The 72,089-nt window shown below is 34.7% G+C and overlaps 1 long non-coding RNA gene across 1 annotated transcript; it reads left to right on the forward strand.

Moving 5' to 3' along the window:
• The first annotated feature begins 34,626 nt into the window (after positions 1 to 34,626).
• Positions 34,627 to 55,682, forward strand: LOC144291825 (uncharacterized). Its single transcript, XR_013359391.1, has 6 exons — positions 34,627 to 34,785; positions 34,993 to 35,069; positions 39,092 to 39,228; positions 51,963 to 52,168; positions 53,385 to 53,470; positions 54,769 to 55,682. It is a non-coding gene; the product is annotated as an uncharacterized LOC144291825 (long non-coding RNA).
• The last annotated feature ends 16,407 nt before the right edge of the window (positions 55,683 to 72,089 follow it).

Below are 72,089 nucleotides of genomic sequence, written 5' to 3' on the forward strand. Positions count from 1 at the left end.
ACATATGTTATATATTTATATAACTAGGAGTTTTATTATTACATAAATTTGGAATTGTTAAATATCTGTGTTTAGTAAATTGATTCAAATCTGCATGGTGTCTGAATCTAATTTTGTATACATAAGATTGACATTGGAATTTTAAGTCCCTTGTTTATAAGTCATAAAAGCTTGGCTGAGTTTTAATCCACCTACACTCCATCTCTTAATTAATATACTCCCATACAAGAGTATTATATAGTACATTAATAGAGAGTTTTTGTGCTTGATGGAAGCTCAATATATAATTGAGACTGCTCTTTCTCTTAACAAGTGCTACCATTCAACTTTGAAAAAAAATATTTCATTGAATTACATAGCAGAATTTTGAGTTATTGTTGAGAGGAATTGTTCACCTTGCCATCTTTGGCATCAAAATGCATAGATCTCAGAATTTCTCCAAGAATTCACACATCTAGGAAGAAAAAAAGCAACTACACAGAACAGTTCTTCCACTGTGAAAAATAGCAAAATTCCACACCTACAACAAATTGCAAATTTTCACATATTTGCTCCAGGCAAACATTTGCAATTTTCACAGCAAATAAGGCTTTTGGCTCCAATACACATTTTTTGTCTCCCCCCCCCCCCCCGGAAAAATCACTCTCCCTATTTTCAGAAAACCAGAAAAACACATGAGGCAAAATTTCTGATAATATCATGCTTATTCTAGGTATTTAATTTTGATATGTTCCCACTTAAATGAAAAATATTAGTTCAACATGACTATACTTGATTCAACAATCATGAGTTTGTGCAGGAACCCTGTAAATGAAACTTAACTATTATTGTGACCTGTTAAAGTTAATGGGATTCCCAATTCAATTCTGATCAGAGAGATTGTTCCTAAAATCTTGTCTAGTGCTTTCAGGAAATAAAATATTTTCCCAGTAATCAAATAAAAACAGAAGTTGGGTTTCCCCTAAAAGGCTTTTTTTAATTTTCCATTTTAGTCCTATAAGGCAATGGTCCTCAGGCAAGGGACAATGGTGTTTTCCAATCAACTATAATGTACTGAGAATATTTCTTTAATAATACTTATATAAACATCTGTTTACATTAAAACAAACAACAAAAACTAGAGACCATGAAAGGTTATCCCTATACTGTTCTCCTCTAATTTACTTGCCTTCTAATATATTTTATGGGATGGAAATGATAGCTGCAGCATTATTACAGTAAGTACACTGAAAACTGTGCATAACCCACTCATGAGAAAATCTTTCTTAGGACATTATTCACAGCCTTTTGTCCTGTGGTTAAAACAAAACAAAACAAAACCTAAAACAAAAAGTTTGAGCATTGCCTTTATGTGATAGAGAGAAAGCAGGTCATTTAACCGATACTGGTTTGTTTTGAAACTTACAAACCCTATTCTATGTTATTCATTCGATTTACTATGAACTCCTTTATTTTATCCACTAATGTAGGAATGTAGGTATGTGTTGTAGGTGTGTGTGTGTGTGTGTGTGTGTGTGTGTGTGTGTGTGTGTATGTTGCATCGTAGAGAACTTTCCACTGTACACCCATCTGATTTAGTCCTGGTTTCTATATGGGATCTTCTGTGGTATCGATACCTGAACATTATGACATGTTTAATCCCACTGGGATGTCTTTGCTCATGCTAGTCTGGCATAGTCTGTCCTCATGCAGTTTCCCTGCTGTATTCCTCATCAGTCAAGGCAGCTAATATGTCATTTTGCTAGTAAAACTTTCACAATTTCCTATTTGGAACCCTTTCCTATCTTTGTACCTCTACCTCAACGATACCACTTTCCCCATTAACTCATAATCATTCGCTTGTCAAACTGTCCTTGAGTTGTTATTGCCAACAATTGATAAATACAAAGGTTATTAGACATAGTTCTTGACTTTTAAGAATTCACCATGAAGAACATTGTCCCAGTCCAGTTACCTAGGCAACTTGAAGGGCTGACTATCTCCTTATTACTTACCAGTGCTTTAAAATGGCAAGTTCTTACAAAGGTTTGTCCCTGAATTACGATGCTCCACTGTAGGAGGAATACGCACTGCCGATTTGTTTCAAATTTGACTTATGGAAAAGCGAGAGCATAAAGAACCCAGAAGACGAGAATTATTCACATCAGTATAGTTTTTTAAAGCACAACTAACTGCTTCACTACTGAAAGTACAGTAAATTTGCAGAGGAAAATGCCCTGAGGGTGTGTTTGGGGAACTTCTCCCTCACATCGTCTATACTTCAGCAATAGTTCTTAGAGAAGCTTCCGATCCAGTTACTTTGTTGGTTAGAGCTAAGATGAAAGGATTCGACCAAATAATTATAAATTCTCTACTCCTATTAATTCACTGCATATCTTAAATGTACTGTATAGTTTAAATATATATATTTTTAATTTTGACTTTATGCACCTCTTAAATCTTAGGCTAATTGCAGTTAATGTAGTTGGGTCAAAGATTTCAGATGCTAATATTCCAGTTAATCCAGTGGAGAAAACAAAACTCTAAGTTGATTTTTTTTTTTTTTTGGTCTAGTTATGGAGCAATTGTGTATCTACTTTTAATGAAAAAAGAAACACTTTAATTATATATTTATAATTATGTTATATGATTAACGGATAACTAATATTATATGTTTTGTTTAATTATTTAACATACATTGAAATCCTACTGTTTGCCTGGCCCCAAATGCCAATTTCTCTCCATCCTTGCTCTAATTTAGGCCTTCAACCCTCATCTGAAACTGTGGGATCATCTCTTTGAACGGTCTCAGCTTAAACACAATATTAATAAAGAAATACAATATTAATGATAATAGCACTTATTACTTAATAAATAAGTATATTAGCTTATTTACTCTACACAGAGGCCCAATCTGGGACAGACAATATTAACCATCAATTGTAGTTTTCAAATAATAAAATTAATGTTCTTAGGAATTAAGTAAATTGCCTATCAAATGTCCTGGCTAGTAAGAGTGGGAGTTAGGATTTGAACCCCGGTGATCAACACAGACACCACACTTATAGTCATGACAGTCTGATGCTTCATTTAAGCTTTAATCATTTTTATGTATTTCTTACCAGCTACCTCTAGGATCTAGGTGCCACTGGCCCCAATAGGTGATAGCTCTTAGTTGCAGAGGACAAAATGTAAGCTCAAAGGACCTCCATGACTTAGTACCCCTCTTCTTTTGCAGACCTATTTTTGGCTACTGTCTATTTCTCATTTGTTTTCACATACTAGAGGAGTGTTTGTGGATTCACTTATACTCCATGCTTAGCCACACCTCTATGTCTGTGTTCTTGTGCACCTGCTCTCTGGAAAACTGTTCTTACTCATTTCCACCAACTATAATATTGGTCAGCAATTCAGTACAGTTATCATTCTTTGGAAACTTCTCTGATCATAAGATAAGTGAAGTGCCATCCTGCCCTGCTCTACAGGTCTAGCACGACGTGCATAAAACTATTGTATCACTTATTTTATTTAGATTAACTGCTCATGTGCCCCTCTTCTACTAGATTTTATACATTAGGAACAAAACACTGCTTATTTTTTGCTCTACCACAATGTCTACCACACTGCTTAGCGTATAAAATGCATTCAACAACTGAATATGTTGAACTGAAATGAACTTTTGGGTGTAGGAGGGGACAGAGATGGACAAGAGGCCCACAACCTCACTCAATTTCACTTGTTTATTTTGTCATAGCAAATATAACACTAGTGATCATTAAAATCTAACAATTCTGAAAGTAACTGGTCAAGAAACACTTTCATCAACACTGGGATAGTTCTTCCTGGTTTGCCTCTTCTATCCATGATTTCATTTGATCCTCACAATGAAAGTGTGAGGTAGACACTACTATTATCCTCAGATTAGAGAAGAGGAAATTCAGAATTAGAGAACTTGGATGACTTCCCTGAGATCACACTGCCAGATGGCAGCCAGAGAATTGAAACCAGGCCATCAAACTCTAAAAACGTTTGTCTGATACTAAGCATTAAGGTTATTAAAAAATAGTAAAAGAAAACAAAAAGATGTGTTCCTTGAGCCCTCCTAACACATCAGTGACACTCCACTGGTGGTAAATGAGGTATTTTGTGGGCGAGGGGACAGTTAACAATACATATTTGTTCCTTGTGTGATAGAAGAAAGCTCTAATTTTGGAATTAATATACAGTAGTTCCCCTTATCCACAGTTTTATTCTCTGTGGTTTTGGTTACCCACAGTCAATGTGGTCCAGAAGCAGATGACCCTCCTTCTAACATATGGTCAGAGGGTCAGTATAGCCTAAGGCTACACCACAGTGTCTACATCATTCAGTCACTTCCTCTCCTCACATAGGCATTTTATCATCTCACATCATCACAAGGAAGAACGGTGAATATAGTACATAAGACATTTTGAGAGAGAGAGAAAGATACCACATTCACATAACTTCTATTTATTATTGTTATCCTTTTCTATTTTATTATTAGTCATTGTTGTTAATCCCTAACTGTACCTGATTTATAAATTAAACTCTATCATAGATATGTATGTATGGGGAAAACATAGTGTATGTTCAGTACTATCTGCCATTTTAAGAATCTAATGGGGCTCTTAGAACATATCACCCAGTTAAGGGTAAGGTACTGTATCTATGAAATGATTTTGTAACATGCAATATATGTTCTATAAAAGGCATTTAGTGATTATTCACTAATTTCACTTCTATCTTTTAATCTATGGAGTATATATTAATATGTAGCATATTGAAAATTTAATGGGCATCTTCTATATAATTATTACCTTGAGTTTTCTATATACTTTCATATGTAAGTTTTTAGTAAACATAAATAATTTAAAGCTCAAAACTATACATTTTCATTTTTATATGTTCTCCTTATCTTTGTATGAAGTAGACTTGCAACTATAATGCCCAGAAACCATAATACGACATTGGTATTAAATTGTTCTCCAAATAAGAGTGTTTCTTATTTTAGACCTAGCATAGGAGAAGAATTGTGTTCTATAATGTGATGATGTAAATAAAGATGAAGGCATCATATTCCTTTATATTTGCATTTTGTTGGTGCTGAAATTGAATAGGGCTGAGGTCATATTTGAAGAAGCTGTGAATTTTGGAAAAGAGGTTCAGAAATAATTTGGTAGACAGAATAAAATAAGAAAAGGAGATTAGTACTTTCATCTTATTAAAATATCTTTGATATTATTATGAACTAGAGAAAGTCTAATAGTATAAAATCCCCAGAAGGTTATTATTAAGTAAATACATGTGTGTGTGTGTGCATGTGTGTGAGTGTATATGCACAAAAAGAAAGTCTTACCAATATCAACAGCAATGGAAATTGAAAAGAAATGACTGATGACAGAGACATGGCCACACTGAGGCTGACACAACTAGGCTCATTGGCTGGATGCAGTGAAGATTAACCAGGAGGCCAAACAAAAATATTTAAAAGTTGTCAACTGGAAATATATTATCTCATCAATACACACACACACACACATCTATGTCCACTCATTTATATGTGCAAAATTTCCTGCCCCTCCCCAAGAGTTTATATGTTCCTATAATGCATACTTCTAATTTCATGAGAAATATTCCACTAAGCTTGTATCAAAAAGCACAGATCTGTGCTCCCTGATAGTGTTTCCTATGTATAGACTGCTGAAAATATGTGACTTCAATGAAATGTGCATGCCTTTGTAGGACGAAGGAGATAGAGACACTTTAAAAAAGTAGTGTTGAGGCTCTCAGGTGGCTCAGTCAGTTAAAAATCCAACTCGATTTCAGCTTAGGTCATGATCTCAGGGTCTTGAGATCAAGCATCGAGTCAGGTTCAGCGCTTAGCAGGGAGTCTGCTTCAGATGCTCTCTCTCTCTCTCTCTCTCTTTTTCTGCCCTTCTTTCCACGTGTGCTCTCTCTCTCTCTCTCAAATAAATAATCTTTAAAACATTGAAATAAAAAGTAAAATGTTGTAATTACAATGTTAAAATTCAAAAAAAAATAAGTGCAGAGTCTAAAATAAGCACCTAAAAATTCACACTCAAGTACCCAAATTTGGATATGTCTATGAATAATAACAATCCATTATACTTGTTTACCATTTTTATTCCCCAAACGCTTTCAAATCTAATTTTTTGAAGGACAGAATTTTAATACATGCAAAAAGAGTGCTTCAGTTTTACTTAAGTAAAAACTCTATGTGTCATGGGGAGTTCAAATGCCAGCATACAATTTTGGTGACATTCTGACTTGCATCTCCCCAGATGGGAACTGAAAAATCAATGCAGCATTCTGCTTTAATTATCTTCCTAGAGACACTGATTATAGTACTGCTTCATCACCTGTTGGGAAAGTATTTACTGAGCATTTCCTATGGGCAAAGTGCTCAGGTAGGTGTTGATGGCCATATTTTGGCTCAAACATCCCAGAATCACTCTTTTCTCAGATAAGCTACTCTATACTTGCCTACTACATTCCATATTAAAGCAATTTCCAGGTTTTTAATATACTTGTGTTGTGTTCCATTTTGCTAAGAATTAATTTTTTAAAAATAATTACAAAAACCTTGATGAAGCCACTGTATGTTAGTGTGCTGAGTAACACTATGATCTGCTGCTTTGTAAATTTTACAATGTTCCAATTCCCCTGAGATGGATTGAGGCCACATTAGTTACATGGTGGTCAATAGGCAAGTGCTCAAAATCCTTTGAAAATGGTATTAGTGTCACCTAATGACAGTTAATCCTATGAAATAATGCTTCATAGCCAAGTTTTTGAAGCCATTGAAATAAAGAGCTAAGAAGCCTTGAGATTTTATATAATCAGTCTTTAAGTTGTATCTCTTAAATATTTTCTCATCAAGGTTTTTGAAAGGACTTGGATATCAAACCATTTGGAGGTCATGCCTTTTAGAATGTCTTGATTTCAAGTTTCCTACATTGTTAAAAAGGGCAGAGATCTATGACATAGAAGTCAGATAAGCTGGTAATTGAGTGGCTATTCTTTTGCACATCTGGGAAAGGTGATTTTTGTGTGTTGGTCCTCTACTTTTACACATCAAAGACATCAATGGGAATGGCTAGCAGAATATAAATAAAATGAGGGGGGGTTTCATTGGTGATGAAATAGAAAGGATGATAGTTTTACACCTTGAACCTCAAAGGATTTTAATTAAATAATAAACAGAGGGAAATTATGAATTGAGTAAAAATACTGGCTCAGTCCAGATCCTTCACTCAATAGCTGCATGGTCTTAGGAGGAAATGCTAAAAATCCCTATCCCTTGCTTTTCTCATATGCAAAATGGGAAGGAGTTATATTTATATCTATCTCATAGAGTTGTGAGATTTAAATGACAGGCAAATGCTCAGCCTGGTGCTTCATCTATGGTAAGCCATCAACAAGTGTTACTTAGCAGGACTCATCAGCCCCATCTTCCTCATCATCATTACACAAGAGGGAATTGGGGTCAGATTCTGCCCCTCTCCCACCAACAGTGTTTTCCCAAAGGAGCAGTGTGGCCAGGATCTGAGTGGAGAAAATGCTGAGAGAACTCGGTTCACAGTCTCTGTGAGGGAAAACGACAGGATGTGGTCTCAATGAACATTTTACAAACCCAATATGGCAGGATTTCTTCCTTCTCTAGCAGCCAGAACAAACAGAAAGTCTCTAACTGAATATCAGAGAAAAAATACTACCAGTTCTATAAAAAGGCGCATTATGTCAAAACAAGAGGACATTCCTGAATACTTAGAGGAATTGATTCAATGAAATAGATATACTGTAAAAACACAATAAAGCAATCTAAAAACCACACAACAGAATTTCTAAAAAAAACACTACATTAGGAGCTTTCTGATTTACGATCTCATTAAGATCTGAGAGAATATTTTATTTATTTGCATGGAGGAGGGAAATGTGAAATAGCAACAATTTAAAATCAGAATATATTGCATGAGAAAGAAAAATATGATAGCTTCAATGAAACTGTAACGGGTTTCAGAAACTACAGATGTGAGAGAAGACTGCTTTATAGAAATCCGATTCACGGAATTTGTCTATGACTCAGATGAAAACTGTAAAAAATAAAAAGAAAACATGAGAAAAAATCAAATATAGATAGAAGGAATAAAATATAGACAAAAGCCCAAACAAGAACAAAAATCAGGAGCAATAACCAAATTATTTTTTAAGGAAAACGTTCTTGAAATGATAAAAAAAGATCCAGAGTTACAGATTGATACATCTCCACAAATATTAAGATCAAGAAAATTGAAGAAACTCTATTTTGAGGAAAATCTTTAACCCTAATGATTAAAAAAAAAAAATGTACTAGCAGCCAGGATAATAAGTAAACCCTGAGGCAATAATTTAGTATAGCAAGTGAAACAAATATTGTGAATTATAATTTAACAATTGTCACCTGGATCAAAACCAGATTTTCCAAGCAAATATTGGCGTTATTTGAGCCAAGAGTGTGCGGGGAGGCAAAATTTATGGGGGATTTCTTTTGTTACGCAGATGATTTCAATATTTTCTCATTCAACAACTAGATATTGAATGTTGGAATTAAATGGCAGGCATTATGTACTGAAATTTATTTATTGATAATTTGTTTCTTACAAAGTTTACAATATTTCCCCAACCTTCAAATTAAAAAAAGTTATAAGAAGAAAATAAAAGTAAAAAGAAAATGCCTAAGAAAGTAAAGGGCAAGAAGGAGAGATAAGACTCTGAGGCAATTTAAGAATGTAACTACTATTCCCATTCCAAAGGATAGACTACTCCTCTTTGCAAGGAGCTAGATCATACTGATTTCCAAAGGCAGGGCTTTCTCATCTTCACCAGCCATCCCTCAAGGGCAGGAAGTCGAGGCCAGGGAAAAAGGGTCACAGCGACGAGGCCAGTCAAAACCTTTGAAACCTCCTCACATGGTGTCCCTCTGCTCTGAGACTTTCTTTCACACCACCACCATTTCAAACAGCACATGGGCACTCCACAGCTCTTGTTTCTTCTCAGAAAAGTCCACCATAGTTGTTGGGCCCTGTAACCTTGGACAAGCCATTTCCTTCCCCTTGGCTTCAATCTTTTCCCCTGAGCAAAAGTTAGAAATGGACAATATTCTTTATATTTCTAATTTGCCAGTGGCTTGTGGATTACGGTCGTGAGCCTCAACCTTGGCTAATCCTGGAACAGTGTGGCCAGTTTTTGTTTTGTTGTGTTTTGTTTTGCTCTATTGTATTTTAACACTGATGCCTGTGTCTTATCCCCAGATTCTAACATCAGTGGTGTTGGAATAAGGCCTGGTCATTGAGATTTTAAAAGCTGATCAGATAGAGAACCATGGAATGAAATCAATTTCTTGGACATCCAGAAAGTATATCCATGGAAAAACTTTGTGTTTTGGTGCAAAGTTGAATTACAGTAACCAAAACTTAAGTTCATTTGCTTTTGGGGTGGGGAGAGGGGTGATACCTGCCAATAAAAAATAAATGTCTGAAACTTCAAGAGCTTTTACAGAATAATCTGGTTCCTTAAAATCGAGATTTTGTGCCAAAGATGGCGGCTGTCTTGAGAGTATTCCTTGTGGACATGCCAGTCACAGGACCAAGCATATTTTCACACACCAGATAAGAAAAGACACTTCATGCGTAGACTGGAGCATTGACTCTGGGAAAAGGGAGCAAGAACAGGGGGGACTCTGAAGCTAGCAAGCATTGGGGAAAACTGAAAAATCCTGCTCAAGCAGGACAAAACTTTTGCCATGAATTCTCTCTCCAGAGACGACCCATATGTCCCTCTCACCGTTTTTGATCTAAAAGGATCTCTCATCAACAAAGCACTCCCTGAGCATTCTATCTATAACCTCACCCCTTCTGTAAACATCTCTGTACTTGGTGTTGTTTTATTTGTCTTCATAGAACCAGTTGGCTTATTCATATAGTTAATTGTTTGAGTGTGTGCACTAGTTCCACTCTAGAACGGTTTTGGGATTATAATATGCAATTAATACGCTGACAATGCTGGATGGCTGGAGTTCTTGTAAAGAATAAATTTTAAATCTGCTCCAAGAGATGATCCACTTTTCTATTGAAAGCTTACTTCTTAGGGTTTATAGAAGATCTTCATAGCACTCAACCTAAATGCTGTTATTTGAGAAGATGTTAATAAGCGATTAGATCATCAATAATATTCTTCAATAACACATCTATTTAATGTTTCAGCAACTTCCCCTAATAGATTTCCATCTGCTGACAGGCTCCCTCCCAAATCTCCAGTCGATTTAACTACATTTATAAGAATCCTCATGGTTACTTTTATAGTAAATATTTGTAAAAATATTTAAAATGAACAAACTGGATGAAATAACTTTGTACCAATCAAATAACTGTTGAAAATTGTCTGTCAGTCATACAAAATATACTTTGAGGGACAAAGGATGTTATTACTGTGGTTTATAATAAGCTCTGCTTCTTTTTATTGGTTACTGGTCATTAGGGCCATTATCTCAAAACTAGTTAAAGTTCTTGATAATCAAATGATATGTTCAGTTATCAGTGCATAGCAAATTATCTCTATTTTCCAAGGTAGGCAGCAAGTGCTCATTCTATGTAAATGTCATAGAATAATATTCAATAGTAAAACCTGAAATTTGCTAGATTCTTCTATAAACTATTGAACCTAGGGACCCAAATCTGCAACTTGTTAAGAATAAATAATGAGTCATTTCATTTTAATCAAAAGACCAAGAAGTGATGGGAAACTTTAAGACAGTAAAGTAAAAACAAAAACAAAAGTGTATAAACTTGGCTTTGAATCTATACAGAGGGAATCATCTCTGAGGAAATAGTTTAAGTTAACTTGGCAAAGAAAGAGGCTCACCTTTAGAAAAAATAAAACTTTAAATAATTTGGTCAGTGTGTCATCTTTAACCATAATTTACATAATATGAATGAAAAAATAGATGATTTTTTAATCAAAAAAATGTTGCCATGAGATTGGAAATATGTGGATTTTCTTTTCTTTTCTTCTTTTCTTTTCTTTTCTTTTCTTTTCTTTTCTTTCTTTTTTCTTTTCTTTTCTTTTCCTTTTTATATGTAGATTTTTAGAATTTAGGAAAAACTTCCTGACTATGGAGCTATTTTCAAAAGATCTATCCTGATCTACTTAGCCCTCTACCACTCACACTCTCCTAAAATTATAGTAGTAGTAATAATAATGATAATAATCCTAAATGTAATATGAGAATAGAATTTGTGTTGTTGTTTTTTTTTAGAGAGAGTGTGGAGGGGATATGGGGAAGGACAGAGGGAGAGGAAGAGAATCTCAGTCAGGCCCCATGCCCATTGCTGAGCCCTACATGGGATTTGATCTCACTACCCTGAGATCACAACCTGGGTTGAAATCAAAAGTCAGATGCTTAACTGACTGAACCACCCAGGTGCCCCAAAATCTGTGGTAGTTTTAAACTATGTCCAGAACTTGTTTGACTGTCCTCTCATTGTGAGGGAAGTTTTATTCCTCCTTCCCTTTCTTAAATCAGGACCCATCTTAGTGACTTCCTTGTGACAAAGCACAACAGAGGAGATCCTATGTGACTCCTTCTTGAGATGTTTGATCTAGGGAAGGCCATATCTATATAAGATACCTAGTCAGGTGCTCTAAGACTGCCATGCTAGAGAGCTCACATATAAGGGCCCCAAATAATAGCTCAGTTGACCTCCGAGCCAGCAACACCAACTGCAAGCCATGTGAGTCTGCCATCTTGATGTTCAACTCAGCCGAGCCTTCAGATGACTGTGTTCCCAGCAATTACACAGATGGCCCAAGCAAGATATGTCCAGTGAGTACCTCAAAAAAGTCTGACCATCATCTACAAAATTATGACTCAAAATCATTGTTTTTAGCAACTAGGACTTGGGATCATTCATTTCGCAAGTATATTAACTAGTACAGATTAGAAAGCTAAACTTCTACAACCTCTCTGGCCGAAAATTATACCCTAGGGATCCCTGGGTGGCTCAGTGGTTGGGTGTCTGCCTTTGGCTCAAGTAGTGATCCTGGAGTCTCAGGATCAAGTCCCACATTGGGCTCCCTGCATGGAGCCTGCTTCTCTCTCTGCCATGTCTCTGCCTCTTTCTCCGTGTGTCTCTCATGAATAAATAAATAAAATCTTTAAAAAATATTATACCATAAACAATAATTTTCTTAAATTGATGTCTATACCTAATAGCAAAGCTTCTCAAATATTTTATACTGACTTTTTTTTTTACTTTTAAGTTGCTTATAAATGCCTTAAAAGTTAAATACATTCTCATTTTTATATAAGTCCTTTGATATTCTATTTTTTGTCTTTTTTTGTTTTATTTACATTCAAGTTAGTTAGCATATAGTGTATTATCAGTTTCAAGAGTAGAACTTAGTGATTCATGAGTTGTATGTAATACCCAGTGCTCATTATATCAAGTGCCCTCCTTAATGTCCATCACCTAAACACCACATCCCCCCTGCCTACCTCTCCTGCAGCAACCCTCTGTTCCCTATAGTCTCTTATGGTTTGCCTCCCTCTCCATTTTAATCTTTTTTTCCACTTTGCTTCCCTTATGCTCATCAGTTTTGTTTCTGCCATAAATGAGAGAAACCATATGGTATTTGTCTTTCTCTGACTGAGGCATTTCACTAAGCATTATACACTCCTCTAGTCCCATCCAGGTCTTTGCAAATGGCAAGATTTCATTCCTTTTTAATGGCTGAGTAATATTCCATTGTATTTATAGACACCCCATATCTTCTTAATCCGTTCATCAGAAGGTGGACAGACATCTGGGCTCTTCCCAAATTTTGGTTATTGTGGACGTTACTGCCATAAACATTGGGGTCCATGTGCTTCTTCAAATCACAATTTTTGTATCCTTAGGATAAATACTTAGTGCAATTGCTAGGTTTTAGGGTAAATTTATTTTTGACTTTTTGAGGGTTCTCCATTCTGTTTTCCAGAGTGGCTGCACCAGTTTGCATTCCCACCAACAGTGTAAGAGGGCTCCTCTTTCTCTCTGCATCCTCACCAACATCTGTTGTTTTCTGAGCTGTTCATTTTAGCCATTCTGACTGGCGTGAGGTGGTATCTCATTGTGGTTTTGATTCTTATTTCCCTGAGGATGAATAATGTTGAGCATTTTTTCATGTGTCTGTTAGTATATTTTACTTTATATATCAAATATCTGTCAGTTTTGCTTTCCCTCTCCCTTTCTGTTTGGTGATAGTTGCCATTTGTGGTATCCCAGGGAAAACTTCCTGCAGATTTTATTTAACTAGTATTGATTAACTCTTATAAACTAACAAAATCTTCCTAAGGATTTGTCCCTTGAACCATCATTTGTGGATGCTAAATAATTTTAATAAATTTGGCTAACTGGTTTTCTCCATAGATTTAGTCAAATATCCTTAGATGACTGGAAAATGCCTTGTCTATACATAATTATCATTACTTGATCAAAAATAGTTATCCAGGGTGCAAGTAAAGTTTTGGCAAAGGTGTAACCAACTCTCTCCATTAGATATTCAGGGCAAATTATGCCAACTACTTGCTGTATAAACATATGAGGAAGAAAAGGTTGTCAAATTAAGTCCAAATACTAACAAAAATCTACTGTATATTTATTTTAGCAGGAAACATATAGCATTAAGACATAATAAATGCATCTAATTAGAATATGAATTAAATATATATGGAACATTCCAGTTAGATAAGATTTAATAGACTCTTAAGAATTGTACTCTGGAGTCGTGATGTCTGGGTTCAAATTCAGCCTCAGCCCCTATTGTAGAAACTGCAAACCACTCACCAAAAACATATATTTTGTTGTTTTTCTGAGCATATTTCTCAGCATGCATTGCTGTTAGGATGACCATGTACCTGAGTTCTCAACAATTTAATGTAAGTGGAAATGATATGCAGCATCTAGGTCTGTCCCATAGAGCCTTATCCTTTCATTGTCTGGTTGTCATCTTTTGAGATCTTCTTGGAAAAAAATGTATTTAAGTTTAGCAGAACTTTGATCAGCTTGGTTTTATGAAGGATTATGTGGAAGAGAGTTTTCCTATCCCCAAAGCACAACTGACTTGGGACTGTGGTGGGATATTTCAAAATTAAAAATATATATCTTCTTTAGAAATCCTTTCAAAATAGTGTGTTTGCATATTACTGTAGCCACTAAACCCTAATATAAGCACTTACTAGCTATTTGGCCTTGAGAAAAATAACTCTCAGTGTCTCAGCATCCTCATGTGTAAAATGGCCATAGTAACACCTCCACATGGAGTTGTTGAAAGGATGAACTAAAGTAATATATTGAGTACTTAGAACAAATTATGATTGACAGTAAACACTATGAGGTCTTCTTAGCCATCACCATCATCATCGTCATCATCATTACAATAATTCAGTACATAGAATATCTAGTTGGTAAGACTAGTTTTACACTACACAAATAAACACTAAGAATTACTTCTTATATTTGAACTACTAAATAAAAGTCCCAATACTTATTTCCTTTATTCATACATTAAAAAATGTAATGCCCACTGTTTACGAAGTGTGAATAAGGGATGCAGATATAACATTGAGTATGGCAGATGCTTTTCCAGTCCTTACAGAGCATATTGTTTAATAAAGAAAACAAATAATCATTCTACAATTGTAACATGTGGGGTAAGTCTCATATTCAAGGTAGAAAAAAATGACATAGAAATAAGTTAGTAGGGCACCCAAGAAAATCTGGAGATATCAGTAAGTCTAAGATAAGACCTTAGTGATAAGTGGGAATTATGTGGGACTTATCTAGTTGAAGGAATGAGTTTGGGGGCGGGACAGGGTGAAAAAATTTCTGCAAAAGGAAAAGTATATGCCAAGACTAAGAGGAGGCATAATAGAATCTTTCTTTTTCTTTTTATTTTTTTTTCTTCTTTTTTCTCCTCCTCCTCTGCTTCTTTCTTTCTTTCTTTCTTTCTTTCTTTCTTTCTTTCTTTCTTTCTTTCTTCTTTTCTTTCTCTCTTTCTTTCTTTCTTCTTTCTCTTTCTTTCTTTCTTTCTTTCTTTCTTTCTTTCTTTCTTTCTTCTTTATTTCTTTCTTTCTTTCTTTCTTTCTTTCTTTCTTTCTTTCTTCTTTCTTTCTTTTTTCTTTCTCTTTCTTTCTTTCTTTCTTTCTTTCTTTCTTTCTTTCTTTCTTCTTTCTTTCTCTTCTTTTTCTTCTTCTTCTTCTTCTTCTTCTTCTTCTTCTTCTTCTTCTTCTTCTTTTCTTGTTCTTCTTCTTCCTCTTCCCCATCTTCTTTTTCATATTGGGTGTGGAGATAGATGAGATGAGAGAAGGGAGCAAGGGTAAAGTCACAAAGGGACTTCAATACTGTGCTAAGATCTTTGGGTTTATCTTAATGATTATGGCTTTAATATAAGAGAGGTGACAAGATTAGAGTCTTAGAAATGTTACTCTGTCTACAAAGGGGAAATGGACCAGCAAAAAGAGATATGTTCACCCTGAGTGTGAGAGAACAATTACAAGGCTTGTAGACTACTGTAGGCGATAGATGATGGTAGCCAGAACTAGGGCAACAATAGAAATGATGGGGAGCAGTGAATGTATGAAAGACATTAGGTGGTAAAGCTACAGGACTGGGAGATTGTCATTTGGGAGGATAAAGGGGAGGAGTCACAAATAATATTCAGGTTTGTAATTAGGCTACTAAGTAGCTGGCAGCATTTGAGTGGACTCCCAAAGACAGTTTTGTTGATTTTGAGTTTGCAGCACATAGTGGATTTCAAAATGTGGGTAAGGAGTAGGCACATGGGTACTAATTTTCAGAAGTCAAGTCTGTATTTGTTATGAATCTGCTTGCCTGAAAGAATGGTATAAAAAGCAAAAGGAGACTGTTCTTGGTCTACTCAATAGTCTTGAATTGACCTGAGGCAAATTTAAAGTCAAGAAATGTGAATAATGTAATGTTTATATGTTTATCTAGCTGATAGAGTGATGTGGAGTAACTGGGATTTGAATGAATATTTACTGTGATGATTTAATAAAGGAGATCCTCCTGCATTCTAAAATGTATGTTAGTGATCTGATCATTCTATATTGGAAAATCTTTCCTTAGTTCTCATTTTTACTGCATAGAAACAGGAAGCTCCAAGAGGACTCCTTAATGAAACCCTGCTTTAAAAGAAAGAAAATCAATGTAACTGATCTGAAGATAGATTGAAAAGAGATTCTAGTTGCCTTGAAATGGCTTTTTATCACTACTTTATTGAATGAACCCATCAATTTTTTTTTTATTTAGAAAATAGGATAAATTAAAATTTTGCTATGTTAATGCAAGTCATTCTTTTGTTAGAATTTGGAAAATAGAGAAAATTTAATGGAAAAAATCTAGAATACTTAAATGGAGGCATTGTTAATATATTTTTATATTTCTATCTCATACTTTTAATATGCATACATATTATTTTTACTACGAAATTTGCAATACGAATTTGTATATTGTTCTTATTTATTTATTTTAAAGTATACTCCTGTCATTAAACATTCTTTGAAAATTTAAGTATTAGAGTTGATAATACCTTTTTTTTTAAAAAAAAATCATTTTTAATTTATTCATGAGAGACGCAGACAGAGAGGGAGAGAGAGATAAAGGCAGAGGGAGAAGCAGGCTCCCCTCAGGGAGCCCTTTGGAGGACTCAATCCCAGATTCCAGGATCAGGTCCTGAACCAAAGTCAGACGCTCAACCACTGAGCCATCCAGACATCCCTAGAGTTGATAATACTTTAGACATCAAAGTATTTAAATGGATATAATATGGGTTCTAATCTTTCTTTATTGCATGTAACTCTGATGGTCTTTATACATGATACAAGAATCATGTGTTGTTCTTAGAAGTGGAATTACTTTTTAAAAAGTATGCTTAAGGGATGCTTACAACCACTTGGTTATTTATTAGGGTACAGTGGGGAAATCACATTCCAGAATGCAAGCTAAATGGAACATTTCTACTACCTCCTTCTCTTGTAGTGTCATTTTCTGTTTATTAAGTGTGCCTTATAACCAATGATTGTTTAGGATAGATATAATGGAAATTTTTATCCTGGTTGAATGGTACATTTTCCCTAAAGTTTACTTGGAGTGCAGATCTAAAGCACATTCGTAATTTTCTAAAATGGCACTATTTATTCCTACCGGATGCTCAATCTACATGGAAACCTTGAAACCATAGCTTTCTCCATAGCTTTAATGTGCTTTATTCTGCATGACATTGAAAGGCAGTGTCAATTATGATGAATTGTGAAGCTCACAACTAATGATACATTTAAGGCCAATTCATTTGTCTCTTTGATCATGTAAATGCATTGGCGTTCACCAAGCTGCCATGATAGGACATTATAGCTACTTTGGAGTCATTTCATTGTACACTTATATATCAATGCAGCTGCCACTAATGTTTACAAGTCCATGTGCTACATATCTTCATGATATTTTTGCAGAGGTTAATGCTCATGCACAATAGATATATTTATTACACAAGCAATAACAGACCCACAGGAGCCATTACAGCTCTTAAGAGATTAGTATCCATGATCATTCCCATTTTATTCTATCTTCTTCGTACTTTATTTAGCTGGTGAGCCTGTTTTGTTTGTTTGTTTTTGTTTTTTAAGTCCTATCCTCATATTGAAACCATTTGGTAGATTGTAATGATGAATTAGTATTATATCTATAGACTTTAGAAAATACCTTATTGGCATACAAATCAAACCTATTTCTAGAACTGCAAGTACTTTCTCTTTGACTTTGAAGTCGTGTCCCTATTCTTGCCAATCTACTCTTGATAATAGTTTAGACAATAATTGGCTATTGCATAGGAAATATTTCACATCTTGCAAAGGTTTTGGTTGTTCTGCAATAGTAAGTGATAGCAAGGCATAAAATGTTATTCCCTAGATCCAACACCCTGCAACATAACTTACAGAAGCTTTCTCTTCAAGAAAAATTCTCACTTTCAATTCATGTTTAGTCTGTTTTTCCTATCTTATCCCTAACAGCTGGGATATATCTGCTTCCAGGGAAATGTGTTATGTATGTTTAATACCAATAGCTAAAAAGAACTTTGAAAACTGAAAATAGCCTTGCATTTAGGTTTAAAGCAATCTGCCAAATAATTTTTAAATTGATCACCAAAGCAGTGATCATGACTTTATTAACAAAGATTATTAATGACTAAGGCCTAGTCTACAGAAATACAGAAAAGATAGCCAAATATAACCATTTTTACTTCAATCATAATCCATAGCATTCGTTTCTTGGTATCAGCAAGCCTCTTGCCCAGGGCCAATTTGCTTTAAGTAGAAACTATACTTACTCCATGGTTTCTGAGGCCAGTATGTGAAGACAGGAGTACCCCTCTTTTTATGGCCCTGTCAGTTTCATTCTGTTGGAAGGGCTTCAACTTTGCCAGATCACATACTCTGAATTCACATGCTTAGTCAGGAAGGCTCTCGTGACATTAAACCAATCTCATTCCCCAGGAGCCATGCCATTTTTGCTCAAATCGGGACTATTGGCCAATAGGGCCATTACTCACAGAATATTTGTCAGGCCAGATGTATTGATGTTCACACTGTACCTATGAGGCAATGTCTCTGGATACTGAGTCACCGGGAGGGGTGAACGACTCAAGGAATTACAACCCTTCAGATGTTCACAGGGAGGTCTCATTCACTCAAAAATCATGCTAGTATTTTGTTATGAGGCTGAATTTCAATAAGAATAAAGGCATAGGTGAGTTCTGACCTGTCTAAGTGTATTGAAAGATGGTGTACATAACCAGTGCCCTACCTAGTGACCTCAAAACTGAGTGAAAGTGTTAATGTGAAAATGGTTTTGTCACCTTGCTTCAGTGTTAACTATGAATGGTGGGTGAACAAGATTTCCTAACACCCCGTATTTAAAGAATAATAAAGGTCCTGACGGATTGTTTGGTTTCCGAGGCCAACAGAGAACATTCAATGATGGCACAGTCTAGCAAAATCCCGGAACTAACTTCATGCTACTTGTTTCCATAAGAGATATTTTAAAAACCATTGTACTAAATGCTCCTTGAGCTCTTTCAGTTGAAGGTACCTAGACTGAGTTCAATCATAAAAAAGCTAATAGATTTTGTAGAGGGGAAAGAATCTGAATACAATCAGTATCACTATTTTTTAAAGAAATTATCCTTATTTATCTCATACTAATTTTGCACTAAAATATGATGGACCTATCCTTGTGATATATTCAAACCCCACTGTTATTTCTAAATCAACTAAAAAAACAAAGATCCTGTAAATTACAGCATGCACAAATAATGCACCCAAAACTATAAGACTATCTTATCCCTAACAAGAATGGTTTTCTTTCCAAAGGCCAGTCCATACTTTCTCTTACTTCAAAGGAATATTATATAGGTAGCAGTGAAAGATAAATGGCCCTTTCACATCCTGAGAATTTGGTGCTATTTGCCTTCTTTTGGTGAGGGCACCTTTTCACAATGCAGCATAGTAATAGAAAGCGCTGCTTTTAGATCGGAGTATAGAGAACCTAGAAGATAATGATAGGACATTTTTAAGTAACAGAGTGATCATAAGCCCCAGTTCATTGAGTGACAAAGGTACTCTTCCCTCTGGAAAAGCAGTGGGAAGGTCCTCTGCTATTACTAATCTAATTCCTGATGAGACAAGTAAATTAGTCAGTCAAAAAATGATGTCATTGCTATTTTTTGAGACATGGTGAAAGGTTGAATTTATGATGCTGGATGCCAGAAATGGTATTTATTGTCATATTGCATCTACCATATAGGTGACTAAGGTATAATAACTACCAAAAGGAATTCCATTTGGTAAACTGCTTTATTTTTTTTTTTTCTTGGGCAATATGAAGAGGATGAGAGGTAAACAAATTATATTTGTAGTATGAAAATGAACTATTTTATCTCATTTTTAAAAATATACAACTTTCAAACAGCTTCCAAATTGGGATCCTGCATCATTAAGCATTTGACATTTGTCCAGTTAAAACTATTGACTCATGCTTTCATTGCTTCCCCCTCAAATTACTACAGTGCCACAGCTGATCTGACTATATTTTCCATTTCTTATAAATAGCCACAAGAAAAGTATTAATTATCCTTGTACGATTTAATGCACCAACTGCCTTAACCTTTCAGGTTTTCTTAAACGCCAGCATAACAAGGCATATCCATGGCAGCAAATGTGATTTATGACAGGAATCTTTAATTTCTGTTTTTAAATATGTTACCCACCGATCTGCATACATTTAAATTCGCCTGCAACACTTTTCTCTGTCTTGAGGCTGTTGTTTAATATTCAAGGATGATTTTTGTCCACATACATTTTGGTCTATGTCACCTCAGATTAAATTATTACTGTTTGCAGCCTTTTCGGAGCAGGCCTCAGGCCCTTATTTACAAGAATCAATGAAACAGTAATGAAAATCCATTTTTCATACTATCAGCTCTGGCCTGCTTTTATTTAGTTAGCTGTGTCTAAGCAAGCAATTCATTTTGTGCAAATGTCATGTAGAGAAAAAAGGATGAGCCGTGAAAGGGTTAATCATGAAATAAGACCTAAGCTTTCCCCCATATAAAAAGCATCCGTAATGTTAAAATAAAAAAAAAAGCCCTTCTTAATGTATGCAAAGTAATGTATATTGACACATAAGCAAGGCTTTTCATGATGAATATTGAAATATATATGCAAAGCACAGGAAATGTGTAACATGTTATAGATCTTTCAGTGTACATTTAGAGGAAATGAACCATTTATATTCTACAATTTAGTGAATACCTACTGTTTATTGGTACAGAGCACATAGGAGTATATTTGTCTTAGTAATTTATTTAGGTAAATATATTTATTCTTCTAGGGGTTCTTGTGCTTTTCTTGGTTCTATAGTACTAGACATAAATATTTAACAATGCATTGTCTCAAATGTTATTCATGTAATTTATCAGAGAAAACAGTGGAGTTGTAATAACTTTTAAGCCTGCACCTTCTTTTAAACCTGAGATTGATTTACAATGCAGGAAACTGAGCTGGATTTTCTTCATACTGCCGAGGAGAATTATTTACCAGTTCTAACGGAGATAAGCTAAACTAGTCCAGCTACCAAAAAGCACGAGGTTCATTTACCCCTTTTTTGAATAAGCTTCCTTAAGCAAATACTTGGGCTGTAGAAGAAAAGAGGTTAGTGAGAGAAGAAAGCATTTAATTATTATGAATATATTTCCCTGTATTTGCTGACCTACCCATTTTCCTTTATACATATATGTATACACAGAAATATACATATATATTACCTCTTGTGAGTATTCCTCTTGGGAATTCCTTCTAAATTTTAATGCACTTGCCTATAAGGATGTCAGTTCAAATTATAGCTAAGGTCTTGTAAAAGTGACTGTCCACTTCTTAATATTACAAAAGAAATGAATAGAGAGTGAGAGCATTTGGAGTCTTCTTTGCTATGGACTTTCTTGGAAATAAATTGTCAAGACTCCAGTCCCAGATTTTTCTATCTGTACATTTTTTTTTCTCTTACATTTGCTTTGAAAAGCTCTGCTTTGTATGTTTGGTGACATAATTTCTAATATGGGTGTAATGTGCAAATCTGAAAGTTAGCTAATTTGATAGTTCTAATTATCTCTTAAAAGCTGAGAGTAATTTTCCATACACCCAAAGCAGAAAATTTTTGCATCATAGTCTGAAGCTGCATCTGAACTGTGGATCCAGTGCTGCCATTGCTCATAGAGATCAAGGCAGTGAACAGATAATTGAACGGGTTACTGTAACCGAGTCAGACATGAAACCAAAGCATTTGGTCAACCTCAGTTACCAAAGTCATACTTAACCTCCTCACGTGTTGCACTTGTTATATGTCCACACAGATGTCCTTGTTTATGTCTTTTTTTCCCGCCAATAATAAAGCCCTATATGTTGAGGTCTTAAAGTATAAAAAGAGCACAACCATTTGAATGATCAGAGTCTGAATCATTCTGGAAAATTGATCATTAACATTTTGTATTGTTCGAATGAATGTTGTTAGCTCAAGTCTGATAAGAAAGAAAATTAACTGGTTAGTGCTAGCAAACAAATTGTTCTTTTCTCATATCTTTTCTTATAGAGTCAGCCCACCGTGAGTTCGCCTTCACACACTGGCATTTATAAAAGGTGCCGAGAACTAAAAAGTTTCCTGCCAGACATATACATTTTAAAAAATAAAGTTACTGTGCTTTCAAAAAAAATGCTTTTAGTTTCTCAAAATGTTTAAGAAAAGAGGGAAAAAACTCACAAAGCTTTACTTCTCCAGTTTGAAAGCCATCCAAGTGAGTTTCATTTATTCCAGCCATTTACACCGCCTGTCCGTAACCCCAGCGAGTTGTGGCCTGTACAACTGAGTAAATTTTGTTTCTCTTGAGACATACACTTTCTCGTTTACACATTTTTTAATATATATCATTGCATTACAAATCCAACCTTTATATGACAAAGAAGTAAAGATCGGTTTGCAAACTCCTGTTTACAAATGACCAGTGTAAGTAGACCTGTGCTCCATGCTTTCCATTCAGAGTATATGATGAGAGATGATTCACTCATTCATTCTACATTTTACATTATAGCAACAACATTTGGTAAAGCCTTTAGAGAATACCAGTGTTATACGTTAAGTTTTAGAAAGAAAGAAATCTTGGGGTGCCTGGGTGGCTCAGTCAGTTAAGCATCTGCCTTTGTCTCAGGTCATGATCCCAGGGTCCTGGGATAGAGCCCCAGGTCAGCCTCCAGAGAGTCCACTTCTCCCTCTCCCACTGTTCCTTCCCTCCACTCATGTTTTCTCTTTCTCTCTCTCTCTCTGCTCTCTCTCATCAATCAATCGTCAATCAATCAATCTTACCCCTCAAAAAGAATCTGTTATTAGTTTCTTGTGTCTGTATTTACGGAGTATAGGAGATCAGTGTTGAAAACAGGTAGACAAAATTTTTAATATTTTATTTCTCTGTTAGATAGGATTGAAGACTTTTTTATAAACCTGTTTTTTTTTTATTTTTTAAATTTTGTAAGATGACTAGATGCTAGATGATATTTTCCATAACAAAAAGGATATTTTTTTAAAAGAAAATGAGGTAAGAGAGGGGGTTTTAGTGAGGAGGAGGGCAGCCAACGGGGGTCAGAGCAAATAGCCCCTCACTCACCCAAAGAGGATGTTATCCTTTCCTTCATTTTTCAATGGAAATTATCCCCATGAGATATTTATCTAAATTCAGAAACAGTATCTTTTTAAATTCCTTTGAGAAGATTTAGAAAAGACCATGGTAATTAAATATAAATACTGCTTCCTTCCTAAGTGCTAGGTCAGTTGTGTGAACAAATGGGTAGTTCACTAGTGAGAGATAACCAGGGAGAGAAGGGGTAAAGCACTATGAAGGGTAGGCCAGATGTGGGGCCACACTGGGTTGGGATTCAGCATGAAATGAATGTGCTTGGGACTGGACACTGTTATTTTCTCATTATGCAAAAAATAGCTGAGTCCCACTCTACTTCCATACTCTCATCTGTAAAATGGTGATAATTGTAGTACCTATACCACAGAGTTGTGGTTGCGATGAAATAATTCAATATCTTAAAGCATCTTTAATTCTTCTTGGCAAATAGTAAGAGCTTTAAAAACCTTAGTTATGGAAAGAATATATAAGTGTTTAGGAATCAGTAGAGAGGATTATTTTAAATCGGAGATAGATGCAGAAAAGGAGGTGTAAAGGTGTAATTTTTAAATTAAATATGACAAAAAATGTATTGAGACAGCTTTGAATCCAAGAAAGAAGGGAGGATAGGAGAGGGATTATCTTCATTATCCCCCTCATTCTCCTCTTCTCTGAAGTAGCAGGGTCCCTGCTGTCAAGAACCAAAGCTGGTATGATTAGCATCGATTAAATAGCATGATTTATATGTGGGCTAGCCTGGGAACCTAACAACTACATGCTATAGAAAAACATATTACTAATGACAACCAGCCGATCTACAAGTGAACCTTTGGAATCTATTTATTAATATGATTGACTTCCATAGTTTATTTATTTTATCTAGCTTATCTTCATATTTTATATATTATTTTATTACATCGTTTTACCATTTAATTAACAAATGCATTTTAAAATAGCATTGATATATCATCATCTGTAGGCTAGAGAACCCGTAAGAAATAAGAAAACAAGAACCACAGAATATACATAAGCAAAATTTCTCAGGTAGATTGATTATTGGTTAATGATTTTCTCAATGAGCAGAGGCCAGAAAATATTTACTTTTTAAATTGTTTTTGGTCATCCCTAGTTTAGAATTTAGAAAATTGGCTTGATTTCTGAACATGTTCTATTGCATTGTCCACATCTCATATAAACTTGAAACCAGGAAGATACAGTAAAATGGAATAACCGATAACTATCTACTAGACCCCTGAAAATAAGTCAGTATTTGACCAATGTAGTTACACAAGAAATTGAACAAAACATTACAGTGGACACATTTAGTGACTAAAAAGAGGATGCAAAATAAAAGAAAAATATTTACATCTTTATCTTTCACGAATACCCTGTCATAGCACAGAATGTTACAAAGATGGACAACAAAAGGAGCTATGCTTCTGAGAGAACCAGAGAAGGAATCAATTTATCTCAAATATATTCAGACTTCATCAAAGAGTTATGACCATTTATGAAGAAAAAGGAAATATCAATTTCTAAATTTATATTTAATATTTACAAATATGTAAATTAGGCTCTCTCAGAAATGTGTAGCAGATGTCCCTATCTTCTTGATTCTGATGGACTGCTTAGGTATTACTTTAAAATGATAGATTGGCAATAAGAATATTATTTTCTATTCTATTTCATCGTATTCATTTGGAAGCATTAATTCTTTTAAAGAAGATTATACATGCAATCCAATCTTGACAGCCTGGCTCTATGTAATGGGATGTTCTATTTAAATGTGAGGACATATTGATCTCACTCTGAAGTATCTATCTAGTATCTATCAAGAGGATAAAGTTTGAACGTTTTCCATGGTGGGTCCTGTTCCAAAATTTTTGAAATTGAATATGCTATAAAGAAAAAAAAAATAGTTATTTTTCCCTTCTTGATTTGGAGACATTTTAAGCAAAGAAAAGAACATTGAAGGAAGTTGTGATATTTCTTTACACAGGATCTTTTAGCAGGAGGATAGAATGCTTACCTCAAGGGAAATTTTGCTCAGGATCTCTGAGCCATAAACTGTCACAATCGCCACAGCATTCCCATTTATGGCAGTGTCCCTTCACATATGCCATTTCTGAGCACTCACAAAAGTGATTTGAACTAAATAAATCAATTTACTTTAAGATCTTGGATTTGTCTTGACTATTTCAAATTTGGTTGGTGGAAGTGTTCTCACTAAGTTATTTTTATTTCTCATATCCATGTGTAAGAAAATGGAAAATGTTTCTTTAACAATATCCATTCAAGGAGGAGTACATCTGAAATGGAAAGAGAGTGGAACATTTTAACAAAATAAAAATTGACCATAACTGATGACTAAAATCAAGAACTATCATTTTGGCATGTGTGTGTATATGTGTGTGTAGTATATTATATATCGCCAATCAAAAACTAAGAAAAATTTAGCATGCTGCATAAAGCATAAATAATATTGAATAACAAATGTTGTTTATTTAAATGTTCTACATTAAAGTGATTTAGTTTAGTATAATTCTCCCAGTAAAGTTCTGATTACATTTTACATATGAATATCCAGTGTAATAGCTGGTAATCAAAAAATATTCTATTTGACTAACTGAAAATATCTTTATTTTAAAACAAAACCAAAAGCTAATATATACACATTTCTCTATGTTTTTAATAGAAATACATTCAAATAAAATTTTGAGCTTTGATGATATATGGTAAACAAATATCAAAAGACTGTTTAAGAGTGTTCATTAGCAAGTTTCGGTTTAGGCTGTACGGATGGCTATATTAAAGAGTAATGTTTATTCTTAGAAGTACAGTAAGCATAGTACAGTTATATTAAGATGTAGATACTGTGCTAGTGAAGATCCCATGAAATCTGAGACAAGATACCATATTTTAGAGGGACTAAAATATGAATCTGGGCTATCTAATTGCCAATACAATGGATTTGAAAGTATAAGTATAGAATGTGTGTGTGTGTGTTTGTATGATATTTTCTTAAAGTTTTCCACTCAAACTGTTAATATAAGCAGTTATAATTAAAGCATAAGAGCTAGAACTTATGCCATATACATATGATATAGAGAGATTTTATATAGCTGATTTTGACTATTATTAGTAAAAACTTTAAATTAGAAGGCAACTACACAGACTACTGGGACTGCAATGAATTTAGTGCCAACATGCATAAAAAAAGAAAAGGAAACACTGTCTCAGAAATAAATGTATACCCATTTAATATTCACAGGAAGTCAAAAGATTTTCCTAAAAGATGCTTCCACTCATTTTTATATTATGTCCCATTATATATGAAATAAATTACCTCTTCCTGACAAACTCATGACTTTTTGTACATAATATGTTTTTCTCAAGAGGCGTTTGCTATACTTTGTTTTTCCAAGAAGAGAGAGTTAGTCTTTTTATTAATTACTCTCTAACTAGAACCAAAAAAGTCAAAGGGATCTAATTACTAAAAAGCGGAAATTAGAAATGAGTTAATTTTTCTTTTACCTGGCTTAAAAATGACAAACAGTTCAAAACATATGCCCACACAATAATCATTTCTACTCGTATTTGGAATGCATTATTAAAATCAATTTGTATCACATAGCTAATGGCTGAAGGAGTTGGCCCAAATCCATTCTAAACGATAGTGGGAAATCAGCCTGGGAGTCAATTTGCAGAATATTCCCTCTCATTCAAGTGAATGTTTTTGTACAAAGGTTGAAAGCTGCAAAATGTTCTTGGTGAATGTTTCTAAGTAATCAAAAGGTCAAAATAAATTTGGAACCTCTTCTTCATGGACCCATACAAGTCAATCTGGAAATAAGTAAAAGGGACTATTTTTACTAGCTGATGATCATATATACATTCAAAATAATTTGTTACAATAAAATATTCTTAAACTGTATCCTAAGTGGCACTTTTTCTCGGTATTTTGAAAAAAAAATTATGAAGAGGCTGGTCCACTCCTGTGTCCAACCTACCCTGAAGCGTCTTCCAGTGCTGGCCATTCCTATCTACCATACCTTGATCTTAAGATATTGTTGGCTTCATGGCTGGTCAGCCTCTGAATTCCAGGATTCACAATATTTTTTGGTTCATGGTAATCCCTGCTATGTTTGCCTTAGCAGGAACATCGAATGGATAAGTCCACCCTTCTCATACTGAATCCTTCTTTATTTTTGGCCAAAGTACTAGACTGGGAAAATACTTTACTGAACAATTAGAAGAAAGCACAGGAAATGACAACACTGAAAACTTGCTTTTATATTTAAAAACTCTATTTGCTTCTCTCTCTCTCTCTCTCTCTCTCTCTCACACACACACACACACACACACACATTCACACTCAAACTCAAACCCAGGTAGCTTCTATGTTGCCTATATTCTGGACTTCCAGGGCCTTCTAGGGTTTGGGGTTTCCTTTAGACCCACCCACTACTTTAAAAATAACCATTTTATTAAGCCTGCCTCAATTTTAAGGCAGGAACCTGACTGAGTAGCCTCTTCATTAGCAGAGCCTTGTTCTTGATCTTGTTTTCCTTTTGGAGCCTTACCTTCTTTCACTATCTCATAAGAAAGCTTTTTTTTTTTTTTTTTTTTTCCTCAACTTTCTTTAGGTAAATACAACCCACTGTTCTCAAGGGTGGTGTACCAAAAGAACCCGGCCCCGGCCCATGCCAGGGTAATATGTAGGACATGGCATTTCTCAGCATATGTTTTTGAATCACTGATTTATTTAATCCAGAGTATGGCCCTTTGTATTTGGTAACTTCTAGACTCTCATGGGTAGTTTTTTGAACAGCCACACACATTTCCCAAGGGCAAACAATGATTCTCCCAGATAATAAGATAAAAATCCCTATAACAGATCAACAATTTCCTAAAGGCAAGATATTGACAAGGCTACTTGTCTTTCATAGATATGGCTCTTCTTTTTCCCAGAATGCTGTTAATTTTCCTTTTCTGATCTTCCAGTTTTCAGACTAGGCACAAGAGTCCTCCACACATAAAAATGGGGATCATAATGCTTTCCTAAATTACATAATGCCCACCCTTAATTAAATTGTTTTCTTTTCTTTGAGCAAAAGTAGATTAGAATAACTGGACATTCACGTATAAAAAAATGAATCTGTTCTATTAGAACAACTGAATATCCATATATAAAAGTATGTAAAAAATGACATTACAAAAAAAAAATAAAAAAAAAATGACATTACAATCTTCACAAAATTACTCATAAACACAAAATGCAAAAGTATACAACTTCTTCTTAATAGGAGAAAATCTATATGAACTTGGGTATGAGGATGACTTTTTAGATATAATACCAAAACACTATCCATGAAAGAAATCATTGATAAGCTGGACTTCACTAAAATTAAAAATGCCTGTTCTGCAACAGACATGGACAAGAGAATAAGAAGAGAAGCCACAGACTGATAGAAAATATTTGCAAAAGACATATCTGATAAAAGACCATTGTCCAAAATACACAAAGAATTCCTAAACTTCAACAGTAAGAAAACAAACAACCTGATTAAAAATGAGCAAAAGGACCTGGGCAGACACTCCACCAAAGAAGACAAACAGATGGCAAGTAAACATATGAGAAAATGCTCGGGGTGCCTGAGCAGCTCAGCTGGTTGAGCTTCTGATTCTTGATTTCAGCTCAGGTCATGAGATCGAGCCCCTAATGAGGCTCCATGCTCAGTGGGGAGACTGCTGGAGATTATCTCCCTCTGCCTCTGCACTTCCCCCCACTCACAAGTGTATTTTCTAAATAAATAAATAATAAATAAATAAATAAATGCTCAACGTCATAGGTCATTAAGGAATTGCAAATTAAAGAAACAATGAGCCACACCACACACCTTTTAGACTGCCCCAAAGCCAAAACATTGATAACCCCAAATGCTGAGGAGAATGTGGAACTACAGAGACACACTAATTGCTGGTGGGAAGACAAGATGATACAGTCACTTCAGAAGACAGTTTGGCAGTTTCTTACAAAACAACATAGTCTTACTATGCAATCCAGCAATTGTGCTCTTTGGTTTTTGCCCAAATGAATTGAAAACTTCTATTGGCATGAAAACCTACACAGAGATGTTTGTTGCAGCTTTATAATTGTCGAAACTTGGAAGCAACCAAGATGTCTTTCAGTAGGTAAATGGATAAAGAAACTGTGGTGGTACACTCAAACAATGGAATATTATTCAGTGCTAAAAAGAAATGAGCTATCAAGCCAGGGAAAGATATGGAAAAAACTTAAGCGTATATTTTGTATATTTAAATGAAAGAAGCCAATCTGAAAAGGTTACATACTGTATGATTCCAACTATCTGGCATCCTAGAAAAGGCAAAACTATGAAAATAGTAGAAAGATTAGGGATTGCCAGGGCTTAGAGGGGAGGGAGGGATAAATAGGTGGAGTACAGAATCTTTTGAGGACAGTGAAACTATTTTTACAACACTATAATTTTGAATACCGATCATTATACAGTTGTCAAAACCAATAGAATAAGCAACACGAGAGTGAACCCTAATGTAAATTATGGATTTGGGGTGATAATGATGTATCAGTGTGGAGTCACTGTAACACATTTACCACTCTGGTGCAGGATAGTGATATTAGGGGACATTATGCACCTGAAGGGGGAAGGCTAGAGGGAAAAAAAATATATATATTATATATATATATATAATATATATATTACCTTTTGCTATGAACCTAAAATTGCCCTAAAAAATCAAGTCTATGTAAACAACAAAAACAGTAAGTTTGTAGTCAGCATTTTCAGTTCTATTTGCACTTTTATCCACACCAGAACATAATACATACACGTAGGCATCATAGAGAATTTATCTTTTGTTTTGCACAGAGAACCACCCCCTTACCACATCACTCCCTCATTTAAGGGTTGAGCATGGTGGACTTGTTATTTCTATTAACTAAACCCATAAACATGTAGAGTAATGTAGCGTAATTCCCACTTCATCCAGTAATTCATTGAAGTCTATAGGAAGTTGAAGAATACTTTTACCATTGTTTTACTGTTAAAGAAGCTAGGGCAACAAGATTTTTTTTTTTTAAGCCTGTAAAGACTAAAATGGAAAATTAGAGCTGGAAAGAGAATGAGTCCTTAGAATTCTCCATCTCTCAAAATATGTGGGGAAAAGAAGTTTCACAGAACCAAGTCATCCTCCTTTTAATTTTATTGAATGACGTGGACGCTATCCACATTCCAGTGATATCATCTTTCAACCTATTAGCTTGAGTAATTGGATCAATGTTTGTCTCTTCAGATATTTCCACTATGACTTTCTTCGCTGCAAGTTTTTTACAATTTATAAAATAGTTCTCTGTCCCTATTTTCATTCTGTCTTCTACCTGGTAGAGTAGAAATAACCATTGATGCTGTCTTATCGCCTGGACTTGATCTGTTGATTGTACCTGAGTAGTGACTCTCAAATATTTTCTTTCGTGTACCCCTTTGCTAACCACTTTTCCTGACCCAGTCATTTTGTCCACCCTGTTATCAAATTTATCTCTGGAATTATAAATCTGTGTGTGTGTGTGTGTGTGTGTGTGTGTGTGTGTGTGATTTCCATGTTGGAAACAGACAAAGAAAAAACTAGTAACCTATTTCCCACAAGAAAAAAAATCGAATGCCTCAGCATGATGTTCCAGAACCTTCGAAATTTAGTTTTCACCCATCTTTCCAATCATATTGGCCACTACTACTCCATTCCAAATCCACAGACTTTATTTTCCAGGCCACGGGCTTCAGATATCATGTGTTTCATTCCTCCATGTCTTAAATATGCTCCCCCTTCCTGCTAAAACATCCTTCTCCTTCCTCCTGGTCGAGGCACATTCATGATGTAAAACCTGGCTACTATCATTTCATCTGTGAAATCTTATCAACTTTGACATCCCTGGAGAGAGCTAGGAGCTCCAGCCTCCCTAGGTCTTTATACATACCTATCAAATTTAAATCAGTCTATTTCACCAGACTGAAATTTTCTGGAGGGATGATTCATTTATGCAAAGCAGATAGCAGACACATGATAAATACTTTCTGGAAGAATGAAGAGACAGACGAATGGTTCTCCGTCTTCCACACTGAGGCTTAGAGGAGGTAAGTGACTAGATAACAGAGTAGAAAATGAATCAGGAAGATGGCAGGGGGTAGCGGGATTTCACTAATTTTCCTACAGACATCACCTGGGAAAGTTTTCCAAATCATAGATGCCCCACTTCAGGCCAGACCCGCTGTGGCAGAGTGTCTGAGTCCCACACCAGGATGTACATGTGTCTAAGGCTGCACAGGTGAACAGCCTCGGCAGGGAGACCTGAGAGCAACTCTTTACTGTGCCACTTCGTGCCCACCTCCCCTCACACCCATGCCCAGGCAAAGGCAGAGTTACTGGCACCACAGACACTGGAAGATTCGTGCCAATATTCCTAGAATTCCAGACTCTCCTTCAGGAAAAGAAAGGTGAGAGGAGTAGGGCTTGGGGTACAGAGAAGAGGAGGAACAAGTGCTGTGGGAAAGAGGGGCAACTTTGAGCCCAGGCTTGCCAAGGGAGTCAGTGTGTGGCCATTCACCCTTGACTGGGAAGTCAGGGGGATTGTGAGATGAGCACTTGCAGGGTTGCTGATATAATATATAGACTCATCAAGACATAAACATTTTCCCAGAAATTACAGAAAAGAATGGCTGGCATTGATTCAAGCTGAGGTAACTTCTGGTTCTCCCCCAATTCGTCACCTTCTTGAGAGGGCACACAATGTGAACGGACCAGAGATATAAAATCATCTAAAACTCATCTTCTGGGGCCTCTGGGTGGCTCAGTTGGTTAAGCATCTGCCTTTGGCTCAGGTCATGATCCCAGGGTCCTAGGATCAGCCCTGTATTGGATTCCCTGCTCAGTGGGGAGTCTGCTTCTCCCTCTCCCTCCCCCTACTCATGCTCTCTCACTCTTTATCTCTCAAATAAATAAATAAAATCTTTAAAAAAAATAAAACTCATCTTCATTGTTTAACTTTTGCCACACATCCTTGGAAATGATATTCTGTGCCTTCAGAATAGTGTGAGGATCATATTAAAAGGGGAGAGGGAACTGATCTGTAGGTAGAGATTGTACCTCCAAATCCACATTTGATTTTCATTGTGTTTTTTTACTTCAGGGTGTGCGTGTGTGTGTGGTCTCTCTCGTTCATTTATGTGGGATTCTTTGTTTTTTAAGATTTTATTTATTTATTTGAGAGTTGGGGGAGAGAGAGTGAGAGAGCACACATGCTTGCACAAGCAGGGTGTGGTGGTAAGAGGGACAAGCAGACCGCTAGGCCCATGTGTCGGGAGATCATGACCGGAGCCAAAATCAATAGTCCAACAGAGCCACCCAGATACCCCTGTTCTTTGGTGGGTTTTGCAACCAAAGACTTAATGATAAAGCATTCAATGATTTGTGAATCAACCTCAATCCCAAATAGCTGTTTATTGATCCTTCTTCTGCCATTACTGATTATATACCAATTCCCTAGTTATCTTAAGCCACATACAATTTTTATTTTCTTTTTCTTAGTTTCTTCCTATGTACTGTTCCCTTTGCCCTGCCCTATAAAGTGCCACTTTCTGTGTGGTGCTACCTGCACGCCATTTATGTGGAGGGATGGTGCTTTGTCCCCTACTGGTCTGCAGAAACAATCAGTTCTGTGATTCTCCTATATTGTTCCGGTCCCCACTTTTCTTCACCCTAGAGGCAATTGCTGGTGGTGAGCTAAGACCCCAAAATAGATTCAATAGCAGTGCTGCATGATCTTTTCATTATCTCAGGGTTGTCTTTTCAGATGCTCTGTTTCATTTCTATGTTGTTGAGAAGTTTGAAAGCTCCTAAGTCTAATGAGCATTAAAATCCTCAGGAGTAACTCTTCTCTTCCCATCAGCTATTTCTCGTGTGTGTGTGTGTGTGTGTGTGTGTGTGTGTTTTCAGAGTTCACTTCCCCTTTAATCTAGGGGCCTCATTAGTTGCTTTTATACTGGAATAAAGAGTTGGATTTTATAGAATGGAATTTCACACTCTGAAAACACTGACATTTCCTCTGTCATCATGACTGCATATGGCGGTTGCTGTTACTGACATTTGTCCAAAGATTTAGTATCAAAGATAAACTTATTTTTCTTAGGTGCACCAAGCTGGTCTTTTTTTTGTTCCATACATATTCATGTCAAATATTCAAGAGTCAAGAAGAATCTTGGCTAATCATATTAGTGCTTGCGGGAATAATTAGTAAAAGACAATACACGTGTGTTTGCATGTATGTGATATACAGAGCGAAAGAGAGAGACAGAGACAGAGAGACAGAGAGACAGAGAGGGAGGAAGAATGAAGGTCTAGGTTAGGGCAACTCTCAAAGTCTATTTCATTTATCCACTGAAGAAACAGTGCATTAGAATTTCAGCAATATATACAGAGCCTAATGTGAGACCTTTGGGAAGGATGCTTTAGAGGCACTAAAAGATTATCTCTGACATTGAAAATGCCTGGTCTGTTGTCCTTGCCTTTTAGACCCTCTGTCTTCAAAGGCGTCGCCTCTAGAAGGACTGACTGTAGTGATATGCTTATAGCTCCATTTGCAGACTTTCTTATAGGTTCATAAATGGAGACTAGAAGGAGGAGGGAAAGGAATAAAATTTAATAACTGAATAAAAATGTAAATAAAGATTTGCCTAAAATTACTTGTCCAAGAAATAATTCTCCCTCCCCCTTAAGCTAATACTTTGATAAGCTCAGTACAGTGATCCTGATTTGGAGCGTGACCTTTGAAAATGCTCTCCAGCTTGATTAAAGATGTATTAAATTTGTTTAAATAAACCTCGTTGTAATGGCACATCATTTGTAAGAAGCTATTAGGGGGCTGGAAACTGTGCTGCTGTATTTGCATGAAAATGTGCCCTGCTCGAATTGAGGATCTCTCCTGAATTAACTGCAAAGGGAAAGTGACACTTTCATAATTTTTTCTGACAAAAAAAAAAAAAAAAGAAGAAGAAGAAGAAGAAGAAGAAAGAAAGAAAGGAGAAAAGGAAGGAAGGAAAGGAGGAAAGGAAGAATGACTTGATGCAAAGCTCTGCAAATGAAGGGAGAACTGGGTGGGAACAACAGAGCCAAGCTCAGTCTGATGGGCACCCTTGATGTTCTCAGGGTGTTCGGTTAAAGGCGATCAATAATATTTATCTGCCAATTACTTTGCTTCCAGAATGGCTTCATCTTTGAGTCTGTGTGTGTGAGCACACGGATTGCTTGAGAGTAACCAGATCCATAAGGATGTTCAAAAGAAAGCTTGTATTGTCCTATGTCTTGAAGTTCCACGACTGGAGCCCCCTCCCTGGCTTCAATTTTGGTGCGGTCTCTGCAAAGGTAATGCTCCCTGGGTTTGTGGAGAAGCTTAAGCACCCGAATGCCCCCACCCACCACTCCCAAATGAAGTATATAGTTGCCAGATGTACCGTAATTCCTGCCAATGGCTCCTAAATGAGCTGCCACTCATAAAAGAAGGGGAAAAAAAAAAAAAGGTCTCTCCTTTAAATCAAATATTAAATTAAAACCTTTCCCACTGTCTTGTAGGAGTCCTGGTTCCAGGCCATCTGCCAATTTGCAGGAGCTCCAGCCTCTTCTGAATTACCGTTTTCTGATCAAATCAGGTACAAGGATGCCCAGTTTTAACCTAGTTTCTTCCTCCTCAGGCCTTGTATTTCACTGGTGAAAATTTGCAGTTTTATCTGTTTACTGAAAACTGCCACCATCTCTCCAGCCTGTGGAGTCTTTCTAGGGGGGGTACAGGTGACCAGTTCTCTGTGCCACCCCGAGAGGCGGGGGTGCTGAGGGTCCGACCTGCAGCTCCTTGCTGCTCTCAGCCACTCTGCTCCAGCATTGTGCTGAGAGTTTTCACTATTCTCTTTGGAATCTTAAAATAGCCACATGATTAGATAATATTCCCATAATTATAAGTTGACAAACCGAGACTCAGTAACTGGCCTGAAATCACATAATTAGCAAGCAGTGAAGCTATGTTTTCAGCTTAAGTGTGTCTGACTCTAATGCCCATGCCATTTTATTATACTAACTTTGACTGGAATTTACCATCTGGAGATAAATTAAAGGACCCAGCTATGAGACATGACTGGGAATATTGATTAACAGTCCCAGGTTCTGAGACACATAGGAGTGTGTCCCCAACAAAATAAACCAGCCACGTAGTAGCAGAACAATTCTTTCCGGGCCAGCAATGCTTAGGGACGAAGAGTTATTTGTTGCAAATCATTTAGAACCTTCTCTCTCTCTTTTTTTCTCTCTCCTCCTCTTTCTCCCTTCCTTCTCTCTCTCTCTCTCTCTCTCTAAGTCTTTTAAGCCTTGACATTTTCTGGCAAATAGTTTTAGCACATTTTCAACACTGAACCTTAATTTTGTTTTATTTTTCTAAAAGACCCTCATGCAATTTGAGATTAAATGTGATCAAAATGGGTTATCGTTTTGAACATGACCTGTGGCTTCTAAGTAAAAGTGCTTTTTTTCTGCTGTCCAAATTTGCATGAAGGCAATTCTAAAAAAAGTTTAGAACAATGGAAACATGCACAGAGTCAGTACATAGTCTTCTTAAGTAAGTATTTTGAAGAGGATGATGCAAAAATAGAAGGAAGGGAAGGTAATTCAGGAAGTGTTTACCAGAAGACCAGAAAATGCAGAAAATGCACAATTATTCTTTGATTGATTTGAGAGGAAGTCAAAGCATGTTTGAGGCTATTTCTTTTTAATTGTTTTCCTACCAATGTCCATATGAAGTTTTAAAATGAGAATGTTTGAATTAAAAATTCTTTAGAATATTGTGAATCCAACCCTTCTCATTCAAATAAATAAAAAAAATAGATAAATAATTAAGCAACTTTAAATTATGGAAAGGAGATTGATGATGGCAAGATGGTTAATGAATGGCAAGGTTAGCTAGAGTTTCCCAACCTATAGCTTCTCCTTGTTTTCTCTCTACTACATGACTCAGTCTCACCCAATATCAGATCTTAGATTTGATGTCTCCCAACCTCAGAATCTTCAGAGAAAAGTGGCACATTGACCTTGTAAATTCTTTTGTGCTCTTTTGCTTTCCACCCAAAATCTACTTCTAAATTTTCCCTTCCAATTTGTTACAGAAAAAAACACCCAATAGAGAATACACAGAAAAACTGGGAAGCACTGAATCTATTATTTCTCGATAGGATCCTAGTTAAGATTCTGTTACGGTTGATTCAAATGAGCTAGTTGTTCCTGTCCACAGTTTTCACCAACTTGAAGCTCTAAACCTGCATCTCCTACACCATTTTAAAAAAATATATATATTCCATGCATAGCATTTTACGGTAAGATAGTGAATGAAGGCACTCCCTCCTTACTTGTCTAAGTGGGCTACAAATCCCATCTGTGCTCCCTGGAGGTGGGTGGAGGCCCACGCAGGGCTCCTGCTCTTGGCCTGGGATCTATGTATGTGTTTGTTTATTTGTCTTACTGTAGACAAAGCAGAAGGGATCTCTCTCTCTCTCTCTCTCTCTCTCTGAAACTTTTGCACAGGGGCCCAGAATTTAAACGAATACTCCTGCCTTCTAGTGCTTTTTTCCTCCTCATTTCCTTTTAGTTTTTAATTTACCATTCCCAGCTGAGATCCTTGAGCAGATAGAAGCAACCCAGCTCCAGGCTAATTGGTTCATCATGCACTTTATGATAATTTTCATTCTGGATTTTGATTAGGTCAGTATGGGGACTGCTTTGGTCAAAGCTTGTAATGATCTGCCTATTAACTCTGAAATAGGGTCTTTGACTGTACTCATCTTATTAGATATCTCAGCTGCCTTTAACTCTGGTAACCATGAAATATTACTGAACTATCTTAATGTCTTATGCTGGACTCTGATATTTTCCATATTAGTTTTAGCCCTATTCAGTTCAATATCTTACTTTTATTGGAAGTTCTGAATGTTGCTGATGGGCAGATGACATACTGTTACCCCTTAAGACTGTTTTGTAGGATCAGCTTTTCACATGTATCTAGTGTGGTGAAGTGTGTCATTGCTCCTCTGAGTCAGCCAGACGTGGTGGCATTTGCCGCTCCACCACTTACTAACTTCTCTAACTAGTGACTAACTCACTTACTCTCTTTTTGCCTCTGTTTCTCCACTATGGTCCCAAAAACTGTTACTACGATACATCTATAAGGCATGCCACCGCGTTCAGCACGCAAGAAAGGTTCAATTAATGGTGCTACTGTTGCTTTAGGACTATCAAAGCAGATTTAAAACTTGAAATGTAGATTTAGACAGAATGTAACATAAGGGATATTCCGGACTAAACTAGAACAATTTGGCTTCAGTTTTCTTGATTTTTAGAGAGCGATATTTAGGGAAGTGGAAGTATTTACAGTTGATTCTATTCTCACTTTCACTTTATGTGTCTGACATTCTATTAGGTTTTTGGTTAATTCTATCCCGGCCTTGATTGGTATTGATTTCTATAAAACATCACAGAGGGGTGATACTTTGTTCATATTTTGTTGACTCCGATTCCTTTACAATTTGTTTGTTAGCAATTTTGAGTTCATTTTGGATTATAAATTTTGTAATCCATTGTCCAACCACTGCTTCCACTTCAAGTTCTTATTTTTCTTCTCTTTAATATTCAATTAGTTTAGCCATTTGGAAACTTGTTTATAAGCCTTGTGGTAACTCAATCAGTTACTTCTGATTTTGTTCCCCCTTTATAGCCTATGATTTAAATTTTAAACATCAATAAATTTTATTCTTGAAAGGCTAAGAACTGCTAACAGAAGTACTTTTACCAAACCAATGTGAAAATTTGAAATGCAGTTTTCTAAAACTGGCTGTTCTCAGGGAGAAAAAAAAAATCTAGTATCCTAAATTACCTGATAATCAGTAAGTTTAGAATAAAAGCCATTGTTTTCCACACACACACACACATATATATATATATAATATATATTGTTTTCTATATATATATATTTTACCTCAACTCACCTTTCTAAAAAATATTAAAAAAAAACTCACCTTTCTATAGTTCTCTATTACGTTGTATCTTTAATAAGTTAGCCTTTAATTATATGTGTGTATGTATATATATATGTATATATATTTCTGATGCTTCTGCATTGACTCTTCACCTACAAAAAAGGGATAAAGATTTTCATATTATTGACACAAGTAAAGATTCCATTGTTTTTAACATGTATTTATTATTTTTCAATGAAGAATAAATTAAATCTTCAGTCACATTTATTGAGATTTATCAACTATTTAATAAGCCACAGTTTTATAGTTGTTGGGTCATATTTATACAGAATTTAAGTGGAAAATAATCTGAAAGGGGTTGTCAATCTGCAACAGATTCTGAACCACAAGTTGTGAAATTGGATGTTCTTCTTTTCTTCCCAAAGCCATTTACTTGAGAAAATTTGCCCTTGACTAATTTCAGTAATTCAGAAGAACCTCAGTTCACAAATTAGATATCTTTTCTTTCCCCATACAGATAATTATACTTTTACTTTTCTGATTTGTGCAGAGTTACATTTCAGACTCTTTTTAAGGGGATTTTTCTAAGAATATATTTTTGATATATTATTTAGAAATCACTCACTTACAAGAGAGTTTTAATTTTCTGACTGTAAAAGACAAGAAGCATATGTGAAATAGTGTGGAGGTGCTGCTGTCTGGTGGCTCAACCCTTGGTAGCTTGCTCAACACTTTGGTGGCTGCAGTTTGAGGAAGGCATTATGGAGCTATCCTAGAATCAGCACCTCACATTGGGGTAAGTTCTTACGGGTGGGATCAACATATTCAGGAATGTTTTACTTTGTGTAGTAGGCTTAGAAATGAGGCACTTTATTGGGCTGCTTAACTAACTTTGTCTAACTAGTATATATATCAGACTCCAGATTTATTCATATACTACGTGGACTGGTTCCCTTTCTGGGGGTAGAGCACTCCTGTTTACTTCCAGGAACAGCTCTTTTATCAGAATAATCCAGTTATTCTTGAGCATGGAAAAAGGAGCATCAGGAGGGCAGGAGTCTGATCACCTCCCTGGGAAGATGTGTCGCAGATACAAGAACATTCTTTTTTGTGTGGGACTGAATAAAAATGACCCAGCCAAAACTTAGTTCTTGTATTTTTATCTCTCTTTACATGTTCTTTAAATTAAAAATTAGATCTTGCTGACCACATCAATTTTTCCAAGATTAATAAACCTAATCTATCATTTTTTTTCCTTAAGATTTATTTATCCATTCGAGAGGGAAAAGAGAGACTGTGGAGGGGGAGGGACAGAGGGAATCTTTCAAGCAGACTTCATGCTCAGTGCAGAGCCTAACAAGGGGCTTGATCCCACAACACACAAGACTGTGTGTTGAAACCATGAGTCAGATGCTCAACCGCTAAACTACCCCGACACCCCTTCTTTATTAATTTAGGATCACCCCATTACTGTAACCTAGCACTAATTGTAAAAATCTCAATTTCAGACATTCAAAAAGATTTTAAAGTTATTCTTAGAATTAATAAAATATGGCTAGTAGTGTTGGTTAGCGTCTTCCCCCATTTGGGCTGCTATAGCAGGGTACCATCATCTCAGTGGCTAATAAACAACATATACTTCTTTCTCACACTTCTGGAGGCTAAGAAGCACAAGATCAGGCTACAATAGATTCAATGTTTGATGACAGTCCATTTTGTGGTCCACAGACAGCTTCTGACTATGTCTGCACATGGTGGAAAGGAAGAAGGAGAAGCTTTCTGGGGTCTTTTTAATAAAGACACTAAGGGCTTATATCCCATTCAGAGGGCTTCACTCTCCTGACCTAATCACATCCCAAAGGCTCCACCTCTAAATGCCATCACAGTAGAGATTAGGTTTTAAGATATAATTTTGGGGAAATATAAATATTAGTCTATAGCAATTAGATAACAATAACTTTTTCATTGCAGATCCTTGCATAGACATGGATGCTTGCTTTATTACTTTTAATGTGGGAGAACAACTTGCCATTTAGATGTCTTTGATAAATATCTAAACTCAATCATTATATATTGACTTAAACAGGTTTCTCTACTTGCCTGTAATGAGGTCTGCAATGTTCTTTCATTATTGCCTTTCATATTTTTCTTGGTAGAAGCAATATAAAATATAATTTAAACCATTCTTCCTATTTCAACATTGTGTCAGTGATGTAGTTCTCTGATAATCCATATCAGAGAACTAGAGGAATAGTCATATAGGATCCAGAGTTTGATTTTTGGTTTTACCATGAACTATGTTAAATTTTTTGCTTTCTGGGATGCCTGGTGGCTCAGTGGTTGAACGCCTGCCTTTGGCCCAGGGTGTGATCCTTGAGTCCCAGGATCGAGTCCCACATGGAGCCTGCTTCTCCCTCTGCCTATGTCTCTGCCTCTGTGTGTGTGTGTGTGTCTTATGAATAAATAAATAAAATCTTCAAAAAAATTACTTGCTTTCTTTTTCAGTACAGATCACAGTAGTACCAGTACATGTTGTTGCATAAGTATGCTGGCTAGTACAATACCTGACACATAGCGGGTGATCTGTAACTGGTGTATACCTTTTCCAGATCCACTCAAACCCCACCTCACCTTCTCTTCTGCATTCTCCTTTGCAAATGTGATTTGAAGACAACACAAGGCAGGGTAAATAGATCTGTATTAAAGATTGCTATTACAATCTGGGGCATAAGAGTTTCCATCCTAGTTCTGATCTTTATTGACTCATGGACCTAATTGAAATCTCCCCCTCTTTCTCCTCTGTAACAAATGTTTGTTGTCTCCCATTTGTCAGTGTGGCTTGTGTTCCTCTCTCCGTGTTCCTCTTTTTCCTCCTGCCCATTAGCCTTTCTGTTGTCTAAACAAACAATTAAATGACAAAATGTCATATCAATCAACCCCATTTCTCTATTTTCATTCACAGTTAAGCTCAATACCAGCAGTTTCTTGCATTCCTTCCAGTTCTTCCATGTCCTTTCATTCCTCAGTCAACCATAGTATGACTTCCATATATATCTCTCCACTACAGGTGGCATCATCAAAGACATTGACAAAGGATTCCTTTCTTTATCTTCCTGGACTTTTTAATTGCATCACTCACTGCTGTTATGAAAACACTCTCTCGTGGTGTTAACAGTTCTTTCTCTCCTAAAATAGTTTTATGACTCCTTTTGTTCTTTGTTTAATTTTAATGGCTCCTAATATTCCATCTGCAGGTCTTTCCTTTCTACCCTTTACACTGTCTTTAGGCAATCTATTCCCAGAGTTGCCTTGTATACCTTCAATGTAAACCTATCAACTGATCTCAGGAATATGCACATCTCCCATCTCCCATCCCCTCCTGCTAGTCTTAGGGATACTTCATGGTCCAGGTTTTGAAAGCTGACCTCATCACTTTCCCTTCAAACTCACCACTCCTTTATTTCCTGAGACTTTACTATTACTGAAAACAGCAATCTGAATATTTTGGAGTACTTTCCCCATAATCTTAAAAACCATCCACATTGATTATAGTACATGAGATCTACTGAATAGTTCTTGAATCTGTCCCCTCACCTCCCTCTTGTCAGCTTTGCTCTTTCTCTCATAATTGCTCATCAGTCTGTAACCAATGCAATCAGTGGGCCATAATTGCTTACCTCCCCTGTAGTCCTGTTCCCTTTTCCCAACAGCCGTCGTTTGTTTTTATTTAAGGATTTACCACTTCTACCATGGTCAACACTGCCAGTCTAGTGTTCCAACTGGGTTTTGGGGGTGAAGCAGGAAATTTGGTTCTCAGCCAATGGACACACTCTACCAGGCAAATCTAATAAGAGAAATGTCTGAACTCTTATAGAAACAACCTTCATCAAGATAAGAAGCTTTTGCACAGCAAAGGATACAGTCAACAAAACTCAAAGACAACCTACAGAATGGGAGAAGATATTTGCAAATGACATATCAGATAAAGGGCTAGTTTCCAAGATCTATAAAGAACTTATTAAACTCAACACCAAAGAAACAAACAATCCAATCATGAAATGGGCAAAAGACATGAACAGAAATCTCACAGAAGAAGACATAGACATGGCCAACATGCACATGAGAAAATGCTCTGCATCACTTGCCATCAGGGAAATACAAATCAAAACCACAATGAGATACCACCTCACACCAGTGAGAATGGGAAAAATTAACAAGGCAGGAAACAACAAATGTTGGAGAGGATGTGGAGAAAAGGGAACCCTCTTACACTGTTGGTGGGAATGTGAACTGGTGCAGCCACTGTGGAAAACTGTGTGGAGGTTCCTCAAACAGTTAAAAATATACCTGCCCTACGACCCAGCAATTGCACTGTTGGGGATTTACCCCAAAGATACAAATGCAATGAAACGCTGGGACACCTGCACCCCGATGTTTCTAGCAGCAATGGCCACGATAGCCAAACTGTGGAAGGAGCCTCGGTGTCCAACGAAAGATGAATGGATAAAGAAGATGTGGTTTATGTATACAATGGAATATTACTCAGCTATTAGAAATGACAAATACCCACCATTTGCTTCAACGTGGATGGAACTGGAGGGTATTATGCTGAGTGAAGTAAGTCAGTCGGAGAAGGACAAACATTATATGTTCTCATTCATTTGGGGAATATAAATAATAGTGAAAGGGAAAATAAGGGAAGGGAGAAGAAATGTGTGGGAAATATCAGAAAGGGAGACAGAACATAAAGACTGCTAACTCTGGGAAACGAACTAGGGGTGGTAGAAGGGGAGGAGGGCGGGGGGTGGGAGTGAATGGGTGACGGGCACTGGGTGTTATTCTGTATGTTAGTAAATTGAACACCAATAAAAAAAAAAAAAAAAAAAAAAAAAGAATTTAAAAAAAAAATAAAAGCTACTATCCATCAAAAAAATAGATACTAGAAGGTATAATGTAAAGTTATGTTTATAAGGTGTTAAAAGATAAACTGAAGTTTATTAAATATCTAAGAGTTTATGTGAGCAAAAAACAACTTGAATAGGGCAGTATCCAGCCCAGCAGATAGAAAAAAGGGTTCAGAGGACCTGTACAAAATGAAGAGGCAAGAGCAAGAAAGTTTAAAAAAGGCAAAAAAATGAATTGGTTATTGCAAGGTTACTTGCTTTTAGGGGATGACAGAGGCCTGTCAGACAGATTACCTCCCTAGGTCTGATGAGCAATTCTTGACTGACTGTCTTAAAATTCCATTTCTGGGAGAGTCAAAGTTTTCATTAAGTTAGGTCTCAGTTTAGTGATATGGGGCTGAGCATAAGCAGCTCCACTGTTGGCCTGTGGTCTTGCTTTTAATGGAAGGCAGTTCAATACTATCAAAATACAAATCTTTACCGTTAGAGAAAAACATAACAATAGAAATGACAACATAGGTGACAAAACTTACACTAAACGTATCTTTCATTTCAGTAAATGAAAATTCAGATTAAAATCTGAATACAGAAGTATGGGCAGTTGTAAACTAGCATACATGTACAAAGAGAAAGCTTAAGTCATCTTAACATTGGATAAAGTTGAATCCACACCAAACATCATTAATCAAAACAAACAGACACTTTAAAATGCCAAAGAGGGGAGGACACCATTTAATAGTCACAGAATGGCATAAACCATATTTATAAGATGGTGAGCACCAGAGGTTTAATGAGCACTAGCCACAGCAAGATTCTGTACCTTACATCTGCATCGTAAGGCGGACACAGAAGGCTCAAGTATAACGATTAATAAGGATTAGCTAATTACTATATTAAAAAATGTATCCTGAAAACAAGGAACAAATCTTTTCATGTGCTCACAGAACAGTCATAAAATATAATAATATGATGGGTCAAAAAACCTCAGCTTCAGTAAATTCTAAAAATCAGAAGTGTAACTATTATCCTATCTCATGTAATAAACCAGAATTTAATAGAAGAACGAGAAAACAAATAGTTCTTACCACCTGGATTTCAAGGTGCTCTCAAACAATTACTGGGCACAAAGAAAAACACATAAAAATTCAAAAGTATAAACAACAACACAATAACAAGAATACCAAGTCTACATATCAAACTTTTGGTATGCAGCTAAAGCAGGAGTCAGGAGAAAAATCATAGATTTTATTATAGGGAAGAAAGTGCAAACACAGAACATAAGTAATGATGAGGGGAAAATAATATCAGAGGTAATTTAAAAGTCTTAAGACACCTCTTTGCTTAACTCTGTGAAATATATTTGAAAACTTGAAGGAAATGATAATTTTCTAACAAACTATAATGTATCAAAACTCTCTAGAAAGAGAAAATCTCAATAGGCAGATCAATATATAAGAATTTTTTTTGTATGACTACTCAACCTTTAGAACACAGTGAAGAATTCTGGCAAACATTTAAAGACTTGATAATTCCAAAGATCTGTAAAATATTTCAGACCAAAGAAAAATAATGTTATTTTTCAAAATATTTTGAAGAGACAAGTATGATATTAATGCCAAAGCATGACAATGATTGCATAATGGATTGTAAATTATAGACGAATCTTATTTATAGATCCTAATAAAAAATAAATAATATAAAAAAAAAAAAAAAAAAAGAAACAACCGGAAAAGAGTTTTCCTTTTCCTACTGGATTTAGGTCTAAGAGAATGAGGATTGAAATATAGCAGCCACTATGCCCCTGAGACACTAAGAATAAGACCAACATAGAGAAGGAAAGACTAAAAGAAGAAATTATTTCTTGATAAATTAAATTTGTCAGTTAAAAGGACCAATACACCTACTTTTTTAATAGGGAATTTTGGATTATCTATTATGAATTATTATTAGTAGTAGCAGCACTAGTACCTAAAATATACTTAATTGAAATATTTCTTAATGACTTCTGCTCTTGTCAGCCCACATCTACAATGACAAAGCCTAAGGCAACAATGTGTATGAAGGCCCATAAACAGTATGTCTAAATATTTAAAAGATTTAAGTCAAGTTAAAAAGCTATTAGGTCATCTTTGTTGAATATGCATTCATCAGGACAAAACTGAAGACAGTGTAAAGTTCTATTGTTTTTTAATGACTGAAAATAAATAAAATATCAAAGATAGAATTTAATTATTGAGTGTCTGTTTTGTGATATACTGGTAAAGTTTATATGGTTAGTGAAAGAAAAAAAATATGAATTAATAAAGTCTCCATTCAATGTAATTTACTTTTTCTTAATTTCAGTAAATTAGTTATTATCATCATAATTTTTACATAATTTTAATTCTAATGGTAATGTTGATGTAAAAGATTAAGGATAAAATGCCATCACATTCACCATGCACTAAATTTGTCTGTCATATAAATTTCTTAAAAAGGAAATGCAGGGGCACCTAGGTGGCTCAGTCAGTTAAGCGTCTGCCTTGGGCTCAGTTTCCGCTTGATAGTTTTCTTCTTCTAGAAAGGAGAATGTTCTCTTTTCCTATAAGTGGAAAGTCAAGACTTGTACGTGAAATCTAAATTCAGGACTTGTATTCCTAACCACCGTGTTCCACTCTCTAACATGACCCAGTTGTCCATTCTGCTATTATGCATGTACTGCTTCACTTTCCAAGAACATGTAGTAATTCTGATCAGCTAAGGAGAAATGTTTAAACATAATTATATGGCAACACCTATTGAACTCTATCTTAAATGCTTACTGAAGTGAATTATTTTGTCTCTTTCCATGATATAGCATATTTATCCTTAAGTAGATTGCTCACCTCTTCAAGGGCAGAAATTATGCCTTATACATCTTGATGTATCTTTTATTGCTAAAAACAATGCCTGTGGCATGTAATAGCTATAATCCTAATAAATCCATTTTTATTTGAAATTCTACCTATATTTAAGAGATGCTTTGTGTATAATGACTCATAGTGTTATTTGCTTTCCCTCTCCAGTCAATTTGGTGAAATTTCCAACTAGAACACCATGTCTCTGTAATTTATCATAGGGCCATTCCTCTTCTCCACTGGGGACACCTTCTCCTTGTTCTACATCTGTGTGTGCTTGGGGTGGACACCTGGTGGAAGGTCTGTTCACACGCATGCAGATGGGTGCTGGGAGCAAACCGCCCCCTCGTGAAAACTGGCTTGCTACTGAGAGAAATACCTTATGTCCTCTAATCCAAAGCCATCCTGCATGTTTTCCTTACCAGGATTTAAAGAAATACTCTGTTCCCATCCAAATGTGAAAAGTTTAATTTCAAAATAAAATGTGTCACAATAGCAAAGAAACAAAAGGGGAAAGATTCCTTATGTCATCACCAGTTGACATGTCTTACTTTTACAGGTTCTGTATGTAATACAAACTCTTAAAAAATACTCTGAATAAAAAGATTAACACAATTTTTATTCTTGTGAATCTGAAGCATTTAAGAAGAATGTCAAAGAAATATTTCCCTCACACTGTCCAGTCTAGACATGATAGTTTAAGAATGTATCTTTCGCTCTCACACATGTGCAAATTCTCTTTCCTTCTGCCATGAGAATGTTCTTACTCTAAACCAACACTGAGGATACACAACCAGTCATTATGAACCTAAGGACTTTATACACTTTTGTTGCAATTATCTTTATCTGCTAGAGGGCATCAATTAATTCATGAAAAAGCGGGCAAACAAACAAAACTGTGTGCCAGCTATGAACCAGGCATTTTGTCCAGTGGTTATACAAACAAGCATCAGATGAACTCCTTACCATCCAGCAGAATTGATAGTCCTTGTTAAAATGCAAATGTTATCTACATAAGTTAACACATCAAACCACTTAACCACAAATGGTTTGTCAAATTACTAGTCAGTCACCCAGAGGACACTGACCTGATGGAATAGAACTTGATGTAGGTAAATGTGTGTGAGAAATAACAGGGATCAAGCCATCTGCATGTAGGATGATGCCTACATGAAATTTTCAGACCATTTGGTAGATCATGTGGGTTTGTCAAAGAGGTTAGGTAAACAGAAAAGTAAGTTCAGAAATTTTAAAGACACAGTTGTTTCAATGTTCATGCAGATAACCAAACACTTAAAGGTTTACTATTTTCCTCCACTGAGGTAGATCTAATCAGGAAGACTTTTTTTTTTTTTTAAACAAAAAGCAAAATTTTCCCACCGCTTTCACAACATAAGCAAAGCAAAACAAAATGGAAAACAATACTTGTGTGGCCGATTAGGGTAGAGGGAAGGCTGCCTGTGGCTCAAGACATCTGCCCTAGGGATATCAACAGTCCCACACAGCTTCCCTAAGGGATGGGCCCAAACTTCCATATACCTTCATTCCAGTTGTGGGTTCTGAGTATCTTTAGGCACATTCATTAAGAAGCTTTTAATTTTTTATTTATTTATTTATGATAGTCACAGAGAGAGAGAGAGAGAGAGAGAGAGAGGCAGAGACAGAGGCAGAGGCAGAGGCAGAGGGAGAAGCAGGCTCCATGCACCGGGAGCCCGACGTGGGATTCGATCCCGGGTCTCCAGGATCACGCCCTGGGCCAAAGGCAGGAGCTGAACCGCTGCGCCACCCAGGGATCCCCATTAAGAAGCTTTTAATAGAAGTTGGAATATTCCTTATGGAGTAACTCAATATTATTCCATTATGATTATCTACAATTCTATTTCTTATCAGAAAAAAAAATAATGGTGACAATGATTAGCACTTATGAGTTCAGCAAAGTCATCTACTTTGAAAATAAAGAGCTTGCCTCTTCCAGAATCTCTGAATTCACTTTATTTTGAAAAAAAAATTTAGAATATGATTTATTTATTTTTAGTTTTGCTTTACATTCTAAGCAACAAGTATTCAAATGAATACATTGAATAATATTTAGAAAAAGAAAATCCTTTTTCCTGATTTTAGGATAAAAAAGAATCATCCATGTAAGTTTTATTTTATTAGATCACTTACGGACATTGTACATATCCTTTTACATATACAAATATATTTTTTCTCAGTTCAAGTTGAATAGAAACAAGAAAATATATATTATATAAATAACAAGACATCACTTCACAGCTTTATAATATAGGAAAGGGAAAATAGGTAACCTTTGAGAAGAAATAACATGCTATTTTCTATTCCAGAAATTGTTATTTTGATGGGAAAAAAATGCTGATCATTGGGAAGCAGAGGTGTTTAGATTTAGAAATCATATTATATGAGGGCACCTGGGTGGCTCCATGGTTGAGTATCTGCCTTGGCTTAGGGGGTGATCCTGGTCTGGGGATCGAGTCCAACACCAGGCTCCCCGCATGGAGCCAGCCCGCTTCTCTCTCTGCCTATGTGTTTGCTTTTCTCTCTTTATCTCTCATGTATAAATAAATAAAATCTTTGAAACATTAATAACAATTAATATGCAGAAGTGAATGTGACTTTTCTTCTTTTTGCATTTTTCTTGACTTCCCATGTTTGAGCATAGGACTTTTACTACTACAGATTATTTTGATTAGAAGATGAGTGAATAATGTGTAGTAGAATAATAAGGTGATCAAGCCTCTCCAGCTTCCCCTAGCAGTGAGCTACTGTGTTCAGGGGACCTGGAATATGCCATCTTCCTGCTCCGTGTGATTAGCAGGCAGTAACAGATCCTTTAAATATAAATTCAGTGCATATTTAGGGACAAGGCACACTAACTGAGAATACTGCCAGTGGTCTATTCTAATGAGCTGCTAACTAAATTGGAAAATATCAGTGGATTGTCCATCCTTTACTTTGAAACCTTTAAATAACTTGGAGAAAGAGAAGTGGAAGTGGGACTCCAAGAGAGTTGAGCAATATGACAGTGGTGAGTTTTACCTCCTGTCTCAGCAAAGCTTTTCCTGTCATTTCAGTTAGCATTTCTTCTCATACACTTGATGCTTGTTCTGGTGAGAACAGTGTTGTTATCCAAGTGTGCCTCCCCTCCATCATTTTTCATGCCTTTGTTCAGGAATTTAGTTTCCAGCTTTTTCCCTTGTTTTTAATTTTGTCTTAAATTTGTTCCCAAAAGTTATAGTATTGACTTTATTGATTTTATGATAGGATGCCTTGAGATAGTTATGAGGTTGTAATTATAAAGCTATTGTTTACAAACATAAGTGATCATTTTTAAGGATAATACAGGCTCCATTTGCTGCATTTCAAATGCCTGTTATTTTTTTCAACTCTTGTTACCATAAAGAGCTGAGTCTACTTTAAATAATGAATGACTGTCACTTAATTCCTATGAATTATCCTGAATGTTGAAGTCTATCTTTATTTTAAAAGTTAAAATCATATGAATAAAATAGTTACATGCAAATTGTCTCTCATATTCTAAGGAGAGCTAAGGCTTTTGCTAAATTTTGCATCAATGTCATAAGTTGATGCATTATTCTTTTCTCAAATTGATAATAGCTGGAGAAAAAAAAATCTGAAAAGAGGTGATCTCCAACCAAAAACCTCAGGAATTTTCTGACATATGAGTTTGTTATTTGGTTATAAATTGAGATTAAGACAAGGAGGGATAAGAATGTCATTGACTTAATATTTTTTGAATATTTTAAAATACATAAGAAAGTCATTGACTCAATATTTTTTAGATCATATGCACATCATGAAAGTAAACCCTAGATGTAAGGGTGGCTAGGAGAAGAGTAATTGATAAATAGAGCAAACAGTAGTGCCTCTTAATGCAATAAGGAATATACCTCCCTTGAAGCAGAAGGAAATGGATCTTTCTCTCCACCAGCCTCCTCTCATCCATGTTAATTCTTGAAATGAGATTGTAGTCAGTTTGGTTCAGATGGGATGGTGTCTTAGTTGGCTCAGGCTATGATAAAATACCATAGACTAAGTGGTTTAAATAGTAGAAATTTATTTCTCACAGTTTTGAAAGCTGGGAAGCCCAATATCAAAGTTCCAGCAAGGTCGGTTTCATTTTGAGGTCTCTTATTCTGGTTTGGGGACAGCCACCATCTTCCTGTGTGCTAACTTGGCCTCTTCTTTGTGGGCACATGGGGAAGAGAGCAAGCTCTTTGGTGTCTTTCTGTATTAGGGCACTAATCCCCTCATATAGCCCTAATCTTAAGGCCCTAACTTTCAATGCCATGACCTTGGAGGTTAGAGCTTCAATATATGAATTTGATGGAGACATAAGCAGTCTATTATAGACAGTGAGATATTTTTAAAAAAATAAAAAAGTTTTAAATCTCAAATCTTATAGGAGCCAAGCAGGGCTGTGTCTTAAGATGATGCTTGTGATGTTTAGTAAATTCTTCTCTATGTAATGAAGAGAACACTGGCTTGAGCATCTGTGAAAATTGAGTTTAAATTCTGCTTGTGTAATTTCTTAATTGTGTGTGATTTTGAATTTTTAGTGTCTCTAAGACTAAACATTCATGCACAATAATTTTGACCTATTTGTTGTATTGCAAAGTATAACAGAAGCAATGTACATGAATATGCTTAAAAATAGTAAATACTCAATAAAATACTTCTAAAATACTTTTTAATGAACCTGATCCTATGTATTATTACACAAATAAATGTGCCACACAATTAAGAGACCATTAAAAAAATAACTGCAATTGACCACAGTTACATAGTCAATACAAGGAAGGCCATATCCCATCTTATGATCTTTCCATCATTCCATCGAATTCTAAAGCCACTACATTAATATATGACCAAAAACTTGGCCCAGAAAAAGTCCATAAAGGTATTATTATACATTTAAGTCACATGTTAAGTAGTTTTACAACCAGCAAGAAGGAGCTTTTCCAAAGAAAATTGTTTGCAAATATGACCTGTCGGATTATGGCATGATTATCTCAAGGAAACCATTTTTCTTCAGTTTGGAAGTATTTTTGTTTTTGTTTTTTTTGTTGGTTGCTCATTTTAAGTTCATGACTCTCAGATTCTTGGTATGTAGCTCTCCCTCTGGTGCAAATTTTCCTTACTATTCAATGGAGAGTTAGAAAAACATATTAAAATACCAGGATACAGAACATGGCCTCATTTTCAGCAAACCTATCATATGAGCAAACATGAATCTATGTGTTCATGTCTAGACTTTGGCTCGATATAAAGATAACTGCTCCAACTCATAATATGTTTCACCACGTTTATCTTGCCTCATTAAACTTAATTCCCAGAAGAAACCTGCATGAGCGGCTATTGATGAGTCATTTCCAGTCACTCCATTGACTAGAGTAACCAAGATAAGATTTTGGAAATGAGTACAACCTAGAAGGAAGGTGGGTTGTAAAAATAGCTTTGGTCAAGCTTGAGTCATTTTACTTGTATGTATGAACTTAACAAATACAACTTAAGAAATAATGAACGCCTTCAACTTTAAATGAACTTTCAGTGTCCAAGTATACAGTGCCATTTTCTGTCTTCTATTTCTTTGTTTACTGTACTTTTCTTCCTTCCTTCCTTCCTTCCTTCCTTCCTTCCTTCCTTCCTTCCTTCCTTTTTTTTTCTTTTTTAAAGAATGAAATATCCTTTGTTCTTCCTTGTGTCCCCAGGACCTGAAACTGAGAGTCACAAGTTGGTCAGTCATGTGTCCCGGGGCCTCTATGCCACTGGAACGGAGCCCACTGCACCGTACTCTTCTATATTGCTTTTACTAACTAGTTTCTTCAGTAGAACAAAGCTGAAGACTCTAGATAAACTGATACAATTGGGGATGACAGACCTGTGCATGTGGGTTGTTGGATAAACAGAGAAATAGGTATGTCAACTCTTATCTGAATTGTGAATGCAATCATCACCTAGCTGAGAATCTCTGGAGAAATAAACTAATTAGCCAACAGACAGAAGAGGTTCCAGGTTTTCACAAAAGGTATAGTGACACATAGGCAATATGACCTGTTCCATGATTTTTACATCATGTCATAATGATATCACAAGACACAGGAAAAGCTGTTCAAATGATCAGATCCATCATCTTATACTGCAGGTTCCCAAAGAATGTAAATAGCTGCTTATCAATTTGGATTAGTGTAAGTGCTGCCAGACAATTACAAAGAGCAACAATAGTATATTCTGATGGTCCTTAGTGATAAATTCAATGGGACAGAGAGATAAACCAAAATTAAATATGACACGGAAAATTCTGGGTTAAGCCCTTGGGCAGCGGTCTACCTTATGCTTTACTTAAATAAGACTTAGTAGATCGGGTGGTATCAACAGGTTTATTGACCAAATTCATGTCAAATGATTCTAGAAAATCACAAAATACAAACAAGAAGTCCAGGTGATCATTCTGTGGCTCTACTGTGGTAATAATATTACTAACAAGTGTATTAGAAGCTAACATTACTCATTTGTGTCATATTTTTTGACTTTCTCTTATTGAGGGGGGTTTTGAAATGAATACATTCTTCACACAAACATACGCACGATGCACCAGTGATTGTGTAGTTGAACTAATGTTTTCAGAGATAATGAACACAAATAACAAGTGAAAATTTGAGGGCCACAACACTACAATTCCAAAGGACACTCTTTACATTGTTTTCTCTATTATAAAAATGAAATACACTAATACTACATTCTATCTAAAAAAATAAAAGGAACAACTTACAGGTCTACATTACTGCAATATGTGCTGTCTGTTGTGCAAGCATTCCTCACTGGAGATTTTTAAATCAGATTGATCCCATACTTACCTTTACGATGACTTATTTAAAGCAAGTCTCCCTCGAGGTCATACTGTCTTTAGAGGGGGAATGGAGTAAATGAAAATTGTTGATGCAAAGAAAAACAAAATATATTCTATAAGCCATCTTATTGGCTATCTTATTTAAATATTTAATCTCTCTTACCTCAGGAAAAGGAAGTCTGTTTTTATTTAATTCTATTGTTTAAATAACTGACCACTACACTTTCAGTTAAATATTATATTCTTATACTCTTCTCTTTTTCTTTTCTTCTTTCTTGTTAAGAGTCATAGCAACCTGGGTTCTGTGATGAGACTGTCACCTCTGAGCCATGCTGAGTAAGAGGAGACTTTCAGAATACGGACACGAAGGTACAATGGGCCATCTGCACGCTTTCACCAGTGCTAGTGCAAAGACTCTTTGGCAGGAGAAAGTCAAGGAAAGAGAGAGAGAGAGAAAAAAAAAAAAAAAAAACTTAGAAACTACAGATGTTTAACCTTTCAAATTTTTGTCATAGGCGACTCCGAAGCAGATCTATGAAACCACCATATTCCCCATGACCCTGGAGTGAGCCAGGATAAAGTTGGGCTCAATATTTCTTGTTATCATTCCAATAATACTATCTTGGGAAGAGAATATTTCCAAGAAAGTATGTTCAATTCTGGAAATGCTAATGGGTTGGCAACTTTCCCCCAAGTCTTTCTAGCTGCAGGGAACAAACGAGGGCAGAGTGCAGCCAGTTACTGGGAGTACTTGCATTTCCTAAGTCCTCCAAATTGCTTACCTACTAATCCCCAGTGCTTTGCTTTCCTGCGAAACAGGTCCCATTCCTGGGAATTTGAAATTGCTTTAATGGATAAAGTGGTGCCGGGGACATGTTATTACCTGTATGTGTGCATGAAACTCACATACATGCTTGCCCCAAATCAAACATTTATTTTCCAACCAGAAAAGAGGAAGTAGATTCAGATTCAAGTTTCTTTAGGGACGAGATCATGCTGAGAGGCAAATGAATGGCCACTGTGGGGAATTTATTTCTCCTGCTGAAAAAGCAAAGGCTAATAATAATTGAGGTTGATTTGCAAAATGCACAGCTTTACAATAATCATATGATACCTAGTAATTTTGAAATTGAGGTAAAAAAAAAAAGGAAGCACTTCAGAAGCCGGAATTATGAAAATCAAGAAGTTGCTTAAAATATTTGAGAGTGTGCTTAGAGAATCAAATGCCATATGCTTTATTTGCTTCTGAAGAGAAATCGTCTTTTCTGTTGGAACAAATTGCACACAGGTGTTTGATACAGAGTTTATAAGCTATCAAGAGGAGCAGAATGTTTCGGGCTGGGGTAGGAGGTGTTAATTTGGGAAAGGTGGTATGAGGGGTGGATGGAGAGAACAGAACAAGTAGGAAAAAAAAAAGAAGTATTTTAGCCATATTTGCAAACTGGGTGGGGTTGTTAGAATTGGAATTTACCACCTGAGGGCAAACCCACATTAATTTATGCAGTCAAATTAGGATTCTGCTTTTCAACTACTTTGCTTATGAGTCGCTGGTGTAAGAGAAACAAGAAACATAATAAAATTAACGTACATAGTGGTTCTGTATCTATTTCTGCCAATTATGTGGGAACTATACATAAAACTAGCTTAAATTTCCTTTCCACTCACAGGTCTCAATGGAATTAAGGATGACCCATTTTACTGATGAGAAAACTGAGACCAAATTTTAGTTGACTGCAGTATGCATAGATTGGGTGTGTAACACGCATTGCTTCTCATACTGACAGATCCAGATACACAGGTCATTGATGCCTGATATGTGAGGCATCAATGTGATAATCTCTCTGGGGAAATACAAAACACGGTTTTTGAAATGGAATCTATAATAAAATATCACCAATGCAAATTGACCTAGGCTCATAAAATAGGGTAGAAAGTTTGACATTTCAGAGTCATGTCCAGGATATCCAAAACAAAAACAAAAACAAAAACAAAAACAAAAACAAAAACAAAACAAAAACAAAAAAGCAAAACCAAAACCAAACCAAAAACAGAAGCTGTTAACTAGAGAGTCAGGCCCACTTCACCAATTTTAAGACGCTACATTGAGTTTTCTTACTAATGTATAGACTGTCATGCTTTAGTTTATGTGACACTAAAACATTGGATGGAAGGTGGAAATTTAGCTGTCTTCAATAATCTACCTTCCCTAAATAGGCTGTTAAAAGTCATCAGAGTGACCCTTTGGAGAGAGAATCCATTAATTGGTCTGTATGAAATAGTCTGGATCTCCCTTTAATCTCCCTTTAGCCTGTCTTTCCAGTAAGTATGAATTCAAAAACAAGTATTCATAACAAAACCTTGTAAAAACTCCAAAAGCATATTTTTAAAAACACAATCAAAGCAGTTGAATATTATTGTCAAGGAATTATCTACAACAAACAGAAGATTAACCATTGTAATCCCCACAATTACTTTATTCATGGTAAATTTCCTTAATTCTAAAATAAATTTGTTTATTATCTCTGAATATAGAATGTTTAAAATCATTTCTCCCTGATTAAATGCTAAGTTATTGAGTTAATTTTCATTGTGTTTTATTTTTGGAAAGTAAGTACAGAAACTCAGGTTTTGTGTTTTATTAGAGATAATTTTAAAATTTAAGCAACAAACGATCAAGCGTTAGAAAGTTCTGTGAGTTCCTTTCTGAAATTAACCAATTGCAAATGGAATGTTGAAATTCTAAGACAGACAACACTTTTGCTAGTTAATAACTTATACCAAAGTCAATGTCATAGAAACTCAATGTGAAAATATCTCTTTCTTCTCAATGTATTAAATAATAAACTCACTGGTAGTTTTTGAAGGGAAGTCCTCATGTTTGGTTTGAATAATCTGAAAATTCTGTTTGGTAAACTTGATTTGATTTACATTCTGTCCATTTTTGACAGGAAATTATAATTGCAGCAATCAGAAAAAAATAGAAAGCATTAAGAGATATAATATGCAATTTTGGACCTAGGTTGCTAATGATATTTAAATCTTGGAAAATCCAAAACTAGAATATTTTTTTTGTTGTTGTTCTGATTGTAGCTACTTGAAAATATGTGTGGAGGTAGAGCAAGGGGGTTGAACTGTAGTGATTTGTTACTGGTAAATTCCCAAACTGGATGACTCACTAGCATATAACCAGCCCAATCTGTACCAATTTTACAAACATAAGGGCTGCTGATAATTACAGCATATATAGCTTAATAATGAAAAGATAGTTTTAAATGATAATTTTATTTTCCCCATTTAATTTTTTAACTTTATTTTCTTCAAAAGTTTTATTTACTCCAGTGTAAATGAGTAGAATTTCTTTATGATTTGCAGATTTATGACTTTATTTACAAGAGTTCAATACATAGTTAAAAACATATAGGGAAAAATTACTTAATCCGGACAGTTTGGCAATGTTGCATAGTGACAAAATCATTTAAAAGATGTGAAAATATTTTTTTTTTATTCCTTATAACAGATCTTCTATTTCAGAATAACTGACCTAAGGTCATATGGATACTACCTTGTTCATCTTATTTTTTTTATTTTTTTACTAAGGATTAGTTCTGAAAGGGACTAGAGATAGGGCGGGGAACTGGGGAAGATTTTCTCTTTTCAAAATAATTCTCTCAGGTAACCAATAATAGACAAACTTTTTCATAAGTATTGGATTGCTAATTTTCATTCTAATTATTACTAATGAAAGTCTTAAATATGCAACTTTGAGATACCCAATAACTCCTTTCAGTTTTAATGTGTTCCTTGTGTATTTTAATTTTATTGCTGAGTGGGATTATCTCTTGTCTTTTCATTGCCTTATTAGTTTTTTTGTAGGAAAATAATTTATTTTTTATTTTTTTAAAGATTTTATTGATTTATTCATGAGAGACACACAGAGAGAGACAGAGACATAGGCAGAGAGTGAGGCAGGATTCCTGTGGGAAGCCCGATGTGGGACTTAATCTCTGGGCCTGAGATCTACCCTTTAGGAAAATAATTTAGTGATCTTCAAAGCTAGAGTTTGACAGTCTAGTTCAAGTTGATCAGATCTTATTTGCTACTTAAAACTGAGTTCCAAACCTAAGGTATACTATTATAGATGTATTTCACAGAGGCAAATATTTGATGAGAAAAATTTAAAAATCTAAAAACACAGCATGAGAAATCAATTTTGGAGTTTTCTTCAACAGCTGTGTTCTAGCAAAAATAAATATGGATACCTAATTAAAAATTATAATATTATAACACATTCAATAATTGTATTAATCTTGGTGGACTCTTTCCTCTAGTTATCTCCAGTGAGGTTCATGAAATACTCATTGTACATATCCCTACAATCTGGAATGAATTAGTTGTTTTTTATTTTCTTTTTATTGGTTAAAATAATTTGAAAATTAGGGATGATTAATGTCCTTATTTTCTCCCTCTACCTTTACTGGCAATTATATTCTGGCAACAGATTAACTATAGAAAAAAAAAAAGTTCACATGGAGACTACATACTGAAAAAGTTGTAAGTGGAGTGTTAGCTATGATAGTTACTTTAAAAAATATAAAACCTATAACGTTCTATTTGAGATCATATATTGACTATATATGATCTCAAATATATATGACTATAACTTTTAGTCAATATCCAGGTAATATTCTCAGAGAGTAACTGATAAATAAGATAATTCTAACTGAAGACATTCATTATTCAAAAGGCATTTCAAACTGGTAGTAGACCAGAAGATAGAAGCCAGACCAAAATGGGACCACAGTTGGCTGACTCAATACTCTGAGATGTGATGGTGTTGGCATAATGACATCACTACTCTCTTGGGACCAATCATTTGTAATGCAGGTGGCAGAATGAGACTGAGAGACTGATCTCATCAGAAAATAGCTGATCCAGACAAAATGACTTTTTCAGTGTCTACAACTGCATTTCTGTCCATCCACGTCACTGGAGTAGAGGATATATGCAAGTGGCATTACAAACTTAACATAGTTTAAGGGGTTATAGGTAATCTAGAACCAAATCTCCTGGTTGACAATGAAAGCTCTACTCAGGTATTAATTAAGACTTTAAGTACTATTTGGACCAAAGTCTTGTGTAAAAGCCTAGTAGTCAATAAATAGGGATTACCACTGTCTTTTTTTTTTTTTTTTAGCTTCTATTCAATAGAAAAGTTCCTGTCCATCCTTCCTTCCTTCCATCCTTCCATCCTTCCTTCTTTCCTTGCTTCTTTCTTTCCTTCTTCATTCCTATGGACTACGCACTACAAAATTTAGTGATATAAACTGATAAGATATGGAAAGAGTTGTGTAAATTCAATGATTTCTCATCAATGTGACTTCTTTTGGGTAGATATATTACAATTATAAAGATATAGACATAAAATTTAATTTAAAAATTCTTTATTTTTTGATACTTTTTCTTCATGTACATCCAAAAATAAAAACATGAAAGTTGAAAATTTGTCTTTTAGACCCTGCCTGTCTGAGCTTTTGGTTCAGAGCAGTTTAGATGGTGTCAGATTAAAATACATGCCATAATAGTCATTAAAGTTCCAAAGCTAATGCAAACCTGATTCAAGCATCCCCAACTGACAATGTTTTATGCCTTCTAGATATCTGATTCCTTGATGTCTCTTCATTTGCATTTGTTCTAAATGCATCAAGACAGAAAACCTTGAATTCTAAAATGAAGAATAAATTTATAACTGATTAATACTAATTGTTGTTTGTTTAGTAATTATCCTTAAGTTTTCAAGGAAATGTTGCTATTATTCACACACCCTGACAACACAGATGGACAAGTCTTTGCTGCAACAACATCCATGTTCAGATGAACTTTATTTTATAAAGTAGAGAGCTAAGTGTTTTATGGAAAGGGTAATAATCTGTTTACTGAAAGATGTAGATTTTCTTTAGGAAATTGGTTTGTTCTGAGTTGGGTAAGTTATCAAAGGCAGAGAAAAGTTGACAATCTATTTGCAGCCATCATTTAAAATTCATACCATTTCCTTCTCACTCATTACAAAAAACACCACTCTGTGCAAGGTTCTACAAGCAAAAGTTCTTCCATTTGGATGGCCTTAAGAGAGCCTTGCAATGACAGATGGTTTGGTTAATTACAAAATTAAACTTTATGCTATTGAGACATAATTTCAGTGAATAATATTTTCCAGACAGAGTTTAATAAGCAGTTTGTGGTTGAGTAGCCTTTTGCCCAAAAAAGGGAACCAGGTCTCTGTGACTACCTTCTACATTCAGAGAGCATGAGGGTAGAGGATGTTAACTTGACTACCCTAGGAACTGAGTTCCAGTAACCTTATCAGAGCCTAACAGAGTGACCCCACCCTAGATGTTGTGAAAGAAGGACTGTTGAAACAGCACCTGGCATTTCACCCTGAACTCCTATAACACTTGCTGATTCACTGACCACAGTCAGGGGAAAGTACACTGGATGTTCAGCTGGCCTTCCTGGGTGAGTCCTTCTGGTAAACATGGACTCATCTGAGAAATCACAGGTTTTTAACATTCACATACAGGAACTTTGATTTTTTTTCTGAAATGTGGTAAAGCGGATCAATTTTTTACATGTTGAAATCTACAAAGATTAAGATTAGAAATCTAAATCTTTGTAAAATCAATATCCTTTAAAATCATGCATACATTTATTGTTGTTTATGTATTGCTTACTGAAAAGCAGTTGGGAATATTAGTATCTGGTATGATCAGAAGTTTGATTTTGGGTGAACAGATATTCTCCAGGTAATTTGGGGGAAAAAATGTTGACTTTACTTGACTAACTTGAATGGGTTAAAGAGAAGAGATTTCATACTGAGGACACCAGCCTTGATATTCTAGTTTTAAGAACTAGTATCTGATCTGAGTAGAACCAAACAAGATTTATTTTGATCTGTAAGAAATTAGAAAATTGACAATATATGCAATGGTCTATGTGATTTTATTTTTACATTTTTTATATGCATGTTTAGTAAAATAGCTATAGATATACACACAAATACTAAATTTATGGTGGGACCAACTTATACTCTAGTGTGTTACTGGTTCTCCATGAAACAAACAAAGAGAAATTGAGCTAATTTTTCCCTCCAATAAATTGTTGACTGTTTTTACTAAGTTAAAAGTTTAGAAAGATTACAAAATCTTGATGATAAATTAACTGCTACCCAGAAAAAATTCAAGTAATTACCCTACCATAAAATTCTCCTGTCTGATTCCCTTCATCCTATCTTCAGAAGCTTTTTGAAAATGTTAGTTACATGATGGTGTAATCATGTCTTTTTCATCCTTATTTCACTACAGGAAACTTTGTCGTAATGTATATCAAATATTTAGTGGCAAATTTTAAAATCAGTAAATGACTAGATTGAAACTTTTTAGCAATTGACAATCAAAATTTAAATTAACCCAATACTTGGTACTTCTGTGAATATTGTTTAGCTGATAGAATCTACAGATTCCAAATATGCTTTCTGAAATTCAAACAAACAAACAAAGAAAAACATCATTGTTTTTAATGGCGATAGCACACTATGGTCTAATGACCTAGGGGTAGAGTTGTGATAAATGACTTACGAAATGTATTCTAAAATCATCACAAAAGTATAGACGCCACATTTTCTATGATTAGAATATTTTTATACATTAGTGGGGAGTGAATGAGTAAAGAGAATCAGCATTTGTTGGGTTCCCCTTCATATGTGTTTCATCTTAATGAAATTGGTAAAACAGGATACCAAGGATCAGAGCAGTTGTTAAATCCTTCAGAACAGATAGAATGAAACTAAGTCTTACCAATTCATGAAGACTTTTCCCTGTCAATGTATTTAATTTTTAAAATCAACTATCTTAAGGTATAATATACATAAAATAAAATGAACCTTTTTAAGCCTATTGAAAAAAATGTGCCCATGTATAACTAACCACTACCACAATTAACATAGAATATTTTTATTAATTCAGAAAATTTCTTTGTGTCCCAATTTAGTCAATCCCCTTTTCCCAGTCAACTCTAAGAAGCCGGTGATCTGCTTTATGTTACCCAATTACTTTGTTTCATCTAGATTCTTGCATCAGTAGTATCATAGGGTATGTACTGTTAAGTGTCTGGCTAATTTCACTCAGCATAGGGATTTTGAGATTCATCCCTATTGTATTGTGAATCAAGTTTCCCCTCCCTTATCCCTGAGTTCCATTGTATTCCATGGTATGACTTTACCACATTTTGTTTACCCATTTATTTGCTAATAGATATTTATTTGGGCTGTTCCCAGTTTTTGACCATTATGAATAAAGTTTCTCTGCATATTCACTTACAAGTTTTTTTCATATGTGGACATGTTTTCATTTATGTCAGGGAAATACTCAGAAGTGGGTAGGTCATATGAAAGGTGTTGGCTTAATTTTATAAGAATTTCTCAAACTGTTCTTCATAATGGGTGAACTTTCATCAGGAATGTACGAGATTTCCAGTTGCTCCACATATTCACTGCTACTTGATTTTCAGGATTTCAGTTTTTGCTTTGTTTTATTTGCTTGTCTTCGGTGTTCTTTTGGGTGTGTAGAGATTTCTTATTGGATTTAATTTGTGATTCCTTGGTGACTAATGATATTGATCAAATTTCCATATGCTTATTGGTCATTTGTATTTCTTCTCTTGTGCTGTGTTATTTCGCATAATTTGCTCTTTTAAGGGTTCCTTGTCTTTTTTACATATTCTGAGCATAAAATTTTGTCAGATATGCACTATGAATATTTTCCCTTAGACAGTGGCTTTTCTTTTCCTCTACTTAGCAATTTTTTATTTTTTTGAAGAATGGAATATTTTATTTTCACTAAGTCCAATTTATCATTTTTCTTTAAAGATTAATGAATTTTTCCTATCAAATGCATACTTGCTTACTCTGAAGTTATAGAGATATTTTCCTCTCATTTTTTCTAGCAGTTTTGTAATTCAAGCTTTTTTCATTTAGTTCTGTGATCCATTTCAGGTTAATTTTGGTGTATGGATAAATGGAAAAGATTTACCTTTTTTTTTTCACTTGGATATACCACATTTTCCAGCACAATTTTTTGAAAAGAGTTTTTTCTCCATTTAATTACCTTGGCACCGTTGTCAGAAATCAGTTGCCCCCACAGATACTCTGTTATATTGATGAATATCCATTGTCAGCATCACATTATCATGATTACTTTAGCTTTTTAGAGAATTGTTAAATCAGGTGGTATCTGTCCCCCAACATTGTTCATCTTTTCAAAGTTGGTTTGGCTATTCCATATTCTTAACTCTTAGAACCAACCAGCTTTTCAATTTACACACACACATGCATACACACACACACACACACACACACACACAAAATACCCATTGGGATTTTTATTTGGGTTGTGTTGGATTTATAGAATAACCTGGAGAACTGGCATCTTACAAATTCTTCCAATGCATGAAACATTTATTTACTTAATGGCTTTGGGATACAGTTCTTATTACATAACATATTTTGTTAAATGTATCCCCATTTTTAAATTTGTGATATTTTAATTATTTTTAAGTTTTATTTTTCTGAATATACATTGCTAAATTATAGAAATTCATTGATTTTTTTGTACATGAACTTACACCCCATCATCTTTATAAATTATTAGCCCTAGTAGTATTTTGTAGATTCCTAGGATTTTGTATATATAAGATTATGCCTTCTCCAAGTAAATACAGTATCATTTCCTCTGGTTCAAAATATAAGTACTTTATTTTTTTTTCTTGTGTTAACACACAAACTAAGGCTTCCAATACTGTAATTAATACAAGTAGTAAGATGAGTCATTCTTGCCTTGTTTCAGTCTTAGAAGAAAGCATATAGTCTCTATCTTCTTACTTCTGTGTAACGTAAATCTTATTAAATGTATTGGCCTATTATATAGATTATTTCAGTGAATGTCCCATGAATATCTGGAAAGAATATACATTTTGTTATTTTTTTAAATTAATTTTATTAATTTATTTGAGAGAGAGAGAGAGAGAGAACAAGTGGAGGGGGAGGGAGAGGATCTCAAGCAGACTCCACCTTGAGCGCAGAGCCTGATGTGGGTCTCGATCTCAGGATGTGATTACAGGGCCCTGAAATCATGACTTAATCAAAAGTCCCACCAACTGACCCACCAGGCACCCCTATGTATTTTGGTGGTGGAATTGGAAGTGTTCTATAAATGTCAAATAAGTCAAGTTGGTTTTTAATATTATTCACATCTTTATTTTTACTACTTTTTAAAATCTACCTAAACCACTAACTTCTTTTTTAATATGTATTTTATTTTTAAGTAATCTCTACACCCAACATGAGGCTTGAACTCACAATCCAGAGATCAAGAATTGCATGCTCTACCGACTAAACCAGCCAGGCAACCATAAACTAGTAATTTCTGAAACAAATTTCAGAAACAAATTTCTGTCAATATCTCCAAATAGAATTGTTTCCATTTCTTCTTTCATTTGTATCAGTTGTTGCATCATTTATTTTGAGGCTCTGTTACCAGATGCATACATACATTTATCATTATGACCAGCCTTCTTGTCTCTGGTCCTAGTCTTTGTCCTGAAGTCTTATCTACTTGATATTAATATCATCACTTCCCCTTCCATATAATCAGAGGCTAAACAGTATATCTGTTTTATTCTTTTTATTTAATGTATCTGTGTTTTACGATTAAAATACATTTATTATGAAGAGCCTATGAATGGTTCTTCATTTGATCCAGTGATATAATCTCTAGTGCGATGCTTAGAACATTACGTTTAATGCAATTATTGATGTTTACATTCAAAACTTGCTGCTACCTTTTGCTTTCTGACTTCTTTTTACTTTGTTCCTATTTTTTTTCTTTTTCCCTTATTTTGAATTAATGGGATTTTTTAATGATTTCTTTTTATTTACTTTGTTGGCTTATAAGCTTTACTTCTTTGTCTTAGTTCCCTTATAATTGCTCTAGAGGTATAACACACATATCAAACTTACTGCAGTCTATCTATGTACAATTTTATAATATTCCATGTCAAATAGAATAATATTTAAGGATAAATGTCTAGCCCTTCTTTGTTGTCTTCTTTTTTTTTACATATTCTATATATTTGATAAATCCCAAATATTATTTTTGCTTTAAACATTTGATTATCTTTACTGCATCTTCATTTTTCAAAAATTTTCCTGTGAATTGATGAGACTGTGTCTTTTGTGCAATGTCTAACATGTGACCAATCCATCAAGAGTGAAGTGATGTTAACATTCTAACTGCTGTCTTTTGGATATATCAGAGTGATAACATACGAGAGTGATGTAAATTTTCTGATATGATTGTAAACTTGTTCATTTTTATTTTTCCTTGTAGTTTTATCCATTTTTGAAGTTTCATTTTGGAAGTGGGTTTGCTTAGAATTGCCTTTACTTCCTGATGAATTTAATCTGATACTAATATAGCTATAACAGTTTTCTTTTAGTTAATATTACACAAGTATATCATTTGCTATGTTTTTATTTTAAGTCTTTTTGTGATTTTACTTTAACACAAACTGTTTAAAGCTTTTTTAAAAAAAAAAATCCACCCGATAAACCTTGTCTTTTAAAATTATAGTTTACAGGGGCACCTGTGTGTATCAGTGGTTGAGTGTCTGCCTTCCGCTCAGGTCGTGATCCTGGGGTCCTGGGACCAAGTCCCACATCAGGCTCTTCGCAGGGAGCCTGCTTCTCCCTCTGCCTGTGTCTCTGCCTCTCTCAGTCTCTCATGAATAAATAAACGGAATATTCTTTAAAAAAATTGTTGTAGTCACAAAATACTTGGGTTTATATTTTATTTAGAACTGGCTACGATTTTAAATTTCTTTAGGTTTATTGATTTTCTTTTTAATCATCTGGATTGATTGATATTGAAAGTCTCAACAATATGTGAATTCAACTAAACAAAATCTAGAGATAATATTGTTAACCTCCTCCCAAATAGGTACTTTAGAATTATTCTTTAATTAAAAACACTTTTAGTTGCTTTTGTATTATTGTGATCCAATATTTTGGTTTTCTTTTTATCTGTAGAAAGTAAATAACTGGTGTTTTATGTAGTCAATGCTTTTCAGAGACATAAAAATTACCAAATTTTTGACTAACGCCCTGCTACTTTTACATTCCTTCCAAAGTAATTTTCTTTCTTATTTTTTAGGTATTTGTTCACAAATCCCTAAAATATAATTTAGCTGGGTATATTAGTTCCCCAAGGCTGCTGCTATAACAAACTACCAAAAACTAGGTGACTTAAAGCACAGATGTTGTTGATGGTTTCACAGTTTGGTGTCCAAAAATCTGAAATTAAAGCGTCATTAAGGCCATGGTCCCCCTAAAGAATGTGTGCTTGCATCTTCCTAGCTTCTGGTTGTTTATCTGCAATTCTTGGCACCCTCTGGTTTGCAGCTACAGGACTTACATCTACCTCTGCCGCCTCAGAACATTCTCTCTTGTGTGTCTTTGTGTTTCTTTTCATCTTATAAAAAAATCAGTCATGTTGGATTAAGGGCCCACCTAACTCCAGTCTGACCTAATTTTAACTTAAGTAATTAAATCTGCAATGACCCTATTTTCAAATAAAGTCACATTCTGAAGTACTACATTTTAGGACTTCAGGATATCTTTTTGGGGGACACTGAGCATAAAATTCTGATAAGCAGTTGTTGCTATTGTTGTTTTACCATTTTATCACTTTGAAAATAAAATCAATTGTTTTCTTGCTTCCATTTTTTATTCTTAAAAAAGTCAACTCTTGTTCTTCTCACTTATCTTTAGTTTGTATTTTTCCCCTTGGTCACTTTTAATTTTTTTTTTTCTTCATCGCTATTCTGTAGTTTTCCAATGATTTATACAGGTACAGATTTCCCTATGTTTTTACAGCTCCTGGTTGAATTGGCTTCCTGAGCCCAAAAATGATTAAATTGTATTGATTCAAGAAAATTATCATCAGATATTCTTTTGAATAATGTCTCTCTCCAGTTGTCTCCTTAATTCTTCTGGAACTCTGATTAGATATGTCTTAAAACCTCTCTGTCTCTTTTCCATTATCATTTAAACCTGTGACCCAAGCCACTCTCGCTCCAAGCCAGTAGAGATTACTTTTATGTTCCCATGGCAAACTATGACATCAGTATTTATTTTTGCTCATGATATGTACATTCATTATTTTTGGAATGTAACAAATAACCTTAATTTCCTACCTGTATGCACATACATAGACACAATTTCTTTTAATCTGTTTTTAGTGGAACTGTATGGATAGGATTTCAATAGACATTTCATCTGCCATATTAAAAACTAGAAGTTCAGGGCTCACATACATGTGTTTAATGTTGAGTTCAGTTTAATATGAGGAAAAAAATCCATAGTTTTACTCTGACAGGGACTAGAAGATACCTGTAATCTAAATGATGATAAAATATAAATTATTTTTCTTTTTTTAAAGTATTTTTCAACAAAATCTCAAAATATGGTATACAAAATACAATTGACAAGAATGAATTTGACCTATCTTTTCCATCAAAATGACAGAACTTTGATACAAAAAAAAATCTTCACATGGAGAAACTTCGAAACTTTGAAAATGAATCACTATTGAAATATTTAATCAAGTCAAACGTAAAACAATCATGTTCATATACTACTTATAATCTAACGTAAAATAATTATTTTTGTTTTATTTTCTAAAACTAGTCTCTATGTCATTACATTATTGCTTCTTTTTCTATTTGCTAGTATTTTCTATTTTTGCTGAATTGTTGGAAACTATATATAGATACTCAAGTATGCATCAAATTTACAAACAGAAGGATATTTTATAACTTTGAATGAAATGCTATTAAAAGTAATTGCATTTGGAATCATCTTCTTTGGCTTCTAGGCTAGCAGTTTTCCTGTTCCTTTCTATTCTAACTGACTTAAAAATAAATTCTATTAAGTGTGGGAAACTGGGAGAGCTTTTTCCACAGCATACTTTAAGTGGCAGTGATACAGGATACAGAAGTTCTTTCATTTTTCATTGTCCATAAGATCAGATAAGAAAGACTCTATGAATTGATCAATTGATTGTGTTATAAAGTTACTAACTTGTTTTTTATGTTCAGTATTGACTAGGCTTTGAAGTTTTTAACCTTTGGGAATCAAAATATTTGTTGTATTTTTCTTGCAAATTGGAATTGTTCTGTGATTTTTTTTTTAAAGCTATGCATTAGGAGAAATACATAGCAAAATCCAGAATATAAGTTTTAAAACAGTAAAAGCTGCTTTGACAATTGTGAGTTGGTGTCAGAAAAACAAAATACAAAATCTTAAAGTTTGTATTATCCTTTTCTGTAGTTATTTTTCATGTCAGTTATGGCATAATTAAAAAAATACTTCTGTCTTATTTTATTACTGATTGAGATTCTTCTACAAAATGTACAAAGTTCAGAAAAAGCTTAAAAACACATATATCACAATTATTAATAACATATAAAAAAGGTGTATTTTTATACCCTTTCTTTAGGTTGAATTGCTAACATTAGCATGTGGAAGAATAAGAAATATAATCTTTTTCTTAGTGCTTCTAATCTATATTCTGATAACTTCAAAGCTAAAAATAATTTATTGTATTATTGAACATGTTCATTGAACTATATAGATTTAGGGCAGTGTAATCAATTTACTTGAATTGAATAATTCAACTGCATTCTGAGAACTTTTGAACTGAATTTTTATTGCTGGTATCCATAATGTGATTTTTGCTGAAATGGTTTCCTATAATTTTGTTTAAATCAGTAGGAGTTGAGTATAAAAGATTAAAAATGTCTTCTAAAATTGTCTTTAAAATGTAAATAATTGGTGAATTTGGGCCCTCTATGTATACATAGAGAATTGGAAGTATTTTCACTGTCTTGATTGGCTATATCAGCCAAAAATGAAGCACTCAAGTCATTTTTTTATGGTCTTCACTTTTCTGTTTTAAAGTAATGTAAGACATTTTGTTTTAATTTTTAAAAATAACCTTTTATTATTACAGAAGTCATAAATATGTATCGTAAAAATTTGTGGCGTTTAGACAAGCAAAAACAAAGTGTGAGAAAGTATAATATTCTCAATATCCACAAATTATATCTACTGATATTTTAGTGTATATTTTTGTATATATTTACACGCAAACACAAATGCACAACAAACATATATGACTGCAATTGTTTTTAATAAACTTTAATTTTGTAATAGTTTTAGATTACAGAAAAGTTACAAAGATACTATGTTCATTTTGTAATCTTGATTTTTCAATCATCGATCTCAATCTTTTCATTTCAGTAAGTTATCATTCCGTCTAATATATAGACAATATTAACATTTCCTGAAGTCTTATACAGTCTCAGACCAGGCGCTGCTGCTAATTGTCATTCCCTTAAATAGCACGTAATCTAATAAAGCTCCCTTCTCATGAGGAGCCCACGTCAGCTTTCCCACAGAAACATTCTACCTTCTGGATTTGTGTGCTTGCTTCTTTTGCTTCTTTTGTTTGATTCCTGTTGATTCATTTTTCTTTGACATAGTGTGGCATGAATAAAACAACTGTTCTGGAGTCAGAAAAACTGGATTTTTCTTCTGAGTTTCTTGATAACAGTGTGACATTTAGACAGTCACTTAACCTTTCCAAACCTCTATCTTTTCACCTGTTTTTAAAGAAATATGTTACTGGATTAGAAATTCATTTTTAATTTTTCTGACTTTGAAATTGTACTGCTATATAGAAATAGCTCAACCTGTGCATACATTATAATCAGTTTTAGGTACTTATTCAAGAGAAACATTTGTATCCAGGGCTATTAATACAACTGATATTTTGAATATAATAAAAATGGGTGTTGATCACTACAATTGAATTATCAGTTAAAATTCATGATAATAATTAAAATTATTATCACAAAATTATTTCTGATAACATATTTACATGCATCTTTCTTATTTATTTATTAAAATGTTCCTTTAAGTAATTTTAAAATTATCTTCGATGAAAATGAAAAAATGACCTAGCCAACTATAAAGGTCTTTTATTAGCATCCATTAAGAATGAATTTTAACATAATAATAGAAACACATGACATTTTATATCTTAAAATTCTTAAATAAAACAATTGTTTTTTGGGAAAATTTATTCTTTTTTGGGGGGGAATTTATTCTTTAAAATGCAATCGTTCTTACTCTTTTGTGAAATGCTGTTTTTATTAAACTATATGACTATGGCTAATGCCTTAATAAATTCAGGACAAATTTGCATTCCACACTATCATGTAAACAGAGCAAGAACATATTTGACCAGAGGGATCTTGTACAGGTACATGATACTATTTTAAATCTGTTTTTAGCAACTGTTACTGAAATAACTTTAAATGTAAAGAAGAGTTGCAAAAGTAGTACAGAGAATTGTCATATCTTTTATTCAGCTTCCATTGGTATTAACTAACATCTTATATAAACAAGATATATTTATTAAAATGTCGACATTAATACTGGCTTGATACTATTAACTAAGTTACAGGCTCTATTTAGGTTTCCAGTTTTTCCAAGATACAACATCGCATTTAGTTGTAACCTCTTTAGTCTTCACCATTCTGTGAAAGGTTTCTGGTTTTTCTTCGTCTTTCACAATCTTCCCATTTTAAAGAGTAGTGGTCAGGTATTTTGTAGAATGTCTTTCCACTTGGCCTTCTATAACATTTTCTCATGATTAGACTGAATTTAGGGCTTTGGGGAAAGAACTGCATCAAGTCAGGAGGTAAATAATATCACGTGGCTTATTAACAATGACATTGTATTTGATCATTTAGTTAAGATTGTGCCTGTCAAATCACTCCATTATAAAATTAGTATTTTTCACTTTCACAGTCTAATGTTTTTGATATCAGGATAATGCAAGATTCATAAAATTACCTGAAAAGTGTGAGAGGACAAAAGTGGATGGAGGGACAAGCAGACTCTGTGTTGAGTTCTTAACTCAATGCAGGGCTTGATCCCAGGACCCTGAGATCATGACCTGAACTGAAACCAAGAGTGAGTCAGAAGCTTAACGGACTGAGCCATGCAAGCATCCTTATAATTCAATTTTTAAAATCATTACAGGACTATTCATATTATCTGTTCCTTGAATGAATTTTAGTAGTTTGAATCTCAGGGAATTGGTCTATTTCAGCTAAGTTGTTGACTTGTATGGTCACAAAATTCTCCATAGTATTGCCTTATTGCCTTTCTAATATTTGGCTTTAGTATTGATGTCTTCTCTTTCATTCTCAATATTGGTAATTTGTATTTTCCTTTGATTATTCTTGATCAAATTAAAAAATATTTTATTTATTTATTCATGAGAGACACATAGAGAAAGGCAGAAACATAGACAGAGGGAGAAAGAAGTAGGCTCCCCATGGGGAGCCTGATGCAGGACTTGATCCCATGACCTCGGGCAGACACATTCAACCACTGAGGTTTGATCAATATTTTTAAAGATTTACCAAGTTCATCATTTTTTCAAAAAATAACCTTTTAAATGTACTAATTATTTTTTTTCTGTTTCCAATTCCAAAGGCAGACACATTCAACCACTGAGCCTTGATCAATATTTTTAAAGATTTACCAAGTTCATCATTTTTTTAAAGAATAACTTTTTAAATGTACTAATTATTTTTTTCTGTTTCCAATTCCATTGAATTCTACTCAAATATCTTGTTTTTCTGTTTGCTTTGCATTTAATTTTTTCCTTTTCCTGTTTCTTAATGTCCAAGACTAGGTTGTTGGAGTTGACCTTTCCTTGTTACTAATAAAAACATTCAATACTATGTATTTCTTATAAACTTTAGCTGCACTCTCAAATTTTGATATGCTGCATTTTAATTTCCATTCAGCTGAAAATATTTAAAATTTCCTTTGAGTCTCCTTCTTTGATATGTGGGTCATTCAGAAATATATTGTTTTGTTTCTAAATTTGGGAAAATTCCCAGATAGATTTTTGTTACAGAATTTTGAGTTGGTTCCAGGATGGTCTGAGACTATACTCCATATGACTTCTGGTTTTTAATTTGGTTCTTTTTTTTAAGATTTTATTAATTTATTCATGAGAGATACAGAGAGAGAGGCAGAGACACAGGCAGAGGGAGAAGCAGGCTCCATGCAGGGAGCCCGACGTGGGACTGGATTCCAGGTCTCCAGGATCATGCCCTGGGCTGAAGGCGGCGCTAAACCGCTGAGCCACCTAGGCTGCCCTGACTTCTGGTTTTTAAAATCTTTTCAGATTTGTTTTATTGTCCAGAATATAGTCTACCTTAGCAAAGGTTTCTTCTGCATTTGAAAAGAAAGTGTATTCCTCTGTTGTTGGATAAAATTTTTGATAAATATCAATTTACACTAGCTGTTTGATGATGTTGTTCTGCTCTATTATACCTTTACTGATTTTTTTTGTGCCATAATTTACTACTTATTATATCAATTGCTGATAAGAAGTGGTAAGTGTCCAACAATAACTATATATAAATTCATTTTTTTTCTCTTTAGTTCAATCAGTTTTTGTTTTACATATTTTGAAGCTCTGTTGTTAGGAGCATCAATATTTAGGGCAATATGTCACAGAGAATTTTATGCTTTCTCATTATATATTGTTTCTCCCTATACCTGATAATCTTTCTTGTTCTGAAGTTACCTTTGCCTGAAATTAAAATAGTTACCCAAGTGTCTTTTGGTTAATGTTTGCATAGTGATTGAATACACCTCTTTATTTTTAATGTACCTACTATATCTTTCTATTTAAAGCAGGTTTCTAATAGACAGCAAAGAGTTGGATCTTGCTTTTTCTCCAAAGTAACACTCTCCTTCTGTTAAATTATGTGTTTAAATCAGTTATAT

This window comes from Canis aureus, chromosome 20 (genome assembly GCF_053574225.1).
Source record: "Canis aureus isolate CA01 chromosome 20, VMU_Caureus_v.1.0, whole genome shotgun sequence".
In the NCBI taxonomy this organism is placed as follows: domain Eukaryota; kingdom Metazoa; phylum Chordata; class Mammalia; order Carnivora; family Canidae; genus Canis; species Canis aureus.